General features: G+C 41.6%; 2 protein-coding genes across 2 annotated transcripts in view; one reads left to right on the forward strand and one right to left on the reverse strand.

Annotated features, from left to right (window-relative positions):
• Positions 1–9,299: 9,299 nt before the first annotated feature.
• Positions 9,300–42,082, forward strand: LOC115464713 (vomeronasal type-2 receptor 26-like). The gene is made up of 7 exons (XM_030195073.1): positions 9,300–9,454; positions 16,168–16,459; positions 23,151–23,942; positions 33,468–33,695; positions 39,615–39,741; positions 40,557–41,426; positions 42,045–42,082. The coding sequence occupies exons 1-7, from the start codon at positions 9,300–9,302 to the stop codon at positions 42,080–42,082; spliced, it is 2,502 nt and encodes an 833-aa protein (XP_030050933.1).
• Positions 42,083–67,608: 25,526 nt separating this feature from the next.
• The window catches only part of LOC115464714 (vomeronasal type-2 receptor 26-like), an 11,860-nt gene continuing 7,379 nt past the window's right edge, over positions 67,609–72,089 (reverse strand). The window contains exon 3 of the mRNA XM_030195074.1: positions 67,609–68,507. Within this exon, the coding sequence (XP_030050934.1) occupies positions 67,609–68,507 (899 nt within the window). The remainder of the gene's footprint in view (positions 68,508–72,089) is intronic.

The following is a 72,089-nucleotide window of genomic DNA, read 5'->3' on the forward strand; positions in this document are numbered from 1 at the left end:
CCATCCATCTCTTGCTCCTTCCCTCTGCTTCCCACCCCACCCAGTCCCATTCATCTCCTGCTCCTTCCCTCTGCTTCCCACCCCTCCCAGTCCCATCCATCTGTTGCTCCTTCCCTCTGCTTCCCACCCCTCCCAGTCCCATTCATCTCCTGCTCCTTCCCTCTGCTTCCCACCCCTCCCAGTCCCATCCATCTGTTGCTCCTTCCCTCTGCTTCCCACCCCTCCCAGTCCCATCCATCTGTTGCTCCTTCCCTCTGCTTCCCACCCCTCCCAGTCCCATTCATCTCCTGCTCCTTCCCTCTGCTTCCCACCCCTCCCAGTCCCATCCATCTGTTGCTCCTTCCCTCTGCTTCCCACCCCTCCCAGTCCCATCCATCTGTTGCTCCTTCCCTCTGCTCCCCACCCCCCCCAGTCCCATCCATCTTCCCTCTGCTCCCCCCCCCCCCCCGCGAGGTCCAAGATGGTGACTCCGTTTACCCCCTCTCTTCCTCCCTCCCTCCCTCCGGTGCAGGCAACAGTCTTCAGCTTTTTCAGCGTTCCTGGCAGCGGTAGCGATGTACACGCTGCCTTCGGTCTGCCCCGGAAGTCTTCTCTTCAAGTTCCTGTTCCCACCTATGCGGGAACAGGAACTTGAAGAGAAGGCTTCAGGGCAGACCGAAGGCAGCGTGTACAACGCTACCGCTGCCAGGAACGCTGGAAAAGACTGCTGCCTGCGGCGGAGGGAGGGAGGAAGAGAGAGGGGTAGACGGACACGCTCCTCTCCGTCCGCTACTCCGCTTGGCTTCCCTGCCCTCTCTGTCTGCGTCCCGCCTTCCTCTGACGTCAGAGGAAGGCGGGACGCAGACAGAGAGAGCAGGGAAGCCAAGCGGATGGAGAGGAGCGCGTGCGTGCATGTGTTTTTTTTTTTTTTAAACTAATGGCGCGGCGGCGCCTCATTGTCGTTTGGGGGGGCATTGCCCCCCCTCGCCCCCCCCCAGTCTACGCCTATGGTCACACATGAAGAACAGAGATAGCCCCTCTTCAAATTCTTCAAAAATTAACCTGAAATCCTAAGAAGTTAGACTCTGCATGTAGCACAATAGTCTTTCCATTCAGCACAGCTTAGGATCTAGCATAAACTAACATATTCTACAATCTGAGTTGGACAGACTAACAGGAGTTACTGAAGTGGGAATGAGAGATAGGAGATTGGTGATGGTTAGGAATTGAAAGCAGCCATCTAGCCCTCCTGTCCTGTGAGTTGCTGTGTTGGGGTGGGGGTGGAAAAGGGTGGGTCAGGTGCAGCACTAAACAGCAGTCTCTGACAAAACAAGGGTCCAGGCTGTGCTGTGCTGTCTCTGAGCCCTCTCTGGGATGGATTCCAGCTCCTGGTTTCACTCTCAATCTCTATGTGTTTGGAGCAGTGAGGTCCTCTGACAAACACAACAGGAGGATATTTCTCTGCTTGGGAGGGGGGAGGGGACTGGACAGAGAGCTGACAGCTCCTGCTTTGGAGCCAGACTGAGATGAGCAAGAGAGATTAGATAAACAAAAGCCTCAGCAGGCGCCCTTGAAGGCAAATGCCCTCCTGCAATGCATAGCCTGCTTACCGGGTTTGACCAGCCCTGGTCTCCGGTGAACAAATACAAGGTAATGTTGTGATAGGATAGAGTTCATGTACCACTGTCTCATTAGGGAGTTGTACAACGAAAGAGTTGAGTAATGTCCATTACGTACTTGAGTTTTGATGTGTAGCAGAGTTCAGGCACTTAAGTTGGGTCGGTAGGGTATGCCTTCTGGAACAGGTTAGTCTTTAGTGATTTCCGGAAGTTTAGGTAGTTGTATGTCGTTTTCAAGGCTTTTGGTAATGCATTCCATAATTGCGTGCTTATGTAGGAGAAACTAGGTGCGTAGATTGATTTGTATTTAAGACCTTTGCAGCTTGGGTAGTGAAGATTTAGAAATGTTCATGTTGATTCGGATATATTTCTGGTTGGTAAATCGATCAGGTTTGTCATGTATCCCGGGGCTTCACTGTAGATGATATTGAGGGGCATAATCGAACATCGCCGGCCAAATAGATCGCCGGCGATCTATGTTGGCGGCGGCGCTACAGCTGGCTGGAACCGTATTATCGAAAAAGATGGCTGGCCATCTTTTTTTTCGATAATACGGTTTAGCCTGGCCAAATGCCGTGGAGTTCGCCGGGTTTGAGATGGCCGGGTTTGTTTTTCAGCGATAATGGAAAGTTATGTCGGCCATCTCAAACCCCGGCCAAATTCAAGGCATTTGGCCTTGGGAGGAGCCAGCATTTTTAGTGCACTGGCCCCCCTGACATTCCAGGAAACCAACCAGCCACCCTAGGGGTCACTGCTGTGGACTTCAGAAAAGATCCCATGTGCATAGCTCCCTTACTTTGGGAGCTGAGCCCCCCAAACCCCCCCAAACCCACTACCCACAAATGCACTGCACCCACTAAAATTGCTCCAGGGACCTGCATACAGCCTCTAGGACTTATTGCTGCTGTATAACTTTGGCACACCAGTTCACACCTGAAAACTAATCTCTCTGAAAAAGTCCTTTCTTGAAATAACCACGTTTACTCACAGTTAACTGCAGATCAGAGGTTGTGCCCCACTGGCAAAGAGTCCCCTTGTACTAAGATTAGCAGTAGGTCAGAGCTGGCACAATGGTGTACAATGCCCTCTTTCAGCACCATTCAAGGTAAGAACTACGTTCTCTAACGTGGGTAACACAGGAAAGGGAACTAAAACTGGCTTACAAAAATGGCCACTACCGCATGGACTACAACAGGAAACAAAACAGGGCACACTCTGACCCAGTTAGCAGGGGGAAAAAGCACCATGGGAGTAGAGCCCAGTACCCTACACCCACCACAATGCATTGCTAATGTGACTCTGCAGGGCACCTAACAGAAAAGGTGTCACACTCACCCGAGAGTCATATCGCAACCAGGGAAAGGCTGTTGGAGGATACAACACATTCTGCTGTCATGGAGGTGGGTACGGCATTTGAGGCTGGCATACAGGCTGGCAAAAAAGGTTTTTAGTTTTATTTTTTTAGTTTGGAAGGGGATTGGTGACCACTGGGGGAGTATGGGGAGGTCATACCCCATTCCCTCCAGTGGTCATCTGGTCAGTTGGGGCACCTTTTTGAGGCTTGGTCGTGAAAATAGAAGGACCAAGTAAAGCTGGCGAAATACTGCTTAACGCCGCTTTTTTTTTTCCATTATCGGCGAAAGCCGGCCATCTGGTAGCCACGCCCATGCCCACCCATGTCCCGCCTTCTCTAATCTACTGACACGCCCCCTTGAACCTTCGCCTGCGAAGCGACGGGAAAGCGGTGATGCTGTCAAAAATGCCGCTTTCGATTATACCGATTTCGCCGCTTTTAAGAAATCACCGGCCATCTCCCGATTTGTGTCGGAAGATGGCCGGCGATCAATTTCGATTATAAGCTGGATTGTGAACCAGGGTGCAGATTTTGAAAGCAATGCGTTCTTTGATTGGGAGCCAGTGTAGCTTTTCGTGGAGGGGTTTTGCGCTTTCAAATTGCGTTTTCCAAATATAAACCTAGCTGCCGTGTTTTGTGCGGTCTGAAGTTTCTTTAAGGTTTGTTCTTTGCATCCCGCATAGATTCCATTGCAGTAGTCTGCGTGGCTTAGTAACATTGATTATATCAGGGTGCGAAATGTTTCCCTCGGGAAGAATTGTTTTAAGGGTTTGAGTTTCCACATTGAGTGAAACATTTTTTTTGTTGTGGATGTCACTTGGCTCTCCAGTGTTAGGTTACGGTCCATTGTTACGCCGAGGATTTTCAGACTATCTGAGATAGGAAGGGTGTAGTCTGGTGTGTAAATTTTTGTGGGGTTGTCCACGCTGTGTTGGGATGAGAGGATGAGACAATGTGTTTTTTCTTTATTGAGTTTTAGTTGAAATGCATTTGCCCATGAGTCCATGATGTTCAAGCTGAGATTGATCTTGTTAGTGATTTCTGTCAGTTTGGTTTTGTAAGGGATGTATATTATGACATCTGTGTATATGAAAGGGTTGAGGCCTTGGTTGGATAAGGTCTTGGCTAGTGGGGTCATCATTAGGTTGAAGAGGACCGATGATAGCGGTGATCCTTGTGGTACTCCACAGTTTGCTTTCCACGGTGATGATATCCTGGAGTTTGATTTTACTTGATATGTTCTTGTGGTTAGGAAGCCCTTGGTCAAGCTAAGTATGTTTCCTCCAATCCCGAGTTTATCTAGCAGTTTTACTAGTATATTGTGGTTTACCATGTCGAATGCACTAGACATGTTGAATTGGAGGAGATGGATTTTTTTCCCTGTTGCTATTTCCTGTTTGAATTTGGATAGGAGGATGAGTAGTACTGTTTCAGTGCTGTGGAGGGGGCAGAAACCTGACTGTGATTCGTGTAGTATTGAGAATTTGTTTATATAGTCTGTAAGTTGTTTGGTTACCATGCTTTCCATCAGTTTAACTACTAGCGGGATCGATGCTACTGGACAGTAGTTGGTGATTTCATTTGGTTTTTTCTTGGTATCTTTTGGTATCGGGGTGAGTAGGATATTGCCAGTTTCCTTGGGGAAGAGACCCTGTTGAAGCATGTAATTTAGGTGGGATGTGAGGTCTAATATGAATCGGTCAGGGACGGATTTCAATAGGTAGCTGGGGCAGGTATCTAGTTTGCAGTGAGTGTTGGAGAACCTGTTAATCACTTGGGCGACTGTTTCAATGGTAAAGAGGGCGAAGTTTAACCGATCAGCCGGGTATTCTCCAGTGGTTGGGTCCAACTCGTTAAGGAAGGTTTTGATGTCGGTGTTGTCCTGAGGTAGAGTGCTGCGTAGTTTTATGATTTTTTCATTGAAATACTTAGCAAGTTTATCTGCAGATGGGATGTCTGTATTTGTTGTAGTGACCAAGCTGGTGTTTAGGAGTTTGTTCACGAGTTGGTATAGTTTCTTTGTGTCATTGTAATCTGTCCCTATTTTAGTTTTGTAGTATAATCTTTTTGTCTGTCTTATAGCTTATTTGTATTTTCTATGTATTTGTTTCCATGTGTTGAGTGTATGTTCATCTTTGGTTTTCCTCCAAGCTCGTTCGAGTTTCCTGGTGTGCGTTTTTAGTTTTTTCAGTTCATCACTGAACCATGGTATCGAGTTGTGCTTGTGTGGGGTTCTTGTTCGTAAGGGTGCAATTTCATCTAGTATGCCTTTGCATCTTTTGTCCCATTCTATGAGGTAGCATGTGGAGTCTGTTTGTGCTGTCCATTCGTTATTGTATATCAGTTGCCAGAATGTTTTCGGGTCTACTTGACTTCTTGTGCTGTAGGATGTGTGTTCTTGTATTTGTTGTAAGCCCTTCTTCCGCCAATGTAGGGACAAATTTAGTTGGTAGTGGTTGGTCCAGGGTGTTTCTGTCCATTTGATTTCTGCTATTATTAAATTCTGATTGGTTGAAAGTTTGTGTGAGATGAGATCGAGTGTGTGTCCTTTGACGTGGGTAGCTTGCATTTGTGGCCATTTAAGATCCCATAAGCGGAGGAATTCCTTGCATTCTCGTGCGTTAATGGAGTTTGGGTCTTCCAAGTGAAGGTTGATGTCTCCTAATACTAGTATATTGGAGTTGGTTACACATGTGTTTGAGATGGAATCCATGAAGTTAGTCTGGGCTTCATTCCAGTTACAGGATACAATTCAAATGATCACATAGGGCTATATTGTGAATTCTGATTGAGGCAATTTCAAGTTGAGGTGTTATGGACTCGGCAATGGTTTGGTGGTGAAATGGGATCGGTAGCTTATTGCTATGCCTCTGCCTATTTTGTCTTTTCTGGTCCTGGGGGGGAAATAGGTCTAGGATTACAGGGTCTTTTTGGTCATGGATCCAGGTTTCATTAATGAAGAGTAGGTCAAGATCTTCAGACATGATCCAGTCTGTTATTATTGCTGTTTTATTTACAGTGGATCTGGCATTGATGTAGCCCACTTGGGCTACATCAACAATATAAGACATCATCATCATCAATATAAGACCAAAAACTATTTCAAATGATGTCCTTCTCCCCCATATTAATGTCTTTCACCCATACTTTGCAGCTCTCCTTAGGAGGTCTATGCAGATCCTTTTATACAAAACTTTGTGCAATAACAATGACTTCAGGCTCTGAATTGTTTACAAAGTGTGATCCACTTGATTTAATGCAATGATAAAATTGAATCAAATGATAGAACTGGGTCTCAGATATTACATATTTATCCCATATGGCTTGAAAGGATGATAATTTACCATTATCTGTAAGATGACCTAGAGTATGAATTGTAGCTCGTACACAATCAGGCCATTAACCTGGTTTCTCTCTTTTTTTTTTTTAAATTTTGTAAAGTTTATTGAACAAACCTTATGAAATTTACATTGCAAATGTCTCATCCTAAATTCTGGTAACAACAATCATTCCTTTCTCTGAACTTCAGAATACAAATATATATACAATAAAGAATGTCTCCTCCTATGTCTCCTCCATTTTTCCCCACCCTTAACCTGGTTTCTCATTAATTCAGAGAAAGGGAATAAGCCACAGCAAAGGAAATGCTGAGCTTTTCCACATGTCTTTACAATGAAGATTCAATGTATTTATGGCATATATTATATCTTAGAGGTGCATAGCATCGCTTAGCATTCTAGACAAGACTGGTCCATATACATACCACAGTAACAGAGGTACAAAAATACTTCCATTGAATCTTCAGCCAAGGTGGCAGAATTTTATTTATTTATTTTACAGCACTTATAGCCCACAATTTCCCACCGCTGGCAGGTTCAATGTGGCTTACAACAGTTAAATAACAAAAAAGGCAAGTACAATATAAATGGAAAGGGATAAGCAGGGCGGGGAGGTAAAGATAAGTAATGGGTTAGTCCGTAAGAGCACTAGAGGGGTCAGTGTCCTGGGGTTACCAAGCATTTACCATTCATTGTGCTCCAAACTGCAAAAGAGAGGGGCATTTTCGAAAGGGACGCCCATGTTTTGATATGGACATCCTCGCAAAACGTCCCAATCCAGGGGAGGGGAAACCCGTATTTTTGAAACAAGATGGACGTCCATCTCAGAAACTACCAAATCCCATCCTGGGAGCCCAGACCAGATATATTCCAAAAACTAGCAAAAACCAAAAGAAGATCAAGTGACAGCCAGCATGGTTAAAAAGTGAGATGAAGGAGACTGTTAGATAAAAGAGCATTCTTCAGAAAATGGAAACATGATCTAAATGAAGAAATAGGAAGCAGTATAAAGAGTGGTAAGTTAGATGCAAAACACTCTCCATGCTATAAAAGTTGGTGACCCCAGTCTTTTAGCAAGATAATCATATGACCTTGAAGATGGGGATGGCTTGGCAGGCAATTGGTTGGTCCTTGTGACGTAGTGATAATTTTGGTGTTCAGGATAGGTGTTTTGAGTGATCCTTGAGTGATTCCTGAGATCTCTCCTGAACCTGAGATCTCTCTGGGCTGATTTACTTTTATACTCTGTCATCAGTAATGCTTTTAAATTATGATTACATCTTGATCTGTGATTGGTCTGAACCTGATTTCTAGAGATATACTGACCACAGAAATGTTGTTGATGTCACTTGGAAATTTCTGCATATCTCTGAACTGACTCTGATGCATCACTGAGTAACTGCTACAAGTTATTTTTAGATGCATGACAAAATATTCTCTGAAATGCTCTTTCTTTTAAGATGCGTGAAGGGGCGTTTATGTCTAAGACCGACTTTGGACATTTTGCAAAAAACATTCAAAATTTGAAGAGGAAAGAAGGTCATTTTCAAAAAAGAAAAATGTCTAAATGTAAAAAAAAAATGTTTTTGAAAATATTGTTTTGAACAAAGTTTTGTGATTTGGACGTTTTGTTTTTTGGTCCATTTTCGAAAAAAAAAAAAAAAAAAAAGTCCAAGTGCAAAACACACAAAATCAAGCCATTGGGATGTAGGAGGAGCCAGCATTTTTAGTAGATTGGACACCCTGACATCCCAGGATAGCAATAGGTCACCCTAGGGGGCACTGAAGTGGACTTCATAAAATGTTCCCAGGTACACATCTCACCATTGCTCCCTTACCTTGTGTGCTGAGCCCCCCAAACCCCCTCAAAACCCAGTACTCCCAACTGTACACCAACACCATAACCCTTGCAAGTGAAGAGGGCACCTATATGTGGGTACATTGGGTTTCTGGTGAGTTTTGGAGGGCTCACAGTTTCCTTCACAAGTGTAACAGGTAGGGGGAGGCAGGAGCCTGGGTCCACCTGTCTGCAGTGCACTGCACCCAACACTAGACTACTCCAGGGACCTGCATGCTGATCTAATGAACCTGAGTATGACATCTGAGGGTGGCATAGAGGCTGGCAATAATGTTTTTCCAATATAGCCCCAATACCATTCTCCATAGTCTCACAATAGAGCAATACCATGAAATTATGGAAAAAGGTCACCTGCCATGGTCAGGAGTGGAGCAGCATTGCTCCTGCCCCAGTGGATTCTATTAGACCTCCTGGATGTTAGGCCTAAGACAGGAGTGTGTTTGACTTATGAGGGACATTGGGGTGTCTTTGATCACAGGTAGTGGGGCTGATTTTTTCCATCCTTTCATTGACAAACAAAATCCTGCCCATTTTTGATTGCCAATGACAAGAAATGACTGAAGATATATCGGTGACATTTCCTTTGTCCTTGTAAATGATTGCCTATCTCTATAATATCTTGGGAGCTTTTTCCACATGTGAAGGACCTTAATTATGTGACCTCATCCGCATAGAAAAAGTATATGTATGGAAGGAATGTGCCTACTTTTAGAAGATCTTTGTTAATGTATTTGCAGAGAATGAAGCGAATGTGTGTTGTGTGCACATATTTTATAAAATACATGGATAGACTCTTGGTGTGCACACATTTACATCTTTTTTGGAGCTATTCTAAATTTGTATGGGCTTTTCTCCATTTGTGTAGGTTTCTATAAGGCATTTATATAGAGATGTATACGGGACTAGTTCTGGGAAAGGAGATGCCTATTATGATTATAAATAGGCTTAATATAAGTTTCTTTTTCTACCTTGAGCTTAGGTGCCTTGTTATAAAATCTCGCCTCACATATGCAATGTCCTTGATTAGTGTTATTATAATGATCTTGACACATTTCAGTCAGATTAATGTTTGTCTGTCTCTTAATATGAGTTTAGCTTAAAATAAACAACAGCAATCTATACTTAATGTTAAATGCACATAACTAGAGCAGATGTCTCTTGAGAATAAACTCTATGAGAATGACACTATAAAGCTACTGTATCTTTTGTCAGTAATAAAAGATGCAGTTGTGATCGATTACCAAGAAACCAGCAACATCTTCTACCAGGCCAATGAATTAAGTACAGTCACAGCAGCTGTTTCATTGTATAAAATATTTCACAGTTTTGACGATGCAAGTTCATTTTAATCTGATTTTTTTAATGCGTTTTCCTGTCTTATGGAGGTTTGCTGAGTGTTCATGTTCTTTGGGGCAGGATTTGATGGCATCACCTGGATATCACAGGAATGGGGACATCATACTTGGAGGAATAGTAACTGTGAATAATTTATATCTAACTGAACTGTTTTCCTTCACATATCCCCCTACGTTACTTAAAACTATGGTGTAAGTAATATTGTTTAGCTTGTCCATATCTGGTTATGCTAGTGAATTTTATATTAGATGGCTACTATTTGGGGGAGTTAATAATCTTTCTTGGACCCTGCCTAGGTTGGATTACATAAATCGGGATTCTGTACACAATTAGAATTCGAAATTTAGGTTCCTAAAACATTGGTAGCTATGGAGTAGAATAAGAACACTTATTTTCGGCACCTGTTATTTGAAAATGAATTGAAGACCTGTCATTTGGTATATGAATTTTAGGGTCTAGGAAAATTTGGACTGAAACCTGGTAACTAAATTCCTATTCAGGATCATAAATGTAGTATCTTCCAACTCTGCCTAGGTAAAAAGATGAGAAAATACCACAAGTTAATTCTTACCAGTTAAGAACATAAGAATAGCCACACTGGGTCAGACCAATGATCCATCTAGCCCAGTGTCCTGCTTCCAGCAGTGGTCAATGCAGGTCACAAGTACCTGGCAGAAAACCAATTAGTAGTACCATTCCATGCTACCAATCCCAGGGCAAGGAGTAGTTTCCCCCACGTCCATCTCAATAACAGACTATAGACTTTTCCTCCAGGAACTTGTCCAAACCTTTTTAAAACCCAGATATGCTATCCTCCATTACCACATCCTCCGGCAATGAGTTCCAGAACTTAACTAATCTTTGAGTGAAAAAATATTTCCCCCTATTTGTTTTAAAAGTATTTCCTTGCAATTTCATTGAGTGTCCCCTGGTCTTTGTACTTTTTGATTGAGTGAAAAATAGATTCACCTCCACCCGCTCCACACCACTCAGGATTTTGTAGACCTCAATCATACCCCCCCCCCCCCCAGCCATCTGTTTTCCAAGCTGAAGCCCCTAATCTCTTTAGCCTTTCCTCATATGGGAGCAGTTCCATCCCCTTTATAACTTTGGTCACTCTTCTTTGAACCTTTTCCAATTCCGCTATATCTTTTTCATGATGTGTTGACCAGAATTGAACACAATACTCAAGGTGAAGTCGCACCATGGATTGATACAGAGGCATTATAATATTTTTGGTCTTATTTTACATCCCTCTCCTAATAATTTCTAGCATCCTGTTTGTTTTTTTTGGCTGCCACTGCACACTGGGCAGAAGATTTCAACATATTGTCTGAAATGACACCTAGGTCTTTTTCTTCAGTGCTGACTCCTAATTGGACCCTAGCATCAGAAAACTATGATTCAGATTATTCTTCCCAATTTGCATTTGTCTACATTAAGTTTAATCTGCCATTTCCAGTTTCCTAAGGTTTTGTATGAAATTTAATATACAAAGATAAATTAATATTTTTTAAATAATTTATTGGTACGTTTCTATATTCTGTTTTATAGAAACAGAAAGTGTCAGCAGGTGAGGATCTCTTGTTCCAACCATTCGACCCATTTATGCTGTGACCAGTCATACTCAGGCTGTAGTTTTCTCCATCATTCCTTCTTACTCTAAGGTCCCTTGCATGTTTGATTTGCACTAGAGTTTTAATCCTACCAGCTCAGTTATCCACCAGCCTTTTTAAGCTCTCTTTTGCTTCAACTTCCTTTAATGGTGTCTTTTGGGTTTTTTGAAAATATGCTTATTAGTTTAGCCATAAAAACATTCAAAAAAACAGTAAACCATTAATAATGCCAATTTATTTATTTATTTAATTTTTTATTTGTTGCATTTGTATCCCACATTTTCCCACCTATTTGCAGGCTCAATGTGGCTTACATAGTGCCGCAGCGGCAGTCGCCGGTTCCGGTCTGAACAAATACGTGTGTAGTGTGCTCAAGTACAAGGTGTGATTGTGGTAGGGTATGGTTCACATTCAGTAAATGCATTGGGAAGCATTAAGTGTGAAGAGGGAGATAGGGGTGAGTCCATTAAAGTATTGGTGTTGTTGTGTAGCAGGCTTTCTGGTTCTTATGTTGGGTCGGTGGGGTATGCCTTTTGGAACATACCCTGTCTTGGTTGGAACCCCGCTTACTATCCACAATCTTCCTCATCCCCCTGTCAGGATCCCTCCATCATCACAAGAGGAATCCAGGGGGGAAACCTGCTTGCCTCATGCCTGTTGGCTAATGTGGCACCCACACAACATCAGTAGCATTGTTGAGGTTAGTATTAGTCTCACCCACCTTTTGCTCCTCAGTGACTCAGGTTTTCCGCACCCCCCCCCCCCCCCCACCCCAACAGCATCAATAGAATTCATGAGGTTAGTTATTACTCTTCCATCTTTTGCTCCTCGGTAACTCAGGTTCCCCCCCCCCCCCCCCCCCCCCAACTACAACAATGTTACAACAATTCTTATCTTAAACATGAAAAGTGCATTGATATCTCAGAAAATTTCTGAGTTTTCAGTTTATTAGAAAACCAAATGTTTGAAAAACCATTTTGATTTCCAAATTATTAAATATGTTGACCATATATGATATTTGAAATGCTTCTACTTTGCCAATACTCTTTGACAGAATTTGGCCACCACATGTACATCACCAAATTTCTTTCATCACACCTTCTGTTCCATTTTGAATGACTTCTACCATTGTTTTCAGGCATTCTCTGTCCAAATGACTTTTGCTTCATAAAAATATTTTTCCTACTTTATCACTAACTTTTTACCAGGAGCTGTTTTCTATATTAAAAGTATTTCCATGTAACTTCCTCGAGTGTCCCCTAGTCTTTGTACTTTTGGAACGAGTAAAAAATCGATTTACATCTACACAAGATTTTGTAGACCTCAATCATATCTCCCCTCAGCCATCTCTTTTCCAAGCTGAAGAGCCCTAACCTCTTTAACCTTTCCTCATACAAGATGATTTCCATCCCGTTTATCATTTTAGTTGCTCTTCTTTGAACCTTTTCTAATTCTGCTATATCTTTTTTGAGATACGGCGACCAGAACTGAATGCAATACTCAAGGTGTGGATGCACCATGGAGCGATACAAAGGCATTATAGTATTTTCAGTCTTATTCACCATCTCTTTCCTAATAATTCCTAGCATCCTGTTTGATTTTTTGGCCGCCGCCACACACTGAGTAGAAGATTTCAGCATATTATCTACAATGATACCCAGATCTTTTTCTTGAGCACTGACCCCAAGGTGGACCCTAGCATCAGGTAACTGTGATTTTGATTTCCATATCATTTATAAATATGTTAAGTAGTACCAGTCCCAGTACCGATCCCTGTGGCACTCCACTGTTCACTCTCCTCCATTGAGAGAAATGACTATTTAACCCTACCCTCTGTTTTCTATCCAATAACCAATTCCTAATCCACACCAATTCCTAATCCTCCTATCCCATGACTCTAATTTTCTCAGGAATCTCTCATGAGGAACTTTATCAAAAGCTTTCTGAAATTCTAGATACATTACATCAACCGGCTCACCTTTAGCCACATGTTTATTCACGCCTTTGTAAAAGGGCCCCTAAATTGGAATTTATCACTGATAGTGCTTTATCCGGAAAAATTGCAGTGTATAAAGAAGTCATATCAGGGATTGCCATGATAAGAATACGCGTAGTTGATATCCCAGCACCTAAAACTATGTGCCTCCATTTACACCAATGAAAATGTGGCATAAATCCCTGCACGTAGATTTACGTGCATTGGGCCATATTCTATAACTGTGGGTTAAATTTTAGAACTCCCATCATCATGCTCCTTTTGAACTGCGTGCATTAGAATTTAGGTGCCATTTATTACAGAATCCACTTAGCGAGTTGTGCGTGTAAATTCTAATCATTGCTTTTTAAGTGCTATTATCGATGCCGATTAGCTTCTTAAGCCAATTAAGTTACATACGTTCTTATATAATATGCTTAGATTTCAGCACAGAACATTAGGCGCAATATATAGAATCCAGGGGATAATGGTTGTGAAAGGACGGCGTGTGCTGTGTTGCTGGAATGCTGGTAGGATTTTCAACCTCTTATTTGCTCAAATTATATTTTTTACATTTGGAAGGTTTTAAAACGTGAGACTGTTTAGTGATATTGATGCATGTTTCAGACTTATTAGTATTCCTTATACAGGTGTCTTTTTAGTAATGCGCTGAAAAATGACTTTTGGTAGTGTAGGCGCTGGTTTTGGGCAAGCGCCGACCCATTTTTAAAAAATGTTTGCAAAAAATGGATGTGCGTTCATTTTGGGTCTGAGACGTTACCACCAGCCATTGATCTAGCAGTAAAGACTCACTCATTAACTGGGCAGTAATGACCTACGTGCAACAAATGCCACTTGGCGCGCATTCAAAATAAAACTTATTTTTCAGATGTGCCTATCGGATGAATGCCAAAAATGAAATTACCGCAAGAGCCACGCGGTAGCAGCGCGGTAACTCCATTTTGGCACATGTTAGATACATTTAGACGCTTATGCGGATTAGTAAAAGGGCCCCACAAACAGTTATTGTCATTCAGGCTGCTTTCTAGACCCATAGAAGAGCTTCTGATATATTCTTCGAGTGCATATGTTTAGGTCTCTGATTTGGTATGTAGAGCTATTGAATATTGCTTGCTCTGCATCTTTGTCACTATTTTGCATGATGAGGGTTTCATTTTAGCTTTCCTTTCTTATACTTTTTAAATTAGATTTTTTTGATGCATGTTTTACACTGGCTTAACTCAGATATGTTGCACAGACCTTCTCCTTTTCTTATAATCATTTTTATTATGACTCAATATACCTTAAATGTATGTGCATGTAATATGTCCTTCTAAATGCTGTAGGTGCACACAACTTCACCATCTGCATTCCCTACACTTTGCATGTTTTAGGATTTGTAAATTGTTAATGCTATGTTTCTTTATATGGCTCTATGGTTATTTTTATTTTTGTACCCATGAACCAGCCCCTGGGTGAGTGAAATGTGGACCATATCGGGTCTGTTTGAATATATTCCCTCGGATTCTATATAGTGCACCTAGAGATCCATATTGAAATCCAGGCATATTCTATAATAACTTAATTTGATTAACACGCAATAATGAGCACTAATTGGCAATAATTAGAATTTACATGCACAATTCGTTAAACGGATTCTGTAGTGAACAGTGCCTAAATTCTAATGTGTGCAGTTCAAAAGGGATGTGGCTATGGGTGGGGAAATGAGTGTTCCATGGGCATTCCCACATTTACACATGTTATAGAATATGGTGCAGTGCGTGTAAATCTACGCATGGGGATTTACGCCACATTTTTGTTAATGTAAATAGAGCCGTGTAGTTTTAGGTGCTTGGATATCAACTAAGCTTATTCCATATATTGCGCCTAAATCTAAGCGCCACTGAGGCAGAAATATTTACCGCATAGATATTTTAGGCATCTCATATAGAATCTGGCCCATTGTATGGATTTTATTTCCACATCTGCTACTTTTTTTGACCCAAATTTAGGCACAGGAAAGGGCTCTAAGCATTATTTGATAAAGAGCGTTCAACTCAGTGTCCTTTATAGAATAGCAATGTGAAACAGATCTCCGCAAGGGTATGTATTGAGTGACGAGACAGCGAAGATGACTCAAAAAGTAGATGACGATCCAGATAAAAAAAAGTTGTTTATTGGAAGGTGAACAAGACTCGACACAGCTGTGTTTCGGCCTATTAGGCCTGCATCAGGAGTCTCTTGTGTTCAATAATCACATCCTCTTGTAATATTTGTCGTCGTTAGTATGTCTAAATGGAAGCTTCATGCGCTCTGGGCACCTGAATAAAACAAAGCTATAGTCAGCAGTAAGACTTTGAGGGTGAGCTCATAGTTTAAAAGCTTGTCCTAAGTGCTTCAGATAGAAATGTAACGCATATAGGTAATTGCCTACTACTGTACAATATATACTTGAATGAAATTGATCAATACTGTGAATGAGTTTACATTTATTAAGTTGTAGATTGCTGCGGCCATAATAAATTCCAATCTTTTCTCAGATAACTTGTCAAGTGTTGATATATGTCATGTATGGTGTGGTATGAAAGGAGAGTGCTTAGGTGCCACCTCCCCAGTTTGTTCATACATGAACTTATTGGATGATATTGTGAAGTTTGTACAGGATGCTTTATTTCAGTCAACTTATTAACTTGGAGTATGGTTTTAGCAAGTTTGGTGGTTGAAAGACAGTCCCAAAATGTTATATAGATGTTCATGCTATGCATCTATGTTCCTGTATTAGTAGTTCAAGAGCTGGCACGACAAAATAGAGATACTCTATCTGAGATTTGTGATGTGGTGAGAGAGGCATCATGCAACTCATTTCAGTCTGCCCATTTTTTGAGGGTGGCTATTGTACAGTGCAGAATCTTTCTGAGGCAAATTCAAGAACACTTACTGTGGAAAGAGATATCACTTTGGTTGGTGTACAGAAGAAATATGTTTCAATTAATTTTTCAGTTAGCATTCATATTTCTAGATCTTTTAATTGGGTGCTTATTTTATGTTATCTGACACTGAATCTCATTACAGTTCTAATCCAGTAGACTACTACAACTTCCTGGCTTTTGTTTCTGCAGTGGAGGAGATTAACAACAGCTCAGAGCTCTTACCCAACCTCACGCTGGGGTTTCACATTTATGACTCTTATAGTCACCCGCTCTTAGTACTTAGGGCTGCCATGAATATATTTTCAGAGAAGGACATGCCAATTATTAATTACAGCTGCAAAACATTTGGCACCCTTGCTGCTATCATTGAAGGTCTTCCAGTAGAGGAATCAAATCTAATATCCAATGTGCTCTCTCCATATCACTACCCACAGGTAAGGATAATTTTACTTTATTTCCTACTATATTATCAATTTCTACAAACCAGAATCTTTCATAAAAGTGAATCCAAATTCCTATCCACAAACACTTAAATGTTATAAACTGCCAAAACAAAAGATGGGAATTGAAAGATACATTTTCAGTAGCACATATATATAGTAGCGTGGAGGGGCATAATCGAACGTCGCCGGCCAAATAGATCGCCGGCGATCTATGTTGGCAGCAGCGCTACAGCTGGCCGGAACCGTATTATCGAAAAAGATGGCCGGCCATCTTTTTTTTTCAATAATACGGTTTAGCCCGGCCAAATGCCGTGGAGTTCGCCGGGTTTGAGATGGCCGGGTTTGTTTTTCCACGATAATGGAAAGTTATGTCGGCCATCTCAAACCCCGGCCAAATTCAAGGCATTTGGCCATGGGAGGAGCCAGCATTTTTAGTGCACTGGCCCCCCTGACATGCCAGGACACCAACCAGCCACCCTAGGGGTCACTGCAGTGGACTTCAGAAAAGCTCCCATTTGCTTAGCTCCCTTACTTTGGGAGCTGAGCCCCCAACCCCCCCCCCCCCAAACACACTACCCACAAATGCACTGCACCCACTAAAATTGCTCCAGGGACCTGCATACAGCCTCTAGGACTTATTGCTGCTGTATAACTTTGGCACACCAGTTCACACCTGAAAACTAATCTCTCTGAAAAAGTCCTTTCTTGAAATAACCATGTTTACTCACAGTTAACTGCAGATCAGAGGTTGTGCCCCACTGGCAAAGAGTCCCCTGGTACTAAGATTAGCAGTAGGTCAGAGCTGGCACAATGGTGTACAATGCCCTCTTTCAGCACCATTCAAGGTAAGAACTACGTTCTCTAACGTGGGTAACACAGGAAAGGGAACTAAAACTGGCTTATAAAAATGGCCACTACCACATAGACTACAACAGGAAACAAAACAGGGAACACTCTGACCCAGTTAGCAGGGGGGAAAAGCACCATGGGAGTAGAGCCCAGTACCCTACACCCACCACAATGCATTGCTAATGTGACTCTGTAGGGCACCTAACAGAAAAGGTGTCACACTCACCCGAAAGCCACATCGCAACCAGGGAAAGGCTGTCGGAGGATACAACACATTCTGCTGTCATGGAGGTGGGTACGGCATTTGAGGCTGGCATACAGGCTGGCAAAAAAGGTTTTTAGTTTTATTTTCCGAGTATGGAAGGGGGTTGGTGACCACTGGGGGAGTATGGGGAGGACATCCCCCATTCCCTCCAGTGGTCATCTGGTCAGTTGGGGCACCTTTTTGAGGCTTGGTCGTGAAAATAAAAGGACCAAGTAAACCCGGCGAAATACTGCTTAACGCCGGGTTTTTTTTTCCATTATCGGTGAAAGCCCCCCCATGTCCCGCCTTCGCTAATCTACTGACATGCCCCCTTGAACTTTCACCGGCGAAGCAACGGGAAAGCGGCGATGCTGTCAAAAATGCTGCTTTCGATTATACCGATTTCGCCGCTTTTAATAAATCGCCAGCCATCTCCCGATTTGTGTCGGAAGATGGCCGGCGATCACTTTCGATTATAAGCTGGATAGTAACATAGTATATGACGGCAGAAAAAGACCTGCACGGTCCATCCAGTCTGCCCAACAAGATAAACTCATATGTGCTACTTTTTGTGTATACCTTACCTTGATTTGTACCTGTCCTTTTCAGGGCACAGACCGTATAAGTCTGCCCAGCACTATCCCTGCCTCCCAACCGCCAGCCCTGCGTCCCACCACCAGTTCTGGCACAGACCATATAAGTCTGCCCGGCACCATCCCCACCTCCCAACCACCAGTCCCACCTCCCACCACTGGCTCTGGCACAGACCATATAAGTCTGCCCAGCACCATCCCCACCTCCCAACCACCAGTCCCGCCTCCCACCACCGGCTCTGGTACAGACCGTATAAGTCTGTCCAGCATCATCCCCGCCTCTGCCACCCATTCTCAGCTAAGCTCCTTAGGATCCATTCCTTCTGAACATCTAATTGTAAAGTCATATGTACCCTGTATATGTTAGATTTTCATTGATCAAATCAATTTTTAAACAGAAGTTACCTACAGTACATAAATTCAAATTGAATATTAGGTTTTTATGTGATAAGAAATAATTTTAAAACAGTCATGTTTAGTATTCATAAGAATTATGCATGTACTCTCACCTGCCTATGTAGTATGTTCTAAAATGTTTATCTGGCCAAATATAGCTTAGTGCTCATTTTAAAGGCACATGAAAAGGAGTGCTCAAAGTCAAGGCACATACATTGTATTTTCAATGCATTGTATAAGTTTGCATCATCTCAGTTATGGACAAAGTTTGTACGTGTTATTTAAGCAAGTAAAGGTATTACGAATTTCTCTCAAAAAGTTGCAAACAGTCCAAAATACTGTTCTTAGACATATCCAGTCACATCACATCACTCACTTATTCTTGGTTTCCTATTTGTTACATTAAAATTCTGGATCTTACCTTTACGATCCTGAAAAACTGCCTGCTTATTTGTACTTTCATTCCATAGACACCACCCCAAATGTTGCATTCTAAATAAAACAGGTTGGATCATGTCTGTAAGGGATGTATAATGTGGCATCGTCTGCATATATGAAAGGATTAAGGCCTTGATTGGATAAGGACTTGGCTAGTGAGGTCATCATGAGGTTGAAAAGGATCGGTGATAATGGTGATCCTTCCGGTACTCCGTAGTCTGGTTTCCAAGGTGATGATATGTTTGTACTTGATTTCACTTGATATGTTCTGGTGGTTAGGAATCCCTTGATCCATTTGAGAGTGTTTCCACTGATTCTGAAGTAATCTAGGAGTCTTAGTAGTATGTTATGGTTGACCATGTCGAACGCACTGGACATGTCAAATTGGAGGAGAAGAATGCTTTTACCTATTGCTATTTCCTGCTTGAATTTTGTTAGGAGAATGAGTAGTACTGTTTCAGTGCTGTGTAGGGGGCGAAATCCTGATTGTGAGTCGTGTAGTATTGTGAATTTGTTTATGTACTCATTAAGTTGTTTGGTTACCAATCCTTCCATTAGTTTGACTACCACTGGGATAGATGCTACTGGGCGGTAGTTGGTGATATCATTTGGTTTTTTTTCTTGGTATCTTTTGGTATTTGGGTGAGTAGGATGTTGCCTTTTTCGTTAGGGAAGATACTTTGTTGAAGCATGAAGTTTAAGTGGGATGTAAGGTCTGTTATGAAGCAGTGGGGGGCGGATTTTATTAGATAGCTGGGGCAGGTATCCAATTGATAGTGGCTGTTGGAGTACCTATTAATCGCCTGGGTAACTGTATCGGCGGTGAGAAGAGTGAATTTTGACCAGATTCGATCTGCTGGGTATTCACCAGGGGTTGGGTCTAATCCGTTGATGAAGTTTTCGATATCCGTGTTGTCCTGAGGTAAAGCTTTGCGTAGGTTTACAATTTTTTTGTTGAAGTATTTAGCAAGGTTGTCTGCAGACGGGAGGTCAGTATTGGTTGTGGTGACCGGCGTTGTGTCTAGTAGTTTGTGTCTAGTAGTTTGTAATCTGGCCCTATTTTAGTTTTGAAGTACAACCTTTTGGTCTGTCTTATTGCGTATTTGTATTTCCTTTGTATTTGTTTCCATGCGTTGAGTGTGTGTTCATCTTTTATTTTTTTCCATGCGTGTTCCAGTTTCCTGGATTGTGTTTTTAGTTTTTTCAGTTCTTCATTGTACCAAGGTATCGTGTTGTGTCTGCATGAAGTTCTTGTTTGTAAGGGTGCTATTTTGTCTAATATGTGTCTACATCTTTTGTCCCATTCTGAGAGGTAATATATGGAGTCCGTTTGTGCTGTCCTATCATTATCGTAAATCTGTTGCCAGAATGTATCCGAGTCTATTTGTCCTCTCGTGGTGTGAGTTGTATGTTCTCAAATGTGGAGTGAACCCCTTTTCCGCCATTTTAGGGATAAGTCTAGTTTGTAGTGGTCAGTCCATGGTGTTTCTGTCCAGTTAGTTTCTGTTATTATTAGGTTTTGGTCAGTGGACAGTTTGTGTGAGATGAGGTCGAGTGTGTGCCCTTTCATATGGGTTGTTTGCATGTGTGGCCATGTAAGATCACATAACTGAAGGAAGTCCTTGCATTCTTGTGCGTTGGCAGAGTTTGGGTCTTCTAGGTGGAGGTTAATGTCTCCTAGCACTAGTGTATTGAAGTTGGATATACAGGTATTTGAAATGAAGTCCATGAAGTTTGACTGGCTATCGTTCCAGTTCAATGGTGGTCTGTAAAACAGGGCACAGTTTAGGTGGTCAAGCAAGTTTTTGTGGTGGATTGTGATTGAGGCTATTTCAAGATGAGGTGTTATGGATTCGGCAGTGGTTTCGGTGGTGAGATATGATCGGTATATAAGCGCTATGCCTCCTCCTCTCTTTTCCTTTCTGGACCAATGAGTGATTTTGTATCCTGGCAGGCATAGGTTTAGGATGATAGGGTCCTCTTGATCATGGTTTCAGTGATGAAGAGTAGATCACGTTTTGCTGACGTAATCCAATCTGTTACTATTGTTATTTTGTTTACTACAGATCTGGCATTAGCGTAGCCTATTTGAATTTTTTGGTATGGGTCTTCTGTGTTCGGTGTTATGTGGACTTTTGTCAGTTGTCGTTTCTTAGTTTGTTTGGATTTTTTTTTATCTTTCTTTGCCTTCTGTTGAGGGTGTCTGCTTGTTTGTGTTCTTTCGTTTTGGTTGTTGTTGGTGTGGTGTGGTGAGGTGTGGTGTATCTGTTCAGTTTGTGGTGATTGTGCAGTATGGGTATATTGCTACTTTCTGCAAGTGGGGTGGTGAGTGTTATGTGGACTAGCGATAAGGAATAGATTACTAGGAGTAGCTGGCAGTTGTTCATTGTGCTGTTATATAATATGACAATTATAGCACAGTTCTGACTTCAGTCACCGGTTATAAAATGTCCTATCCACCCAATATTGTAATTTTCTAGTTTATATGGTGATGCAATGAGATTGTATTGCATTAAAACATCGATATGATACACATGTCGTTTTTTTTTTAAACTTATCTTTTGAGCAATATAAATTTTCTAATTTATATGGTGATGCAATGAAATCGTAGTTCATTAAAACATCAGTATGAAATACATGTCATTTTTGTAACTTATCTTTTGAGCATCAGTTTGCGGCATGAGTGAAACGTCCCAACGGGGACCCATTTCACAAAAAATGGCTTCCTCAAGAAATTTTATGATGCCATCATTGTTGGTAAGCAGGCTGGGATATCAGTAGGCATCCGGATCCTTCGCCGTGTCCCTCACCTACATGCGCTCGCTCCTCGTCCACTGTTAGCTGCTTGGGGTGCATCCAAGGCACATGGACTTCGGTTGCTTTTGGGGATGGTGTGGGCTGCTCCCACTGCAGCCGCCGCGAGCATCGTGGGGTTGTGGGGACTGGCCGCACCTCCCGGGTCCTCACGTCGCACCCGGGCCACCGTCGGCTCCATCTCTTCTGTCTATTCTCTTGTCTCCACAGCTACAATTGCAGTGCCCTCAGTCTCTGTCTCCTTCGCAGCCATGGGCGGCTGGCTGGCTGGTCAGCGCTACTCACGTTGTACAACACAGGCTATGCGCCGGTGATGTGCTGCTGCCGACGATACTGTGGCGTGGGTGAGATGCCGATCTCCGGTCAGCGCTTCTCACGCTGTGTAGCGTTGCTGCTGGGCCGGTCATGCTGGGCCGATCTCCGGTCTGGGGTTGTGCCACGACTCCAAGGCTGGGATACAGCCACGGTCAGCACTCCTTGTTGACCTCGTGGACTCGTTGACCCGTCTGGGGAGGGTGCCCGTGGGACACACGGGCGTTCCTGGTTTGGCGGCACCCTCTCCAGCATTTTCCCTCCTAGTCCCAGGCAATCTCATCTCGTTATCAGCAGCATTCCAGCCGTATTCCAGCCGGGGTCTCCAGAGCCAGTAGCACCCGTGTCCCTCTAGTCAGCAGTCATCTATAATGATGCCCCTCAAGGAAAGCATCCTAAGCCCTCCATATACTACCTCTCAGAATGGGACAAAAGATGTAGACACATATTAGATGAAATAGCACCCTTATGAACAAGAACTTCACGCACACACAACTCGATACCGTGGTTCAATGTAGAATTAAAAAAATTAAAAACACAAGCCAGGAAACTGGAACGCGCATGGAGAAAAACAAAAGACGAACACACTCTCAACGCATGGAAACAAATACAAAGGAATACGAATACGCAATAAGACAGACCAAAAGGTCATACTACAAAACCAAACTAGGGCCGGATTACAAAAACACGAAGATACTATACCATCTCATGAACAAACTACTAAACAAAGGTAATTCTGAATTAATTAAATAGAGAAATAGTATATGGAGAGCTTGGGACACTTTCCTTGAAGGGAATCATTTTTAATGTGCACTGGCCCCTTTAAGATGGTGCCCAGAAGCATTAGTCTACACATTAGTGGCCCAATGCTCCAGAAATAGGGCATATGAGAATGATCATGATAGCAAATTGTGTTATAGACTCCCATAGTAAACTAAATTATGGTATCATGAAGTATTTTACTGCTTCTTATTAGCTAACTGCCACAATCTCTTGAAAACAAAGATAATTCTCAATTAATTAAATTTCTTGACAGATCAGCTATACTTCTCAAAATTCTTTTATGAGTGATGTTAAGTTTCCATATTTATACCGGATTATGCCCAGCATTCTTAACCTCAGTACTGGGATTGTGAAGTTACTGAAGTATTTCAACTGGACCTGGGTTGGTATTATCGCACCTGATGATGACAGCAGTCTGAGGTTTGTCCAAATCCTGAAAGAAGGAATTGAGCAGAATGGAGCCTGCATTGAATTCATAGAAATATTCAGTCACATCCATGCCTTGCTACAAGAGAGAATTGAGAAAATTAATGAGACTATTCATAAATCATCAACTAATGTGATCATTGGTCATTTTAATACAGATGATACATGGAGTTTGTTTGGGGAAATAAATATTCTGGATATATCTGGCAAGGTCTGGATCACTATAACTGATTTTGATTTCCACTTAACCTATCCAATAGAAAGTCGTGTAAAGAATAACACATTGCTATTCACAAGAGTAAAGAAAAATGTTCCAAGTTTTTTAAAATTTATACGTGAGGTAAATCCTATTATGTTTCCTGATAGTACAATTAAAGATTGGTGGACTGGACTATGTAACAACCAGTGTCCCCAAAGCATCAAAAGATCCTGCGGTACAGATGAAGATCCTTCCATTTCCTTTGACTGTGACAGTACCAGCTTTGCCAACAGTGATAGCATCTACAATGCTCTCTATGCCCTGGCACATGCACTGAAAGACATGCTTTTCTCTGGTTCTGGAAAGACCACTATGTGGAACGGAGACCGACAGAGATTATCAGATTATTTGCCATGGAAGGTAACATTATTTCATAAAGGAATGTTATATTCACAAAACATTATTGGTTATAGATGGCACAGTGTTACTCCCAGGCTGCATTGGAGGAACCTATTTTTTTCACAGAACCCCCGTTCCCAGGTTCTGTTCTAGAAAGTGAAATGGGATGGGTTTTGATATCCCGCCTCTCTGTGGTTACAATGAAAGTAGTTTAAATATTATATACATGTTGCTTAACCAGGGTTAAGCAAAATGTTCAGAGTCATAAGAAGATACAATGGGAATTGAACCTGCTTCCCCTGGTTCTTATTCCATTTCATTAACCATTAGGCTACTCCTCCACTAGTACAACAAGGTATTGCACTGCCTAACAAGAAGGCACCCACATTTATACTAGCCATGGAGCTGGGACAAGCAAAATCTACAGTGTTATATAAGAACATAAAAATAGCCATACTGGTTCAGGCCAATGGTCCATCTGGCCCAGTATGTAAAATAAATCTTCAAAGTGTTTATTGTCTATTTTTTTAATCTGAGCAGAGAGATCAGATATATGGCCCCCTAGAACCTCTTTTACAGCATCCTAAAAGGTAAAAAGATGGGTATCTTTATTGCAGTTAAAGTGAACATGGTTGTACAATGCTATAGATAGCTTTTGGAGGAAAGCAGGGTGTTGAAGTAGCTGTCTCTTGAATGACCATTGTCTTTGTGGACCAATATTGGTGATATGTTTTAATTGTAGGCTAATAGGAACATGATCTGTTAAATATCTAGAACAAATTTCCCTTCCTAAGACTAACGATTTTAGTTCAGTTTAAATATTACAGTAATGAATTCTAGTAAAGGTGTTATGTATTGCTGAAGAGAAAGTATAACTTCTTTCTGAACCATGTGTGCCTTGCCAGGTGTCTAAAAGAACCCTAATGTCTAAAACAGTATGACATACTGCAGTTTTTTTTAAGTTACTTTCGGAATTATCCAAAACTAGTAGGAAAAAGTTAAAGTCTATACCTAGGCATGTAGAATCTTTAAAAGATATTTTTTAAGTATTGGAAAATTTTTTAATACAATAAAAGAGTCATAATTAGGGCTACAAACATTAGCTAATATTAGAGATTTACCTTCCAATTTTCCAACTACAATAACACCCTTCTGAGTCTTGTATATGGGATTTGGAAATAAAGGGGCAATTCTTGGAGAGCAAAATAGCAACTTCTCAGTTTGATCTTTTATAGGAAGAGTAGAAAATCTGATCCACCCATCCACCTTGTAATTTACCATGTTCTAAGGGCCCTGTTTACTAAGCTGTGCTGTAGGCATACAAACATTTTAGCGTGCACTAATATTAGAGACACCCATAGGAATATAATAGGTGTCTCTATCATCAGTGTATGCTAATTTTTAGCGCACATTAAAAAGTTATCATGCCTACAGCATGGCTTAGAGGGGCATTTTCGAAAGAAACGTCTAAGCTGGGAATTGGACGTCTTTGTAAAACATCCAAATCCGGAGGCGGGGAAAAGTGTATTTTCGAAAAAAGATGGACGTCCATCTTTCATTTCGAAAATACCAAGGACGTCCTTAGATTTGGACATCTTTGACTTTCAGCGATTTTCGAAACCAAAGACGTCCAAATCAAAAATGTCCAAATGCAAGCCATTTGGACGTAGGAGGAGTCAGCATTTCTAGTGCACTGGTCCCCCTGACATGCCAGGACAGCAATTGGGCACCCTAGGGGGCACTGCAGTGGACTTCATAAAATTCTCCAAGGTACATAGCTCCCTTACCTTGTGTGCTGAGCCCCCCAACCCCCACTACCCCCAACTGTACACCACTACCATAGCCTTTACAGGTGAAGGGGTCACCTAGATGTGGGTACAGAGGGTTTCTGGTGGGTTTTGGAGAGCTCGCTGTTTCCTCCACAAATGTAACAGGTAGGGAGGTATGGGCCTGGGTCCACCTGTCTGAAGTGCACTGCACCCACTAAAACTGCTCCAGGGACCTGCATGCGCTGTCATAGACCTGAGTATGACATCTGAGGCTGGCAAGTAGTATTTTTAAAGATGTTTTTTGAGGGTGGGAGGGGGTTAGTGACCAATCTGGGAGTAAAGGGAGGTCATCCCTGATTCCCTCCAGTGGTCATCTGGTCATTCCGAGTACCTTTTTGTGCCTTATTCGTAATAAAAACAGGTCCGGGTGAAAACGTCCAAGATGTAGTCATGGACTTCTCTGCTTTTTTCGAGTATGGGTCAAAGACATCCAAGTCTTAGGAACGCCCAAGTCCCGCCTTCACCACACCTCCGATACACCCCCTTGCAACAGACTTCAGTTAGAGACTGAAGCATCATTGGATGCTTGAGAATTTCCTCTGTGATAAAACATCTTGGGGTCCTTATTGAAACAACATTCTCTTTTTCAGCTCAGATTTGAGCCGTGGTAAGGACACCTTTTTTCAAGTTGCATTTGCTTAGTAAGCTGCATCCTCTTATCTCTCTATGTAATCTTCAACAAGTTCTGCAGAGTTTAATCTTGTCAGGGTTGGTTTATTAAATTATGACAATAAATAGAGTTATTATAAAATTGAGATACGTAGGGAGTGAGTTAGAGAAAATTAATTGCAAATTGCAAATTTAACTAATATAGGGCTTATTTTTCTAAGATGCACTAGTGATTCCCATGCAGCAAATGAGAGGAAGCCCATATGAATTGAATGGGCTTCCTCTCATTTGCCATGCTGAGAATGCTTGCGAGGCTTAGTAAAAGAGGCCCATAGAGGGGCATAAACAAACGGCGCCGGCCAGCTATACGGCCGGCGGCGCAAACAGTGGTCCCGAACCATATTATCGAAAAAGATGGCCGGCCATCTTTCATTTCAATAATACGCCAAATGTCAGAGATGGCCGGGTTTGAGATGGCTGGCATCGGTTTTCGCAGATAATGGAAACCGATGCCGGCCATCTCAAACACAGCCAAATCCAAGGCATTTGGTCATGGGAGGAGACAGCATTTGTAGTGCACTGGTCCCCCTGACATGCCAAGACACCAACCAGGCACTCTAGGGGGCACTGCAGTGGACTTCAAAAATAGCTCCCAGGTGCATAGCTCCCTTACCTTGTGTGCTGAGCCCCCCAAATCCCCCCAAAACCCACCACCCACAACTGTACAACACTACCATAGCCCTAAGGGGTAAAGGGGGGCACATACATGTGGGTACAGTGGGTTTGGGGGGGGGGTTGGAGGGCTCACATTTACCACCACAAGAGTAACAGGTAGGGGGGATGGGCCTGGGTCCACTTGCCTGAAGTCCACTGCACCCACTAAAAACTGCTCCAGGGACCTGCATACTGCTGTCATGGAGCTGGGTATGACATTTGAGGCTGGCAAAAAAATTATTTTTAATTTTTGGGGGGGATGGGAGGGGGTTGGTGACCACTGGGGGAGTAAGGGGAAGTGATCCCTGATTCCCTCCGGTGGTCATCTGCTCAGTTAGGGCACTTTTTTGAGGCTTGGTCCTAAAAATAAATGGACCAAGTGAAGCCGACGAAGTTCTCGTCAGAGCCAGCCTTCTTTTTTCCATTATCAGCCAAAGTCGGCCATCTCGTAAGCACACCCCCGTTCCGTCTTCCATTTTCTGCTGAAACGCCCCCTTGAAGTTTGGCCGGCCCTGCAACGGAAAGCAGTTGAAGCCGGCAAAAATCGGCTTTCGATTATACCGATTTTGCCGGCTTCAGGAGATGGCCGGCCATCTCCCGATTTGTGTCGGAAGATCACCGGCCTTCTCGTTCGAAAATAAGCTGGATAGTTAACTAGTTAATTAAAGTTAATAGTTAAGTAATGTGGTAGAAACAATTTCAGTGTATTAATCAAAAGTTAATGAATAAAATAAGTGTCACTGTAAGTTAACCAAAATTAATTGAGAAAGATCTCAAAAAGTAGGAATAACAGTTAAATGTGTAAATCTAATGCACTTAATTATAAGATACAAAGAATATTTTTATTTATTTATTTGTTACATTTGTATACCACATTTTCCCACTTATTTGCAGGCTCAATGTGGCTTACATAATACCGTAGAGGCGATCGCCAATATCGGTATGAACAAATACAGAGTGAGGTTGTGGAACAGTAGAGTTCATGCGTGACAGATTTAGGAATCATAAGGAGGAAGAGTTAATTTAATTTGGTTTTGTTGTGTTGCAGAGTTGAGGCCTTTAAGTTGGTTCGTTCGGGTATGCCTTTTTGAACAGGTGAGTTTTTAGTAGTTTCTGGAAGTTTAGGTGGTCGTATGTTGATTTCACGGCATTTGGTAGTGCGCTCCATAGTTGTGTACTTATATGGGAGAAGCTGGATGCGTAGGTTGATTTGTATTTGAGTCCTTTGCAGCTTGGGTAGTGGAGATTTAGGTATGTTCGTGTTGATCTTGATGTGTTTCTGATTGGGAGGTCTATGAGGTCTGTCATGTATCCCAGGGCTTCAGCGTAGATGATTTTGTGAACGAGGGTGCAGATTTTGAACATAATACATTCTTTGATTGGGAGCCAGTGTAGTTTTTCTCGTAAGGGTTTTGCGCTTTCAAATCTTGTTTTTCCATATATGAGTCTGGCTGCTGTGTTATGGGCAGTTTGGAGTTTCTTTATGATTTGTTCTTTGCATCCCACATAAATTCCATTGCAGTAGTCTAGGTGGCTTAATACCATTGATTGTACCAAGTTGCAAAATATTTCCCTCAGGAAGAATGGTTTCACTCGTTTTAGTTTCCACATAGAGTGGAACATTTTCTTTGTTGTAGCTTTCGCTTGGCTCTCTAGTGTGAGATTTCAGTCAATTGTAACTCCAAGAATTTTCAGGCTATCTGAGATAGGGAGGATGTAGTCTGGAGTGGTTATGTTTGTGGGTTTGTTCATGTTATATTGGGATGATAGGATTAGACTGTGTTTTTTCTGTGTTTAGTTTTAGTTAAAATGCGTTCACCCATGAGTTCATGATGTTTAAGCTGAGTATGATTTCTTTGGTGATTTCTGTTAGGTCATGTCTGTGAGGGATGTATAATGTAACATCATCTGCATATATGAAAGGATTAAGGCCTTGATTGGATAAGGACTTGGCTAGTGGAATCATCATTAGGTTGAAAAGGAGCGGTGATAGTGGTGATCCTTGAGGTACTCCACAGTCTGTTTTCCATGGTGATGATATATTCGAGTTTGATTTCACTTGATATGTTCTGGTTGTTAGGAAACCCTTGAGCCAGATAAGTACACTTCCACCAATCCCTAAATATTCTAGGATGCTTAGTAATATATTGTGGTTTACCATGTCGAACGCACTAGACATGTCAAATTGTAGGAGAAGTATGCTTATGCCTGTTACTATTTGTTGTTTGAATTTGGCTAGGAGAGTGATTAGTACTGTTTCGGTACCGTGGTTGGAGCGGAATCCTGATTGTGATTCGTTTAGTATTGTGAATTTGTTTATGTAGTCAGTGAGTTGTTTGGTTACCATGCTTTCCATCAGTTTAACTACCAGTGGAATTGATGCTACTAGTCGGTAGTTGGTGATATCATTTTTTCTTGGTATCTTTTGGTATTGGGGTGAATAGGATGTTGCCATTTTCCTTTGGGAAGAGACCATTTTGAAGCCTGTAGTTTAAGTGGGATGTGAGGTCTATTATGAAGTGATGGGGTGCGGATTTTAATAGGTAACTGGGGCAAACGTCCAATTTAAAATGACTCTTGGAGAACCTGTTAATCGCTTGGTTGACTGTTTCAGCGGTGAGGGGAGCGAAGGTTGTCCAGAGTCCGTCCGCTGGGTACTCACCAGGGATTCGGTCCATACACTCGAAGAACTTATCGATGTCGGTGATGTTCTGAGGTAGCGTGTTGCGTAGATTTACAATTTTTTCGTTGAAGTATTTGGCAAGTTCGTCTGCAGATGGGGTGTTTCTGTTAGTTGTGGTGACCAAGGTGGTGTCTAGTAATTTGTTCACGAGTTTTTAGTATTGAATTTTGCCGACGTGATGTTCTTGTTTGTAAGGGTGCTATTTCGTCTAGTATGTTTTTGCATCTTTTATCCCAATCTGAGAGGTAGTATGTAGAGTCCGTTTGTGCTGTCCATTCATTATTGTACATCTGGTGCCAGAATGTTTCCAGGTCTATTTGGCCTCTTGTGTTGTATGTTGTGTGTTCTTGTATGTGGTGTGAACCCTTTTTCCGCCATAGTAGAGATAGGTTTAGTTTGTAGTGGTCTGACCATGGTGTGTTTGTCCATTTGATGTCTGATATTATTAGGTTCTGGTCTTTGGACAGTTTGAGTGAGATAAGGTCGAGTGTGTGCTCTTTCATATGGGTTGCTTGGATGTGTGGCAGTTTAAGGTCCCATAACTGGAGGAATTCCTTGCACTCATGTGCGTTGGTAGAGTTTGGGTCTTATAGGTGAAGGTTAATGTCTCCCAGTATTAGTATATTGGGATTGGTTACACAGGTGTTGATATGAAGTCCATAAAGTGCGATTGGCATTCGTTCCATTTAAGAAGAGCAGAGATTGAATTAATCAAGAATAATGATCTTTATAAGTTAATCAAAATTAATTAAATTAGCAAATCTCAAAAATAATATACTTATTATATAACACAAATAGGTAAAGCAATGAAATAATCAATAATAGTTGATTAGACTAATGAATTAATTAAGGGCAAGTAGCTAATAAGTTTGAGAAATTAAATTAAATATCAAATCTATTGTAGTTATATAGTACAATTGAGCACAATATAATAAAAAGAGCAGATATAATAAAAAGAGCAGAGAGTGAATTATTCAAAAATAATTAAGAGCATTTGGAGGCACGAGAGTAAGAATATGTTAAAAATGAATGCAAGAAGCTGTAATCAACTTACAATAGGAAATAATGATGTGTTTATTAAGTCGATGTCCTCGATGCGAGGTTTGGTTCAAAAGAGAAAATACATATCATCTCGGGTCAGAGTCACAAAGAAAAACTGATAATTCTCCAACATTTGAACATTGTTAATAATAGTGAGATGAAATACATGTTGCAGTGCTGTGGAATTAAAATATGAAAGTGATTTCATGAAGGTCAGCCGGACAGTATCAGAGTGTCAAACATGAAATAATCTGGTAGATATGAGAAGTACAAACCAGTTCAATTCCAGAAGATGACCAGTAGGAATTCCATTTTCCAAAATCCTAGGTATCTGCGCTCTCTGTACCCCACAAATATCTACAGGATAATAGCAAGTATGGGGCCCTTTTACTAAGGTGTGCCGAAAAATGGCCTGCGCTGGTGTAGACGCATGTATTGGATGCATGCAGGCCCATTTTTCAGTGTGCCTGCAAAAAAAGGCCCTTTTTTTTGGCCGAAAATGGATGTGTAGCAAAATAAAAATTGGTGCGCATCCATTTTGGGTCTGAGACCTTACCGCCACCCATTGACTTAGCAGTAAGGTCTCATGCATTAACTGGGCGGTAATCGTCAGCGCATGTAAACTGCAAATTACCACCCAGTTAGCCCCACGTGGTAGAAAATAGAAATTATTTTCTGCCACGCATTTTGGACGCGTGTCAAAATTAGAATTACTGCCTAGGTCATGTGGTAGCCAGGTGGTAGTTCTAATTTGACATGCATTGAATGTGCCTAGGCACCTACGCGCCTTAGTAAAAGGACCCCATAGTGATGATGGAAGAGTTCCATGAGACTGGATACGTTCATACTACACAGTTAAGTTGAAACTCAATATGCCAGTAAATTGAGAAATTGCAAACAATTTTAGAATTCTTGACGGAGATAGATATGCGACCCCCGGCTGACTCCTAACTTGTCACTTGCTCGTAACCTTTATCTTGTCTTCCTCTCTTCAATAGTCCCCTTCCCTATATGTCCTTCTGTCTGTCCTACCCTTATCCTTATTGTTCCTGTCTGTCTGTCCTGATTTAGATTGTAAGCTCTTTTGATCAGGGACTGTCTTTTCTTCGTATTCAATTGTAAAGCGCTGCGTTCGACTGGTAGCGCTATAGAAATGATTTATAGTAGTAATAGCAGATAATTACATGGCTTTTTATACATGAAAGCAGTCATTTTGATATACTAAAGAAGAAGAATCTACATCAGTATTGCATGAAGCAAAATCATGTGTCAATGTTCTATGTTGGAAAAGCGCAGCGTTCCTTTTGAAAAACTAGTTCTTAAATTTCATTATTTCAGAGTCCTTTCTGTAGTAATAAAAAGAATGTACTATCTGTTGATATTATTGCAGAGTGTACAATACTTTCAGCTCTCCGAGCATGGGAGATATTTAAAATTAAAAGTGGAGGAGTGGCCTAGTGGTTAGGGTGGTGAACTTTGGTCCTTGGGAACTGAGGAACTGAGTTTGATCCCCACTTCAGGCACAGGCAGCTCCTTGTGATTCTGGGCAAGTCACTTAACCCTCCATTGCCCCATGTAAGCCGCATTGAGCCTGCCATGAGTGGGAAAGCGCGGGGTACAAATGTAACAAAAAATAAAATAATTGTGTCTGCCATGCTTTTGAGAACAAGCATGATAGTACAGTGTAGGAATGCAACAAGGAAGTTCAGCAAGGTGAGAAAGGCTTTTCCAGGTGAAAGAGTCCCTTGGCAGACCAACTAGAAAATCTGCAGTACTCATAAATTGTCAACAGCAATCCAAAAAAAAAACAAAAATACAAAAGGGGGTGAGAATCTTTGATCTCCAAGCACAATGTTACAATCAAATCATGGCCAGCAGCAGAAAGGCACCCATGACCCAAGTGTGCTTCAATAAAGGATATTGGCTTTTAGAGTCAGTTTATCAAGGAGAGTATGTCTAATCAAATAGGTCTACAGCTAGCAAAATTTGGCAAAGCAAGGCAGAGAAGGAAAGGTAAGAGAAGTTAAGTTTATCATAGTAGTAAATTATTAATGTTATCAGGTTGCTTAAGCACCGGAGAGTATCATAGCAAGAAAGAGTTTGCCACAAATACAACAAACTCAAGCACTGAGTCTGGCAAAGGACAAATTAAAAGGGCTCAAGAGACATGAGAAACTAGGAACAAAAATAGCTGAATTGCTGAGTTCAGGATGAGAAATCAAGTTAAGCAATGATCTTTGTTGGCTCTCAGGCCCCACCTCAAGGCTGGTGCTTTTTAACATATTTATAAATGATCTGGAAACGGGAACAATGAATGAGGTGTTAAATTTGACACACAATTAGTCAACATTATCAAATTGCACACGGATTGTGAGAAATTGCAGGAGGACCTTGCAAGACTAGGAGACAGGAAATCTAAATTTCAAGTATAATTCTATATGGACAAGTACAAAATGATGCACAGAGAGAAGACTAACCCAAATTATAGATATATGATGCTAGGTTCCACTTTAGGAGTCACTACCTATAAAGATAGATGTCATTGTGTTTTAATATGTGCTATCATGAGTGTATATCAGACTGACAGTTTATCAATTTTCTTAAACAAATACATAAATAAAAGGAAAATTGTCAGAAACAATCTTGAAAATGTTCTCTTTATTCTTTTAGCTTCATCATTATCTGAAGAATGTGCACTTTAAGAACATGCTGGATGAAGAGGTTGCTTTTGATGAGAATGGAGACCTATCCATTGACTACAGTATTATTAATCTGATATTTCTCCCCAATGGGACAGTGAAACATGAAATTGTTGGAAGTTATAAACCATCTGCTCCTCCAGGGAAGGATTTCACAATAAATGAAAAAGTGATGGTGTGGGAGGCTGCATTTACCCAGGTTAGAATCAGAGCCGTAGCAAGGGGAGCTGACACCTGGGGCGGGTCGCAGCTGCGCACCCCCCCCCCCCCCCGGGTGCAGCACGGCGCACCCTCCTCCCACTGGAGCGCACCCCCCCGGAGCGCATACCTCCCCCCCCCCCCGGAGTGCATACCTGCGGCGAGGGATGGGCGGGAGGGCCGATCCGCCCCGACTGCACGTTGCTGGGGTGTGTCGGCTCTGCGCTGGTTCACTGCTCTCTCTGTCCCGGAACAGGAAGTAACCTGTTCCAGGGCAGAGAGGGCAGTGCACCAGCGCGGAGCAAACACCCCCCAGTGGCGTGCACCCGGGGCGGACCGCCCCCCGCCCCCCGCCCCCCTTCCTACGCCACTGGTTAGAATGATGAAACATTAGGTAAGATACCTAATAATGCAGGAGGTTTTAACATAATAACAGCAGATGGCAGCAGATAAAGACCAGTATGGCCCATCCAGTCTGCACAACAAGATAAACTCATTACATATGGTATGAAGTGATACATTAAATATATATACTTGATCTTGATTTATCTTTGCCTTTTTTAGGGCATAGACCGTAGAAGTCTGCCCGACACTGGCCTTGTTCTAAAATTTCTGAAGTTGATGTCAAAGCCCCTGGAAAGCTCCTCTCTAGCCCATCCAAGTCTATTCAGCCTCATCAGGGCACAGACCGTAGAAGTCAGCCCAGCACTGGTATTCCTACCTACCCTAAGCTTCTTTGGATCCAATCCTTCTAAATGGGATTCCTTTGTGTTTGTCTCACACATTTTTGAATTCTGTTACAGTTTTCATCTCTACCATCTCCTGCAGGAGGGCATTCCAGGTATCTACCACCCTCTCAGTGAAAAAATACTTCCTGACATTATTCCTGAGTCAGTCCCCTTTCAACTGCAATTTACGTCCTCTAGTTTTTCAACCTTCCCATCTCTGGAAAGGGTTTGTTTGCAGATTAATACATTTCAAATATTTGAAAGTTTATATAATATCACCCCTGTTTCTCCTGTCCTCCAGGGTATACATGTTTAGGTCAGCAAGTCTTTCCACGTACGTCTTGCTATGTAAACCCCCCTACCATTTTTGTCGCTTTTCTCGAAACCACTTCAAGTCTTTTTACATCCTTTGCAAGATAAGGCCTCCCAAACTGAACACAATATTCCAAGTGGGGTCTCACCAATGACTTGTACAGGGGCATTACCACCTCCTTTCTTCTGCTGGTTATATCTTTCTTTACGCAGCCTAACATCCTTCTGGCTATGGCCACTGCCATGTTGCACTGTTTCGTCACCTTGAGATCTTGGGACACCATCACCCCATGGTCCCTCTCCTGAGCCGAGCTGTTTTGTAATACAATAAAAATGTTGATAAATTCTAATACTCTATGAATGGACAATTGGAATCAATAATTATCCAATTATCCATATTTGATGGGTCAGTGTGTCATTCATTATGTGTTATGATTCCATGGATTGTTTTCCCAGAGGGTGGGATATTAATACTTAGATAACAATATGGATAGAGAATAAACACAAGAGTGGCCATAAAGAGTGGATTAGGCAGAAGATGGACCCTGACTTAAATTAGTCCCACAAAGGCATAAAACACTTCTCTTCTTTACAGAAAGTCTATATTAGAGCATTCCATTAATTTGTATGTTGCAACTCATAGAAGCAGTAAATACCTATAATTTTTTATTGATATAGTGATAATTTCAAAGAGATTAATGCAGAAATATTAGTGTACCTCTTGGGAATTGCCCTATTAACCCCCCTGTTTTCAAAGTGAATGGGCTGTGTCGGCAGGACCGCACCACCAGCCGCTAGCGCAGTTTGTAAACAGGGGATAAGAAAATTAAAATCCTTCACAAGAATCACCACATGTGAAGCTTTAAGTCCATTAAAAAGGGGATTTCTGTTGGATTCTCCATGAAATACTATACATGCTGTCCCAGGTGCATTCACTGGTTGAGGTGAGCATTTTTTAAACGTGCTTGCTGCTGCCAGCCAAATTAGTCCTGGATATTTAATGCTGAGCAATATCCGGGAACCGGCATCAAATATTGGAGCTAGTGGTAATACCCAGAAGTTTTGTGATTGCAGCTAGTATTCAGTTCTTTATCCACCTCACTAAACAGGCAAAGTTAGGACTGCTAATTGTCCAGTTTCCTTATATGTAATACTACAATACTGCCACTAGGGATTGTTAGTGCCATTTTGAAGTTGGTGCTGACAAGGGTAGAAGTGACTAGTGATTGCTTCTGCCTGGATTTTACTAGACCCCAGGGAAACTTCAAGATAACTACCCCCTAAAAGGTATAGTTATTTACATCTGCTACTGTTAGCATGTGTTGTTTTACCACTAACTCATACTCTTTTAAAACAGGTCCGATTTTATGCAGTGAGACCTAGTTACTAATAACTGGGGTTAACAGGAAAATAAGATGTCATAACACTATGTATTTATTTATTTAGGAAGATTTATATTCTACACCATCTTCATAATTCTAGAAGGAGAACAATCTTACATTCATAATACCAATATCAGATATAAAATGGTAAACAAAACAAAATAATAGCATTATACAACATTAAGAGGTTCTTTTATTAAGGTGCACTAACAGATTTAGCATGCGATAACAATTAGTGCATGCTAAATGATAAGACGCCAACAGGAATATAATGGGTGTCTTATCACTTAGCGCACACTAATCGATTACGCACACTAAAGGGGGTCTTTTACTAAGGTGCACTAGCATTTTTAGCATGTGCTAAAAATAGGCGCGTGCTAAATGCTAGAGATGCCAATGTATTCCTGTGGGTGTCTCTAGCATTTAGCGTGCACCTATATTTAGTGCACGCTAAAAACTCTTGCGTGCCTTAGTAAAAGACAGTTAGTCTTATTAAAAGGACCACTAAAACAATATAATTTTCTAAAACATATTAAAATACATCAGTGATACAAATGACCTATTCTGTCAATATATAGGATTAAATATCTCAAGGGCATTTATGTACAGGAAGAGAGCCTTTTTCAAATGAAGGAGAGCTCTGGAATGAGGGGGCATATGACAATGTTAAGAGGGAATAGGCTTAGGAGTAACCTAAGGAAGTATTATTTCACAGAATGGCATCCCGGTGGAGGTGGTGGAGTCGAGGACTGTTCCAGAATTTAAAAAGGTATGGGATAAGCATGTGGGATCGTTTAGGAAAAGAAGAATTAGGGGTTACAGAGGATGGGCAGACCTGGATGGGTCATATGGCCTTTATCTGCCGTCATGTTTCTATGTTTCTAACACCCTCTAAACCCAAAACTACCGTGGGACACCCAAGCACGTGCCGAGGAAGTGCCCTTTTAACACATGGTTAGCCCTCTTTAGGCTTACCGTACCTTAGTAAAAGAACCCCTTAATGCCCAAATGTTTGAAAGCAAAGTGCTCCAGAGTGCTTGACCCAGTATATAAAATATAGAAGACCCGTATTCTTGAAGATATATTGCCTTGTAATAGGGTATGTCTAACAGGTTGGCTGTGGAGGACCACAGTGAATGAAATGGTTGAGGCCGATGCAAAGAAGCAGAAAACACTGGAGAAATCTTATCAATCAATACCTTAACTACTAGCATTAAGATTTTGTAGCAAATCATGAATTCAATAGGCAACCAATGTAACATTTACCAGGGACAGAATCATATGATCATATCTAGAAAGTCCTGTGATCACATGTGTGACAGCATTTTGAGCAACCTGCAAAGATTTCAAATAGCGGTTAGGAATACCTATCAATGAACTGTTATTGTACTCAAAATAAGGCATAATGGTACTTTGCCCTACCATTCAGAAATTGTAGTTCACATTAGTAACTATGTTCCGAAGTTTCTCCTTCATCCATCAAGGTAAAAGTGAACGGGTGTTGAATTCATAGAATGGCCTCTCTGTAGATGTGCTGGAAATGAAAACTGTACCTGAATTCAAGAAAGATTGGGACAAATACATAAAATCTCTAAGAGAGAGGAAGAGATAGTAGATGGCAGGGATGGGCAGAATGGATTGACCATCCAGCTTATTTTCGAAAGAGAAAAACGCCTATAGTGCGACCTAAATCAGGAGATAGACGTTTGTCTCGCAAAGGCGCCCAAATCGGTATAATCGAAAACCGATTTTGGGTGTTTCCAACTGCACTCCATCGTGGAAACGAATAAAGTTGACGGGGCGTGTCGGAGGCGTGGTGGAGGCGGAACTGGGGCGTGGTTATCAGCCGAGGAGAGATGGGCGTCTTTAGCTGATAATCGAAAAAAAGGCGTTTTTTCTGCGATTTTGGGTCACTTTTTTGGACCCTTTTTTTTCACGAACAAGTCCCAAAAAAGTGCTCCAAGTGCCCAGATGACCAATGGAGGGAATCGGGGATGACCTCCCCGGACTCCCCCAGTGGTCACTAACCCCCTCCCACCAAAAAAACCCCCCACTTTACAAACTTTTTTTCCAGCCTGTATGCCAGCCTCAAATGCCGTACCCACCTCCATGACAACAGAATGTGTTTGATCCTATCACAGCCTTTCCCTGGTTCAGATGTGGCTCTCGGGTGCAGTACAGGGTCACATCAGCATTGCATTGTGGTGTGTGTAGGGTATTGGGCTCCATGATTTCATTAGCTTCTGTTACAGTCTCACGATGTTGGTAGTTGGTAGGCTCTTCTCCCATGGTGCTTTTCCCCCTGCCTACTGGGTCAGAGTGTGCCCTGTTGTGTTTCCTGTTGTAGTCCATGTGGTAGTGGCCATTTTTGTAAGCCAGTTTTAGTTCCCTTTCCTGTGTTAGCCACGTTACAGAACTTAGTTCTTCCCTTGAATGTGGCTGAAAGAGGGCATTGTACAGCATTCTGCCAGCTCTGACCTACTGCTCATCTCAGTACCAGGGAGACTCGTTGCCAGTGGGGCACAACCTCTGATCTGCAGTTAACTGTGAGTAAAGGCGGTTATTCCAATAAAGGACGTTTTCGGAGAGATTAGTCTTCAGGTGTCAACTGGTGTGCCAATGTTATACAGAAGCAACAAGTCCTAGAGGCCTGCGTGTATGCAGGTCCCTGGAGCACTTTTAGTGGGTACCGCAGTGCACTTCAGCCAGGTGGCCCCAGGCCCATCCCCCCCCCACCTGTAACACTTGTGCTGGTAAATGGGAGACCTCCAAAACCCACTGTACCAACATGTAGGTGCCCCCTTCACCCCTAAGAGCTATGGTAGTGTTGTACGTTTGTGGGTAGTGGGTATTGGGAGAGGGGGGTTGGGAGCTCAGCACCCGTGGTAAGGGAGCTATGCATGTGGGAGCTTTTTCTGAAGTCCACCGCACTGACCTAGGGTGCCCAGTTGGTGTCCTGGCATATCAGGGGGCCAGTGTACTACGAATCGTGGCCCCTCCCACGACCAAATGGCTCGGATTAGGACGTTTTTGTGCTGGGCGTTTTTAGTTTCCATTATCGCTAAAAAAAACAAACGCCCAGCTCAAAAACGTCCATTTTTTCGAAAATTTGGTTTGGCCCGCCCCTTCACGGACCCATTCTCGGAGATAACCGCCCATGGAGATAGGCGTTTCCATTCGATTATGCCCCTCCACATGGTCTTTATGTGTCTTTATTTTTTTCTGTTTCTATGTCCTTATCCAAAACACCCCTATAAAACTGCCTACTTTTTAATTAGTTAAATATGACTTCCTATAATCTGGATGTTCTAGGGGTAAATTAGTCAGTGAAATATGGTTACTTTAGATCGATCCTTCTGAAAACAAACCTCTAAGGAGGTAATTTGTGATATCTTAAAGTCTGAATTGGTCCATAAGTGGACAGAAAAGTATTATTACATTTAAAAACTACAGCCCACTGTCATTTGAAGATAGAAATATTTTTTAATTAATCCTCAGACACCTCCATACTCCAGATGCACTCAGAGCTGTTCTCCTGGCTACAGGAAATTACCCAGAGAAGGAAAGCCTATCTGCTGCTATGACTGTATTCCCTGTCCAACTGGAGAGATCTCCAATCAAACTGGTGAGTGATATGTAACACATGAAGAGCCCATAATGGCAGGTTATCCAGTGTGATGCCTGTTGTGTGAAATTCCTAAGAACATGATAAAAAGCCTTACTAAAAAAAAGGTCAATGGACCATCAAGTCCTGCATTCTGTCTTCAACAATGGTCAGTTTGGGTTACTTTGAAGAACTCTGTAGATCTTAACAGGAAAGTCCATCCCTTATTGTTCAAACCTAGAAGTATATAGTGAAGGTACTTTCTATAGAAAAGTGAAAGTGGCAAGGAATACCAGGATCTATGATAGTTTCAAATATTATAAACATTCTTAAGAAACCAGCATGCATCTCTGAAGAATTGCCTAATGGTTAGTTTAGTGTATTGAAAAACAATAGACTCTGGTTAAAATCACACTTCGTCTCTTTTTCTTAATTTTCAGCCCTCCAGGGACAGAAAAATACTTATTGTACGTGAATTAATTAAGACATCTGCAAACCTGAAGGCAATTGAAGAGGTGTACATTCTGGTAGAGCAGGCTTTTTCTGTTCCAGGGGGGTTCACAATTTTTATAAAAGAACAAGAAATCTGAGACTCAGCCCACTGTTCTAACCATTAGGTTACCACTCTGTGAGGCTACTTTAAAACATGGATGTTTCTATGCTGCTATTCAGATGTCCATGTTCCTTGTTTTCCTCCTTCATAATTTGGAGGTTTTCATTTGCAAAATAAACATCTATGCTGGACATTTCTGCCACATGACCAATATTTAGCCACTCTCCTAATCTGATGCCATTTTTGGGATGATAAGAGAATATTCTTTGTTCTTTCGTCTTAGATATGGACAACTGTGTGAAATGCCCAGAGGACCAATGGCATAATGAAAAAAGAGATGCTTGTGTCCCAAAAGTGATAAGCTTCCTTTCCCATGAAGAACCTTTGGGAATTGTTTTGATGCTGATCAGCAGTTTCTTTTTTGTCATCACTGCTGTCATTTTGGGAATTTTCATTAATTACCAAGACACTCCCATTGTGAGATCCAACAACCGGAACCTAAGCTTTATTCTCCTAATCTCCCTCTTGCTCTGCTTCCTCTGTTCTTTGATATTCATAGGCCATCCTGAGGAGGTGACCTGCATTCTCCGACAGACTGCATTTGGAATAACTTTCTCCATCTCTCTCTCCTCTGTCCTGGCAAAAACAATCACTGTGGTCATGGCTTTCCAGACCACCCAACCTGGAAGCAAGCTTCGGAAATGGATGGGTTCCAGGGTCTCATACTCAATAATCCTTTCCTGTTCCCTTCTTCAGGTCCTCCTTTGCCTTGTCTGGTTGGGTACTGCTCCTCCATTCCCACATCCTAACATGCAAGCAGAAGATGGAACAATTCAGATTGAATGTAATGAAGGGTCAGCAATTGCATTTTACTGTGTTCTGGGTTACCTGGGATTTCTGGCAGGTATCAGCTTCATTGTAGCTTTCCTAGCAAGAAATCTACCTAACAGTTTCAATGAGGCCAAGCACATCACCTTCAGTATGCTGGTGTTCTGCAGTGTCTGGGTATCTTTCATTCCGACTTATCTGAGCACCAGGGGTAAATACATGGTAGCATTGGAGATATTTGCTATTCTGGCCTCCAGTGCTGGAATACTGGGGTGTATCTTTATCCCCAAGTGCTACATTATTCTGTTGATGCCTGACAGGAACAATAGGGAATATATAATAAGAAAATAAATTGACTTAGACTTTCTTGAATGATTAAGGAAAGCAAGAATAGCAATAACATTTTACAGTATCTTAAAAATGTGTAAATTCTACAGTCATGTTCAAACTCATACACAGTACATTCAATATTCAAAGCCAGCTGTACATTCATTGGTCTCAAGGGGGCTGAACAAGGATAGGCCAGGAAATTATCTTCATAGTGGTAATATTAACTCACCATGGGGCCCTTTTACTAGGCCGCATAGATGCCTACGCACACCCAATTTGCGCCAATTCGGAACTACCACCTGGCTACCGCGTGGCCTGGGTAGTAATTTCCTTTTTTACGCACACCATAAAATATATTTTATTTTCTGGCACGTGGCGTTATCCGGGTGGTAATTGGCATTGTATGCACGCTGATGATTACTGCCCGGTTAACATGTGAGACCTTACCGCTAAGTGAATGGGTGGCAGTAAGGTCTCAGGCCCAAAATGGATGCACGCTAATTTTTATTTTGCCACACATCCATTTTCGGCCCAAAAAACCCACCTTTTTTGCAGGTGCACTGAAAAATGGACCTCTGCGTGTCCAATTCATGCATCTACACCAGCGCAGGACACTTTTCTGCGCACCTTAGTAAAAGGACCCCCATGTGAACAGCTTGTAGTTTTAGTTTAAATGCATGGTGCCACCACTGTAACAAAAACACATGTAAGTTGTGATTTTTCAACCTACCTGTGTAAATGCTGAATTTTATTCTATTCAAATTGTTCGGCAAGAGATCTGGATACTACAATAAATTCTTAAAATTATTGTGGACTCTTGACTTCTTTGTTTATCTCCTGGTCATCACCGCTTCTTTTTGTTCCTTTGCGGAGACTGGGCCTCTTTTATATCTGGATAGTCAGTTTACATAGTTTGATTCTTTATACTTTAGGCGAGTGCTATTCCTTTTTCCATAAGAAAAATATGCTAATCTGCGATTTTGAACCAATATGATTTAAATTTGGGAAGAAAATTTGATATGCATCATTGATGTATGTTATATCAACCCCTGAAGTAGCCTGATGGTGAAACATGTCGAGTCATTTGATGTATGAACAAGGAATGTCTGATGCATAAATAAAAGTTTTTTTTATTAAATTCAGAAAGACAGAGCTCTATTTGTTTCTGCTTTTCATATGTATTGATAAAATTTGTTTCATATTCTTTTGAGGCACCAGCCTTTATTATTTTTCTTGAAATTCTAATTTTGCAGTGACACTACACTTTTACATGTGGAGGGGCATAATCGAACGGGGACAACAATCTCCAAGGGTGTCCATCTCTAAGGACATTCCTGCGAAGGGGCGGGGAAACCCGTATTATCGAAACAAGATGGACGTCCATCTTTCGTTTCGATAATATGGTCGGGGACGCCCAAAACTCAACATTTAGGTTGACCTTAGAGATGGTCGTTTCCGGTTTTCTGCGATAATGGAAACCGAGGACGCACATCTCAAAAATGACCAAATCCAAGGCATTTGGTCATGGGAGGAGCCAGCATTCGTAGTGCACTGGTCCCCCTCACATGCCAGGACACCATCCAGGCACCCTAGGGGGCACTGCAGTGGACTTCACAAATTGCTCCCAGGTGCATAGCTCCCTTACCTTGGGTGCTGAGCCCCTCAAAACCCACTCCCCACAACTGTACACCACTACCATAGCCCTTAGGGATGAAGGGGGCACCTAGATGTGGGTACAGTGGGTTTTGGAGGACTCACATTTACCAGCACAAGTGTAACAGGTAAGGGCGGATGGGCCTGGGTCCGCCTGCCTGAAGTGCTCTGCACCCACTAAAAACTGCTCCAGGGACCTGCATACTGCTGTGATGGAGCTGGGTATGACATTTGAGGCTGACACAGAGGCTGGAACAAAATGTTCTTGTTTTTTTGTGTGTGTGTGGGAGGGGGTTGGTGACCACTGGGGGAGTAAGGGGAGGTCATCCCCGATTCCCTCTGGTGGTCATCTGGTCAGTTCGGGCACCTTTTCAAGGTCTGGTCGTGGAAAAAAAAAGGGACCAAGTAAAGTCGACAAAATGCTCGTGAGGGACGCCCTTCTTTTTTCCATTATCGGCCTAGGACGCCCATATCTTTTAACCACGCCCCCATCCCGCCTTTGGTACACTGCCGACACACCCCCGTGAACTTTGGTCATCCCCGTGACAGAAAGCAGTTCAGGACGCCAAAAATCGGCTTTCGATTATGCCGATTTGGACGACCCTGAGAGAAGGACGCCTATCTCCCAACTTGTGTCAGAAGATAGGCGTCCTTCTCATTCGAAAATAAGCCTGATAGATGAACATGATTTAATGAGACAGAGTCAACATGGGTTCAGCCAAGGAAAGTCTTGCCTCACCAATCTGCTTCATTTCTGTGAAGGCATGAATTAACATGTGGATAAAGGTGAGCCGGTTCATGTAGAGTATCTAGATTTTCAGAAAGAGTTTGACAGAGTTCCGCTTGAGAGACTCCTGAGAAAATTAAAAAGTCATGGGATAGGTTGTAATGTTCTTCTGTGGATTAGGAATTGGACATTGGACTGAAAATATGGGTGGGGTTAAATGGCCATTTTTCTCAATGGAGGAGTGTGATTAGTGGAGTGCCACTCTTATGGGACCGTTGCTACTTAACATACTTATAAATGATCTGGAATTTAGAACTTAGGAAAGACTGGGCATCCAAATGGTAGATGTAATTTAATGTGGAGAAATGCAAAGTGATGCAGATTGGGAAAAAATACTCTGAATCATAGTTACCTGATGCTGGCGTCCACCTTTGGGGTCAGCGCTCAAGAAAAAGATCTAGGTGTCATTGTAGAAAACATGCTTCAATCTTCTGCCCAGTGTGCGGCAGTGGCCAAAAAAACAAACAGGATACTAGAAATTAATAGGAAAGGGATGCAAAATGCCTCTGTATTGCTCCATGGTACAACCCCACCTTGAGTATTGCATTTAATTCTGGTCACTGTACCTCTAAAAAGATATAACAGACAAAAAAGGTTCAAAGAAAAATTACTAAAATGATAAAGGGGATGGATCTGATTGAGTTCTACAAAATCCTGGAGTACAATGGGTAAAATTGAATTGATTTTTCACTCTTTCAAAAAGTACAAATAGTGGACACTCAGGACCAGATGCACAAAACTTTAACGACCCTTTAACAACCCTTTAACGAGGAAATTTTGAAACGTAGCATGCATTAAAGGCCATTTTCCGACAACACTAGCAGCTAACGAAAACGGAATGCAAACGAGAAACTACCATTGAAATGAGGACAATTCGAAATGCACTAAGCATACCGACGATTGCAACGAACCATTTACCGGCAGAAATTTAACGTGAGCTCAGACCTGTCGTTAAGGCCTGAGCTGTCATCTCCCCACTGCCTCCCCGCTGCCCCCTGCACCATAAAAAACATAAAAAAGAAAAGTGAGCTCCCCCGCTTCCCTCTGCCACCGAACTTCCCTCTGCCAAAAACAAAAAATGAAACTAAAATTAAAAAAGGATCGGGAGGGGGCAAAGGTGCTCATCAGCAGCGTCCTGTATGGATGGCCTTGCCCCCCCCCCCCCCGAGGTCGCCGCTGCTCCCCGCTTCTCCGTGTGTGAAATAAAAGCTGTTATAAATCTTAACTTTTGCAGTGCCGGGCCCCCCTCCCTTCCTGTCTCTCTCTTCTCCTTCTGTATCCAATGCTCCACCTCCTGACATCCTCCGCCTCTGTGCCCCGCCCCCCTGAGTTTGTCATCGCCACTCCCCCCCTCCACCGGACCCCCCCTCCGCCATAATGGCCGGTGCAGCGCCTCTCACCTATGTTTGAAGGCGCTGCATGGGTTGGATCAGCTGTTCGTCGATCGCTTCTGTCTCCTCCGATGTCTCTCTCTTTCTTCCTGTGCCCGCCCTCCATGTGTTTGTGTTGTTTTCTTTTTTTTGTTGTTTTGACGTTTCTGGCATGCGCAGAGCAGCCAGCATAATGCTTGGCTGCTCTGCGCATGCTTTAGGAGCCGATTACCGACGGGGATTGATGCATCGTTCTTTACAATACCGCACCGAACTTGTGCGACTTGTTTTTTTGGAGCATTGTTCGTTTTTTAAAATTCGGTAATGGCTTTAACGATTTTGCTTTTTTTACGTTTGGTTGATGCATCTGGGCCTCAATGAAATTACATAAAATACTTTTAAAACAAATGTCAGGAAATATTTTTTCACTCAACTAATAGTTAAGCTCTGGTAACAGTGGTTAGTGTAAATGGGTATAAAAAAGATTTGGACAAGTTTCTCGAGGAAAAATCTGCTATTGAGACAGATATGGGGGAAGCTACTGCTTGTGACACTGTGTAAGTGGCTGTATAGATATTACGTTTTTTATAAGAAAAGAATCCCTCAGAAACCTATCGGACCTTACGTCCTAGGTTTGCAACGGATACAATGAGAGCCGTTGACAAGTTTCTATCATGGGGATTTTAGAACTCTTCTTTTTTTTACGTTTTTCTAAGTGCTTAATGCTGTGTTTTTTAAATTGTGCAATTCTGACTAGAATCAATTTGAATCCAGGAAAGAGCCAATCAGATATAGTGCAACACTTAGCTTTAGTCCTACGGTGCCACGGTTTCACCGTTCTGTGGCTTCCTCAGGGACTGGCGTTGCAACTGCTTTTCATTCAGCTTTCCATGATCTAGAAAAATAAGATTCTGTCGTGAACAGTTCATTTTCAAACAATATATTTTAAAATCATTAATGCCTTTTAACACCGGTCTGCATACTTTCTAGTTTATGTTCCTCAAACAAACTGGCGCTGACGTGTCACACGCTGAACGAACCCTAGATATAGACCGCTCCTTTCAGCTGTTCAATGATTCATTGGTCAGCTGATCATTGAAAGGTCATAGCGGGAAGCTCGATGTAAACATTAGCGAAGGGTTTAGTAAAACACATGCCAATCGATTTTATTATTTAAACCCGTTGGTTCGAGCGATTTTAATTTAAAGGTCCACTTCGCTTCTTTCCTCTGAAGCATTAACTTCCTGTGCCCTCCTCGCTGGTTCTTCTGTATCCTATCCAATACACAACATCTTAGATCTTCAAATTTATGCTTGAATGTGATACAATGTTCTACCAAAGGTTCCTTAATGTTATGTCTTGCGATGTTTGATCTGTGCTCAAGTATTTTAGTTTTTAAGGCTCTAGTTGTCATGCCTACGTATAGTTTATATAATATTTTAAGGTGTCCCAAACAAAAAAAATCTCATATGAACTCTTAGAATTGCCAAACAGTACTCTTAAATAAATTTAAATAGGAGTAGCAGTGCATCAAAATTAAGTCATGCAATGAGAAGACACATTTTTTTAATTTTTTTCGGGGGTCATCAGATCTAACTGCAACTTACACCATCGGAGCACAATGTTCCTTGCTCCATTGAATAATGGTTGTAATGCAAATCCTCATAGGACCACCCTTACTTTAAATAGTGCAAAATATCAGCTTATTTCAAAAATATATATGTGATAGGCATGACTACTTATCTTTTATTTGTTCTCTTATTGTTTTCTTTTATTGTTTTAATAACAACACTAGGTGGCAGCACTTTTAACCAAAGGAGAACCTCTGCCCTTTGAACCAAAGGAGAACCTTTGGTTAAAAGTGCTGCCAACTGTACTTAGTCACACCCATGCTTTGCCAAAAGAGAAAATTCACAAAATTAATGATACTATTCATCTGGTTCTTCTGTATCCTATCCAATACACAACATCTTAGATCTTCAAATTTATGCTTGAATGTGATACAATGTTCTACCAAAGGTTCCTTAATGTTATGTCTTGCGATGTTTGATCTGTGCTCAAGTATTTTAGTTTTTAAGGCTCTAGTTGTCATGCCTACGTATAGTTTATATAATATTTTAAGGTGTCCCAAACAAAAAAAATCTCATATGAACTCTTAGAATTGCCAAACAGTACTCTTAAATAAATTTAAATAGGAGTAGCAGTGCATCAAAATTAAGTCATGCAATGAGAAGACACATTTTTTTAATTTTTTTCGGGGGTCATCAGATCTAACTGCAACTTACACCATCGGAGCACAATGTTCCTTGCTCCATTGAATAATGGTTGTAATGCAAATCCTCATAGGACCACCCTTACTTTAAATAGTGCAAAATATCAGCTTATTTCAAAAATATATATGTGATAGGCATGACTACTTATCTTTTATTTGTTCTCTTATTGTTTTCTTTTATTGTTTTAATAACAACACTAGGTGGCAGCACTTTTAACCAAAGGAGAACCTCTGCCCTTTGAACCAAAGGAGAACCTTTGGTTAAAAGTGCTGCCAACTGTACTTAGTCACACCCATGCTTTGCCAAAAGAGAAAATTCACAAAATTAATGATACTATTCATCAATCATCAACTAATGTGATCATTGGTCATTTTATTATAATGAATAAATGGGTGTTGGGGGGGGGGGGTGGGAATAAATATTCTGGAGATACCTGGCAAAGTCTGGATCACCATAACTGACACTGATTTTCACTTAACCTATCCAGTGGAACATAGTTTAAAGAATAACACCTTTCTATTCACAGGAGTAAAGAACAATACTGCAAGCTTTTTAAAATTTATACGTGAGGTAAATCCTATTATGTTTCCAAAAAATATTGTAATTAAACAATGGTGGAATGGACTGTGTAACAACCAGTGCCCCCAAAGCATCAAAAGATCCTGTAGTAAGGATGATGATCATTCCTACGCATTCCGCTGTGGCAATACCCACTTTGCCAACAGTTCTAACATCTACAATGCTGTCTATGCCCTGGCACATGCACTGAAAGACATGCTTTTCTCTGGTTCTGGAAAGACCACTATGTGGAATGGAGACCGACAGAGATTATCAGATTATTTGCCATGGAAGGTAAAATCATTTCATAAAGGAATGTTATAGCCAGAAAGCAGTATTGGTTACAGATAGCACAGTGTGAAAGGAATCCCTTATGGGGAAAATTCCATTACTAGTGTCTCCATTTAGCAGTGGCGTTCCTAGGAGGGCTGACACCCGGGGCGGATCGCCGATGCACCCCGCCCCCCGGTTGCAGCGCCCCCCCCCCCCGGAACAGCGCAACGCCCCCCCCGGTGAAAGACACCCCCCCGATCCTCCGGCGAATGACCCCCCCGGGGTGCACGCCGCTGGGAGAGGGGTGCCGCGCGCCTGCCGGCTCTTCATTTTCATGCTCCCTCTGCCCCAGAACAGGAAGAAACCTGTTCCGGGGCAAAGGGAGCATGAAAACGAAGAGCCGACAGGCACGCGGCACCCCCCCAGCAGCATGCACCTGGGGCGGACCGCCCCCACCGCCCCCCCTTGGTATGCCACTGCCATTTAGTTACTTGAGGGTCGACCACAAAGGAGTAGTGTAAACCATTGACATTTCCAAAAACATGAGGAAGTCAAAGATATGTCATACATAGAATTTATTCATGCAGTACACCTGGAAGACTCAACACGGTGCCTTGTTTCAGCACTAACTGCGCCTGCCTCGGAAGTCTAAAAGCAATATACATCAAAAGTATGAACATATAGAATTGAAACATAAAAATATAAATATATAACTCAGAAAGAATATGTAGTATACATGGAAATAAAATATTTAACATATTAAAACAAAAGAAGCATATAAAGAACACAAGGGACCTTTTACCAAAGGGTTGCCGTGTGGCAACCTGAACAACTGCCGGTCCAACGTGTCCACCGGTGGTAGTTCCACCCCTAGTGCGCGGCATTTCTGGTGCTGCCAGAATGTTTGTAAAATTATTAGCACAGGTGGTTACAGCCAGGTTAGCATAGGAGACCTTACCGCCACCCCAATGGGTAGCATAAGTGCTCCCCCCAAAATGGTCATGCGGCAAATGCAAACTTACCACAAAGCCATTTCTTTTCTCTACCTTTTTACCTGCTGCCTTAAAAAGGAACTTTGCGTGCGGCAAAAACATGCACTGCCGCTAGCGCAGGGCACCCTTTTACCAAAGCTTAGTGAAAGGGCCCCATAGTAGTAAGTATATTTTTAAAAAATTGAAACCACTTAAGTGGCGTATAAAACCAGAGCGTACTGATGTACAAATCTAGGGCCCTCTTGACTAAGGCATGCTAGCATTGATGTGCTCTAACCATGTAGGCACTCATATTATTCCTATGTACATGGTTAGCACACGCTAATATTTAGCATGCACTAAAAACACTAGCGTGCCTCTAGAGCAGCTTAGTAAACAGGGCCCCTAATCTGTTATTAAAAAAGAAATAACCCGGCTTAACTCTTGAACTTAATTCCTCACCATCAGCACTACCTATACTCCAATCCTCTCCCCCACATCTCTTCATATTGTTCTACTTTTTATAACTTGAACAACTCTTGATAATTTGTACAATACTTTGTGTTATCTCTGTGATACTCTGTACCACACCTTGTAACCGGCACTGAACCTGCTATTCAGCGGGAAAGAGCGGGGTATAAATGCTACAAATAAAATAAATACAATTTTATGTAATGTACATTTGATAGTGAGCATATTTTAGGTGCATATTTATTATAGTTTATTCATGGTTTATTAACTTATAAGTGTGTGGTTTTATGAGTTTTTTAAGGTATGATGTGTCTATATCTATTTTATATTCTTAAGGTATTTTATTCTCATATTAAGGGGCTCTTTTACTACCCAGCGGGTTGGCGTGCAGGAAATCCTATTGGCATGCTCACTCAGGAGTCTGGCTTTAGTTCCGGCTTCTGGCACGTGCTGTTTCTGGTTCTAAAAATAGCTTTTGTTTTCTAGTGCCAGGGGTGCTTCCAGTGTAATCAGGCAGTGCCATGTACTGCCTAGTTACTGCTGAGTTAGCGCCGGAGCCCTCACTACCTCTTAAGGGCTCTCCCAATGTGTCTACTTAGCACACTGCCATTTACTGGCCTTTCGGAAAAAAAAGACTTTTACCAGCAGTAGTAAAAGGTAGGCTCGGCGCATGGCAAACCTGTGCATTGATGCCACCACTTGGTAAAAGGACCCCTAAGGGCCCTGTTTACTAAGGTGCGTTAGTGTTTTTAGCATGCCTACACTTAGCGCGTGTGCTAACCATTTAGGTACCTATAGGGATATTGTAGTCATGCACATTGTTAACGCGCATTAAAAACGTTAACACACCTATAACGCTGCTTAGTAAACAGGGTCCTCAGTGTTTTTTATTCAACTCTTATTTATCGTTCATACAATTTACATTATTTCACTTTCCCTGTGAATATTTTGTGGTTTTTACTGAATCCCCTTGCAGTCCAGATGTTGAAACACTAAGGACTATATATATATGGTGCCTGAAAAATCTGTGTGGAAAAAATTACATCTAGGTGTATTCTATACAGTACGACTAAACCAATTTACTTCAATTCTTTGAAGGTGTAAACAAACATGCGGACAAAAGGGAGCTGGCTGAAATTGTATATCTGGATTTTCAAAAGGCGTTTGACAATGTACCTCATGAAAGGCTACAGAGGAAATTGGAGGGTCATGGGATAGGAGGAAAAGTCCTATTGTGGATTAAAAACTGGTTGAAGGATAGGAAACAGAGAGTGGGATTAATTGGGCAGTATTCACAATGGAGAAGTGTAGTTATTGGGGTTCCTCAGGGGTCTGTGCTAGGACCGCTGCTTTTTAATATATTTATAAATGATTTAGAGATGGGAGTAACTAGCGAGGTAATTAAATTTGCTGATGACACAAAGTTATTCAAAGTTGTTAACTCGCGACAGGATTGTGAAAAATTACAGAAGGACCTTACGAGACTGGGAGTTGACATTTAATGTGAGCAAGTGCAAGGTGATGCATGTGGGAAAAAAGAACCCGAATTATAGCTACGTCATGCAAAGTTCCACATTAGGAGTTACGGACCAAGAAAGGGATCTGGGTGTCGTCGTCGATAATATACTGAAACCTTCTGCTGAGTGTGCTGCTGCGGCTCGGAAAGCGAATAGAATGTTGGGTATTATTAGGAAAGGTATGGAAAACAGATGTGAGGATGTTATAATGCCGTTATATCGCTCCATGGTGCGACCGCACCTTGAGTATTGTGTTCAATTCTGGTCGCCGCATCTTAAGAAAGATATAGTGGAATTGGAAAAGGTGCAGCGAAGGGCGACTAAAATGATAGTGGGGATGGGACGACTTCCCTATGAAGAAAGGCTAAGGAGGCTAGGGCTTTTCAGCTTGGAGAAGAGACGGCTGAGGGGAGACATGATAGAGGTATATAAAATAATGAGTGGAGTGGAACAGGTGGATGTGAAGCGTCTTTTCACGCTTTCCAAAAATACTTGGACTAGGGGGCATGCGATGAAACTACAGTATAGTAAATTTAAAACAAATCGGAGAAATTTTTTCTTCACCCAACGCGAAATTAAACTCTGGAATTTGTTGCTGGAGAACGTGGTGAAGGCAGTTAGCTTGGCAGAGTTTAAAAAGGGGTTAGTCGGTTTCCTAAAGGACAAGTCTATAAACTACTACTAAATGGACTTGGGGAAAATCCACAATTCCAGGAATAACATGTATAGAATGTTTGTACGTTTGGGAAGCTTGCCAGGTGCCCTTGGCCTGGATTGGCCGCTGTCATGGATAGGATGCTGGGCTCGATGGACCCTTGCTCTTTTCCCAGTGTGGCATTACTTATGTACTTATGTACTAGGTGTATTTTATAGACAGCCTAAATTTCCGCTTGGATTATAGAATATGCTGAGTGCCCATCTGCTCGACTAAATTTAGTTGCATGCAGTTGTGCCAAGTAAAACGTTGTAAATTCCTGCCCTGCCCTCCCCACCCATCCATGTCCAGCGATTCTCTCTTCCCTGCCCTCCCATCCATGTCCAGCATGTCTACTCTCTCCTCTGCCCTCCTCTCCATGTCCAGCGATTCTCCTCTCTCCCCTGCCCTCCCTTCCTATCCAAGTCCAGAAATTCTCTCTTCCCTGCCTTCCCCTCCCATCCATGTCCAGCAATTCTCCTCTCCCCTGCCCTCCCCTCCCATCCCATCCAATCCATGTCCAGAATGATTCTCCTCTCTCCTCTGTCCTCCCCTCCCATCCATGTCCAGCGATTCTCCTCTCCTCTCTCCCCTCCCCTCCATTCCATGCCCAGTGATTCTCCTCCCCTCCCCTCTCCTCCATATTCAGCGATTCTCTTTTGCCCCTATCCTCCCCTTCCCTTCTATATCCACTGACTTGCCCCAGCCTCAACCTGTCCCCGAGACCATTCAAACCCCAGCCCCACCTGCATGCCCTTACCTGCCCGCTCCCTGCGTTGCAAAACTTTTCTTTACCCGAAGTCGCGGCAAACCGGCAGTGAAAGCAGCAGGCATGCTCGCCTCCTCATTGCTCGCTTTGCTTCGCTTCCCTCTCAGCGCATCCCGCCCTTGCGGAAAGGAAATTACATCAGAGGAGGGCGGGACGCGCTGAGAGGGAAGCGAAGCGAGCGACGAGGAGGTGAGCATGCACATGCGTGGCTGCAGGGGCAGAGGAGGGTTGGTGGGGAGGGGGTCCTGAGACCAGATGGGTGGCTGCAGGGGGGGCAGGGGAGACAGGAAGGATGCTGCAGGAGGGGGGATTACCTTGCTAGCGCCCGTTTCATTGCCTACCGAAACAGGCCTTTTATACTAGTATTTTTATAATACCCTTGGTGTGAAGTTAGTTTTGTTTTATTTGGGCAGTGTGAGCTTAGATTTAGGGATAAGTGGAAACATTTGCTTCTGACACTAGTTCGCCTCATAAGAAACCGTGGCAGAGTCTCAGTTTTTGTAATTTATACTAAATGCCATGTTCCCCAAAAGGTTGTTATCTGTGTACATCCCACAAATAGACACAAAATAGAAGAAAACAGTTCCTTCACTTGGGTTGTTGAGGCAAAATTTAATCTAAAATATTCCTGTAAATGTATTGTAGTTTTAGAAAGTATAAAATATGTCTTCTATGATGTCTTACAATTACAACTTTTTCTTGAGGGTTAGGATGTCATGAACCCAGTCGTTGTGACTCCTTGGGTATAGATGGCTACTTTTTTTTTGGGGGGGGGGGTGGGGGGGCTGGGCTAGTCCTTCTTAAGTGTGGACTTAAAATGTTCCCAATTATAATTCATCTGCTTTTGATTTACCTTGTATCTTGCTCCTCTCTCCTCATAGGCCAACATTCTATATATGATGTCAAAAATTGATGGTGATAAAATTTTGTGCTAAGTGTTAGTCTATAAGTGGAGATCAGAGTTGGGCACCATTTATAGAACAGCGTTTTGTTCTGGGATCCGTGCCCAATTTTGGGTGTGAGGAGGTATACCAAGTAAAACCCGGTGGATACTCTTATGCCTAAATTAGCATGGATTATTAGTGGTCCTTATACTAAGGTGTGCTGGAAAATAGTCTGTGGTAATGTTGGCACGTGTTTTGGGAGGTCGCAGAATCATTTTTCAGCGCACCTGCAAAAAATGCCTTTTAAATATTTTTACCAAAAATGGATGTGCGGCAAAATGAAAATTGCCACACATCCATTTTAGGTCTGAGAGCTTACCGCCAGCCACTGAGCTAACAGTAAAGTCTCACGCGGTAACCGGGCAGTAATGACCTACATGCGTCAAATGCCACTTGGCATATGTCCAATACGCGCTTTCAAAAATAAAATTTATTTTTCAGCTGCGTGTAATGGATGCGTGCCAAAAATGAAATTACCGCAAGAGCCACACACTAACTCCATTTTGGCACACGTTGGGCGTGCATAGACGCTTATGCGGCTTAGTAAAAGGGCCTCTCAGCACCCAATTATCAGCTGTACTTAGTTGGTTATTCAATTAAATTGTGCTGAGAAACTGGATATGAGCCCAAATTTCTGTGCGCAGTTTTGAGTGCCATATATAGAATTTGTCCGTTAATGTGGACTTATCAACTTGGGCTTAGAGAGTTGTTTCCTTCTTTTATTTTTTTTTCTATTGTGAATTTTTTGTATACATTAGTCTAAGTATTACTCCTTGGGAAATTCTCCATAACTGTGCAGTGCAGAATTTGCACAGAATTCACCACCCCAGCAGGATGCGCATAATTTTGCACACGCTGTACAAAATTCAGGGCAGGTACAGGCAGCAGTGGCTCTGCTCACTCTCTCTTCCCATCCAGCGCTTAGCTTGCATGGCAAGGAGAGGAAGATGGCATGGATGGGTCTATCCAGTCTGCTCATCCATGCCATCTACTCTCCCTACCATTCTATTACAGATCTTGTGTAGACACCATGTGCAGACATGGACACCTCTAGCCTTATATATACATGTTTATTCATTTTAAAAATGTATACACTACCTACAACTTAAGCGGTTTCCAAATCAACTTACAGAAATTAAAGGCATAAAATTACACACAACACGAAAACCCTTACAATTTAAAAATATAAATAAATAAATAAATCAGTGCTACTCCTTCTGCTCCAACCCAAACATCTTCATCATTACAAAAAATTGCCCCAATAAAAAGCTTAGGGGTCCTTTTACTAAGGCGTAGAGAGTTGCATGGGGACAGAAATCCAACCCGTCCCCGCCCGTCCCCACTGGAATCCAACCCATCCCCACCCATCCCCATGGGGAATCTAACCCATCCCTGCCCGTCCCCGCAAGAATTTAACCTGTCCTCACCCAGTCCCGCAAGAATTTAGTGGTACATTAAAAAAATTGCTGTCGGCTCTCTCAGTCTCTTTCTGGGTTTGAGCTGCAGTACTGCAGGCAAGGAACACTCTGGTTCATACATGTAAGACTTCTCTGATTCACTGGCACTGTGTGCTAAGAGATCGCCACATGCACACGGCAGTAGGTCAGGTGACATCTGATGCTCATGCCTATGTCAGAGCTGAGATCTGCGCATCAGCCCAGGAGCAGAGAGGATTAATAGTAACATAGTAAATGAGAGCAGATAAAAACCGGATCAGTCTATCCAGTCTGCCCTTTAGTCACAATCATTACCAATTCATGATTAAATCAACAATGAATATGATATTATATACTTGATTATGGTCTTTCTGTGGCATTTCTGGGACATAGACCATAGAAGTCTGCCTGGCCCTATCCTTATGTTCCAACTGCTGGAGTTGCCCTTGAAGCCCGCTCCAGCCTATTCATCTTCTCATTTGTGGGACACCGACTGTAAAGGTCTGTTCAGCACTGTCCTCATGTTCCAGCCACTAAAGTTGCTGTCTAAGCCCTTTCCAGCCCGTCCTAAACCAGATTGTCATATATGAGACACAGACCGTACAGGTCTCCCACTATCAGCCCTAGTTCATCACAGCCAGTCTCCATCTAAGTGTCACTCGACGCATTCATACACAAGCAGCCATTTAAGTTTAGGTTTTTTATTTACCACCTTTATGAAAAGATTCACTCAAGGCGATGTACAGCAGGTATAGTTTGACATAAAAGTTACAATTTTGTTAACAGCATAATAATAATAATAATAATAATAATAATAATAAAATGACCAAATATAAGAATAAATACAGTCAATGAAGTAAACTTGGAAATGTTGAATTGAAAACTAGTAATAGACTAACATGAAACAGTATCAGAAATATACACATACACTGTAGAACAATCATATAACTGAAATGATAAATATCAGTATAATACAAATGATACCATAGTAGACAGTATGGAAGACTATTCAAATAACATAAATATAATACAATGTTGGCATAATGCCAATGAAACACCTAATAAGCACACATTAGAACAATAGTACACTTCTCTTTTTCTCTTCTAGGGCTGAAGGACTGGCCTATGCCTAAGATATGTGTGCAAGTTAATTGAATAATGGACTTTAAACCATATTGGGTGCTAACAACCAATTTTTAATGATAATTAGCACCCATTAGAATCTGCGCGCATCTGGCTGTGCGCTATTCTATAAGGCAGGGTGGCTAACTCTAATAGCATATAACTCAAAAGGCATTGTGGCCATAGGAGGGGCATTCCAATAAGTTACATGAGTTATTTCAGAATACTGTCTCAGCACACCTAAGTTGGGCACCTGTGTTTACACCAGGTTTCAGCAGGTGTAATTCTGGCACCAAACGTTTTGCACAGGAATCGGTGCTAAGCGTGATTCTATAAAGCGTGCATGCCCTTTATAGAAATATTTTTTTACAGTGACAAATGTTGAATGCCTTTCATAGAAATCCCTCACACTGTGACCTTTGGCAACTCACTTTACCCTTTTATTGCCTCATGTGCATCTTAAATTGTAAGCCCTCTCAGGCAGGCACATGCCAACTATGACAAGAATATTTAATTTGCTTTGAGCTTGGGTCTGGTGGATATGAGTAATTATGTTTAAATCTTTTTATTGGCAAGATTATCAATGAATATACATATCCAAGATTGCCATCAGATAATAACGAAAAAGCTTATACATCAAATAGCTACCCAGCATCCTTTTATCATCAATGGTTTCCTCTTTTAACACCGCCCCCCATAATAACCAAACATCCAACTATAACTTCCATTTTCTAATGAGAGATTCTCTGTGTTCATCCCATGCCTTTTTGAATTTCATCACCATTTGTATCTCTACCACCTCCTTAATGGAGACTTTCCGCATCTGTGCTGTTAAAGCAAGGAGGAGGAGGAGACAGCACTCAAAGAACTTGGTACTCAGTAGGTGAGAGGCTGGCACAAGTGCAGCATACACTTCCACAAGAACCCCACAGGAACTGCTTCTGTCCCGCGCGGGAATCCCGCGTGTAACGCGGGATTCCTTCGAACCCCATTCCCGTGCAGGTCTCTACTAAGGCGCGCTGAAAAATGGCTTGTGGTAGTGTAGGCTTGGGTTTTGGGTGCACACCGATCCATTTTTCAGCGAGCCTGTAAAAAAGGCCTTTTATTTTTTTTTGCTGAAAATAGACATGCGGCAAAATCAAAATTGCTGCGCATCCATTTACCGCCAGTCATTGACATAGTGGTAAAGAATCCGGGCGGTAATGTGAAGTGATTTCAGCAATTCATTAACTCATCATTGAATGAATTTCACATGATGGATCTTTCATTTGTTTATGTGATGGATTAAGCACAAGATGACATACAAAGTTCTTCCTTGACAAGTACACTCTTTTTGGGGAAAGGACTTAATGATGAACTTGAGTTCTAATAAGGAAATATTGTTGAAGAACTTCTTGTACAACTGTTTGATGTTATATTTTCAAACGGAGGAATATATAAAAAGATTTACAAAGGGAAATTGTCCACTTGACCTATGTTCAGCATGGCTTTTAAAAGATTTGCCTAATTCTTTGGTAGATAGTTAAGTCTTATGGTAAATCGATCATTACAAATTAGGACTTTTTTCACAACAGAGGAGGAAAATTATTTTGGACCCAGTGCTAAAGAATTATATCTTAGGCATGAGTGAAGTAACTACTACCTGGTTGCCAATTTGCCAACAGTAACAAAAATGGTAGAAGTCTTAGTGGATGAATAACTTCAGGATTACCTAGCATGTCATCTAATATTAGTCTCTGTGCAAACAGGGTTTAGGTCATAATTTAGTACTGAAACAGCTTTGATGGCTCTACTGATTCAATTATTTTTATTGCAATTGGACTTATTCAGTGGCTTTTGATTTCATACACCATGATTGTCTGTTGAATATGTTGAGTGATATTGACGTATCAGGCAACATATTAAATTGGGTTACTAGTTTTTTGAAGCACCAAGCTATCCCGGTAAATTGGCAGTCTAAACTGAAAAACAAGGAAATTGGACATTTTTTGCCAGAAGGATAATATAAATTGGATACTTCAATGTTGGAGAAACCCCACAGACTGTGAAAATCCTATGAGGCTGCACTTCTGCTATGACAATTTGGATGTTCTGAGCTAAGTAAAGTTTACTTTTTGTCAGAATTAGAAACCATTCGTTAGTAAGGATAGAAGTTTAAGCAATTCAAGCAATGTTATAAGAGTTTTTGCTCTATTTTGAGTTTTCTTTACTTGCAGGAAGGCTTCTCTGTTTAAATGAGGATTTTAGTCTAGTGAGGGATTGCTAATTAGTGTCTATTTGGGTGATTTATATTCATAGTGAGATCTAGTGTTTTGGGTATTTGGATCTGTATTGTGTTAAATTGTGTTACCCTCCCTTCTGTTTTTTAAACACAGACTTTTCTCCCAGTTCTTTAGAATTTTTGAAATATTCTGGGAGTTTTTCTCTGTGTTTTTTTTTCGGAAGGTGGTGGAAGCCTGTGATGTTATTTTGTACAGTGGAGCATAAAAGTCAGGCTCCCTGTTATACTGAGGCTATTTTTTAAAATTTAATATATTTTATCCTGCAGATCTGAATCCTCAGTGTGATACTATATTGGAGTGATGTATTTGATAGTTTCTTTGTTATAACTACACACTCGTGCAGATTGTTTATTTGTGACAGTCTAAACTAATTAAAAGTAACAGTAAGTGATGACAAAAAAGGCCTGAATGGTCCACCTGTCTGCCCAAGAGACACATGCATTATGAGTTCATGATTAAATCAACAATGAACATGATGGTATATACTTGCCCATGTGTTTCTGGGATATAGACCGTAGAAGTTCATCCAGTTCCACCTTATCATTTGTGGGACAAAGACTGTAAACGTCTGCCCGGCACTGTCCTCATGTTTCAAATTACTGGATTTTCTGTCAGTCCTCTCCAGCCCAACCAAAACTGTATTGCCATATGTGGGACCCAGACCATACAAGCCTGCCCAGCACCAGACTTAGTTTTTACAGCCAGATTTGTCATCTAATCACCACTTGACATACAAACACATATGCAATCATTTAAGTTTTGTTTTTTATATCTTTCACTTTCTAATTAGAGATTCTTTGTGTTCATCCCATGGTCAAATTATTTGACCATATAAAGAGATTTGTATTAAAAGTGAAAGCCGGAGTTTAGTATTAGTGTCTGGGACAAATATATGTTTTTACATTTTTGTATGTTAGATATCCATTATGTGAAGCATTTTTGCGAATATTTTATTCTGTAATTCACCATAACCTGATGGTTGAGAGGAATATAAAGTATTAAACTAAACTAGTGGAGTCTGGGCAGGCTGCAAGTGAGAGCAGAGCTTTATATGCTTAACTTATAAACTGAACATAGGAACATAAGGAGTAGACATACTGGGTCAGACCAAGGGTCCATCTAGCCCAGTATTCTGTTTCCAAACAGTGACCAAGCCAGGTCACAAGTACCTGGTAGAAACCCAATTAGTAGCAACATTCCTTGCTACCAATCCCAGGGCAAGCAGTTGATTCCCCATGTCAATCTCAATAGCAAACTATGGACTTTTCCTCCAGGAATATGTCCAAACTTTTTTTAAACCCAGATACACTAACAACTGTTACCATATCCTCTAGCAAAGAGTTCCAGAGCTTAACTATTCATTGAGTGAAAAAATATTTCCTCCTATTTGTTTTAAAAGTACTTCTGTGTAACTTCCTTGAGTGTCCCCTAGTCTTTATACTTTTGGAACAAGTTTAAAAAAATCAGTTTACTTCTACTTGTTCAACAACACCAGGATTTTGTAGATCTCAATCCTATCTCCCCTCGTCCATCTCTCTTTCAAGTTGAAGAGCCCTAACCTCTTTAGCCTTTCTTCATGTGAGAGGAGTTCTATCCCCTTTATCATTTTGGTTGCTCTTCTTTGAACCTTTTCTAATTCTGATATATCTTTTTGTTTTGTTTTACATTTGTACCCCGCGCTATCAATGACCAGAACTGAACGCAATACTCAAGGTGCGGTCACACCATGGAGCGATAAAGAGGCATTATCGTATTTTTGGTCTAATTCACTATCCCTTTCCTAATATTTCCTATAGAAATCAAACAAAATAAAACATGGAAAAGAAAATAAGATGATACCTTTTTTATTGGACATAACTTAATACATTTCTTGATTAGCTTTCAAAGGTTGCTCTTCTTCGTCAGATCGGAAATAAGCAAATGTGATAGCTAATAGTATATATAAGTGAAACATCCAAGCATTTCAATGACAGTCTAGCAGGGTGGGGTGGGTAGGAGGTATGCATGGGTACATCAAAGCATTTCATTGATAGTCTAACAGGATGGGTGTGGGTAGGTGAGAGGAGGGTGATAAAACAGAGAAATACAACTTTATGGTTTATAATGGGCTAGAAAACCCAAATCCTTGTTAAGTCCTGTCTGTTGGGTGTCAAAATATTCAATCATTCTGACTTCAAAGGTCTTACGTTCCTGTATTGTTTTAAAGCTACCTTTCAGGATTCTTTTTTTAAAAATCTTTTATTAATGTTCATATAATTACATAAAGATGATATTACATCAAAATGCTTTGGAAATTCACAATATTCTATATAATACAGTAAATCTAATAATAAGAAAATTTTAAAATAATTTGTCCACAATAGGTGGATCCAAGAATAGGAAATAAATCCAAGTATCAAATACATATCAGAAATAAACATTATGACCAGAAGGAATTTAGGATCATACAGCCTAGACAGTACATTTAACTGGAAGATACCATTTCAGGCGTATCCCTCACATTCTCTCTAGCAGTAATAAATTCTTGTAATCTTTTGGGACAAGAAAAGAGGTAATTAACTCCATGCAAAAAAAATCATGCACCTACAAGGAAATTTAACAAAAAAAGTTCCACCAAGTGAAAGAATTTTTGGTTTAAAAACCATCAATTCTTTCCTCCTAACTAGAGTTTCTTTCGCTAGATCTGGAAAGATCTGAATTTTAGCTCCCATAAAGATAGCATTCATTTTCCGGAAATAAATATGCAATACCAAATTTTTATCCGACTCCAGTGCAAAAGTAACAAGTAATGTTGCTCGATCTGAAATTTCAGACCTTTCAAGAAAATCAGTTAAATTCAAATTTTGCGATTGTTCTGGTATTCCATTTGTTGATCGCGTGAATTTTTTAAGATATTGTGTTTTAGTCACTGGAGGGTGACTTTCTGCAGGAATGTCCAGAATCTCTAAGAAATACTTTTCAAAAGTTCAATGACTGAAATAAACGAAGATGATGGAAAATTCAAAAATCTTAGATTGTTCTTTCTAAGCTGATTTTCAATATACTCCATTTTGCGTGCCTGGGCTTTATTTTCCCTAATTACAGACCCCACAGTAGTTTGCATAGATTTTAATTCAGAATCAAAAGTTTCCATTTTAGCAGTATGATTTTCAACCTTAGTGGATATCTGTACATTAGTAGATTTTAGTTGACTTATTTCAGTCTGGGCATAATTCAATATCTGCTGTAGAGATGTGTTTACCCCTTGGATGGCCTCCCAGAGAGTGTCCATAGTGACTTTTTCCAGTTTTAACGAACCTCTTCCTAATCCAGGAGAAAACTCTCCTTGGATTATACCTAGGGGTAAATAACCCCCTTCTGTTGTTATAGTACCTGGGGTAGAAGCGAGGGCTGGTCCTCCCACAGCCGTCGGAAAGTCGCCAACTCTGGACGCTCCCTCATACGGCCCTCTCTCAGCTCTGCTACTCCTTCCAGGTTGCGGAGGGGTCAAACCGGAAAGGGGGCTCAATGTAGCTCCCTCTGTACTGTGTTCCAAAGATAGCATTATGGAACTTCTAGAAATTTGAGCTGGCGTTTCCGGTGGGCGGATTCCAAAGCTCTCCAGCATGGGTTGCGACATGGTGGGTACATTAACTGCGCTCGAGGAGGTAGGAGCAGCAGTTTTACCTTTTCTCTTCCCCATTATACCTGGGGAGCGCGCCGTATCGCCAATCCTCAACGGTAAGCTTCTGGTGCTCTCGCACACACGTCTGGTCAGGCGGCCATCTTGGATCCAACGTCACCTTTCAGGATTCTTACTGTGAAATCACTGGTGCAGTGTTCTGGGCTTGTAAAGTGCTGGCCCACAGGGTGGGAACCTGACTGGCACCAGCTTTCTTCATGTTATGTCTATGTAAATTAAATCTTGTCTTAAGCATCTGGCCTGTTTCTCCAATATAGCATCCTTCATTACATTTTTTACACTGAATGATATATACCACATTGGAAGATGAGCATGTGAAAGATTCCTTTATGTTGAATATTTTTCCTTTGTGAATGACTGTGGGGTCCTGTGAAATGTTTTGGCATAGCTTGCAGCTGCATATATTACAGGGAAATGTGCCCTTCTCTTCCTTTTCAGTCTGTGTTGGGAGTTTACTTCTGATTAGCTTGTGTTTTAAGTTGGGTGGCTGTCGGAAGGCCAGCACTGGTGGGGATGAGAATATCTCTTTCAGTAATTCATCCTCCTGGAGTAGAGGCTGTAGATCTTATGATTTTCCTCAGTTTCTCCAGCTCTGGGTTGTATGTCACTACAATGGGGATTTTGTCTGTGGCTTTTTTTTTTCTTTGTACTGTAGCAGATTTTCCCTGGGTGTTTTGAGGGAGGAGGCAATATTCTTGGAGATTATTTTGGGGTGTAGCCTTTCTGTTTGAAGGATGCAGTCAGGATTTCAAGGTGTCTGTCTCTATCCCCTGGGTCAGAGCAGATACGGTAGTATCTTGTGGCTTGGCTGTAAATAATGGATCTTTTTGTATGTGAAGGATGGAAGCTGGAGTTGTGGAGGTAGCTGCATCTGTCTGTAATCAATTTTGAATCTGATTGTAGGATGGTATGTATTGAAGGAATAGTAAAATTGTTTCAGGTGATTTACTATTCTTTAATATGTCAGTTTGTCTCATTACATCTTCCAGGTTCACCAAGACTTCTTTCAGTTCCCCTGCATCATCACCCTTGAAAGCCATTTCTGGTACAGGCAGATCTCTTACATCTTCTTCCATAAAGAAGACAGAAACAAAGAATTCATTCACTTTCTCCACTATGGCCTTGTCCTCCCTGAGTGTCCATTTTGCTCATTGATGATCTACTAGTCCCATGGATTCCCTCGCAGGCATTCTGCTTCTGATGTACCTGAAAAAGTTGTTATTTTGAGTTTTAGCCTCTGTGGCAAGCTTCTCTCCAAAATTCTCTTTTACCCATCTATATTAATTCTTTGCAATTGACTTGCCAGTGCTTATCTTGCTTCTTATTTTATTAGTTTGGTCCTTTTTCCATTCCTTTAAGGATAATATTTTGGCTGTAATAGCCTCTTTTACTTCACTTTTTAACCGTGCTGGCTGTCATTTTCTCTTCTTTCCACCTTTACAAATACATGGAATGCATCTGGTCTGTGCTTTCAAGATGGTATTTTTGATTTAGTGTTATAACCTTAGCAGCCAATCATTTTAGTTTCTTTTTAATCATTTTCCTCATTTTATTATAGTCGCTCTTTTGAAAATTAAATACAGCTACAGTCTATTTCCTTTGCGGGTTCATCCCAGATAGTAGCTCAAACTTGATCATGATATGATCACTGTTTCCCAGGGGACCCAACACTACCACCTTTCGAACTGTACCATGCATGCCACCAAGGACCAGATCCAAAATGGCTCCCTCTCTTGTTGGTTCCGGGACCAGTTGCTCCAAGAAGCAGTTGTTTATTACATCTAGAAATTTTATCTTCCTGGCACTCCTGATGTAACATTTATCCAATCAATATTGGGGTAATTGAAATCACAATTCACAAACAAATCTCCACTTTTTTTATTCTGTATCTACAGAAGGGTCATATAAGATAATGTCAGCAGCTTATGCAAACGGTGGAGAAAAAAGACTTCAGACACCATGAGATTCCCATCCACATGTAAGGTAAACCTTCATATCTGTGGGTGGCTCTCCCCAATCATTAGTCATAAAAATATTCCATCAAATTCTCAAGATAAGTATCACTCATTTAAGGAGAAATTCTGCTCAAGCTATCACAGCTAGTACATGCTTTCCAAGTGAACAGATTATTCTGTATCTCAAAAGGTTTTTCTGATCATTTGCATTACAGATGTAACAATATGGTGGAGTTTTTTTTAATGACTAATGATTAGGAAGAGCCACCCACAGATATGAAGGTTTACCTTACATGTGGATGGGAATCTCATGGTGTCAAGTCTTTTTTTTCTCCACCGTTTGGATAAGCTGCTGACATTACCTTATATGACCCTTCTGGAGATACAGAATAAAAAAGTGGAGATTTCTTTATGAACTGTGATTGTTGACTTCACTGATTCTTTGAATGTGGGGTAATTGAAATCACCCATTATTATAGTGTTGCACAATTTACCAGCTTTCCCATTGTCTGTAAACATTTCTTCATCTGTCTGTTCATTCTGTCCTGGTGGACGGTAGTACAGCCCTACAAGAATACTCCTTCTCTACACACATGGAATTTCCATCCAAAATGATTCCTCAGTGCTATCTGTTTCATGTGGAATGTTTATTTTATTTGACTCAATTCCCTCTTTAAATATCTGAGTTATATGTGTACCATGTGCATTTAGCTATGAACAAGGCTGATATAAGTGTTCATGCTTAGGCACATATGCTCGCATCTATTTTTAAAAAATAATATAGGCAACTACCTTTAGGCACCTACTTATAGAATTAACCCCTAATATACACACAAGTGCTTGTATTGTTGTCATTTACATATGAATCTAAAACAGAGAAATATAGATACATAAAGGCAGATAAAGATCATATGACCTAACAAATCTGCCCATCCATACCATCTACTATCCATTCTTCTCACTTAGAGATAATATGTACCTGCTCCAGGCTTTCTTGAATTCAGTTTTAGTTTTATCTCTACCATCTCCACCAAGAGTCCATTCCATGAATTCACAACCTTTTCCATGAAGAAGTATTTCCTCAGGTTACTTCTCAGTCTATCCCCTTTTACTGTCATCTTATGCCACCACATTCCAGAGCTTCCTATCAATTGAAAGAGAATAACCTCCTGTGCACTTATGCCATGGATGTATCTAAACATCTCTATCACATCTCTGCTAGAACGTCCTTAAGTTCCTTGGGTACCCACACATGAATTTCATCCAGTCCCATTATCTTGTCTCATTTTAGTTTAGCTAGCTCCTCATGAACACAGACCTCTGAAAATCATTAAGGGCCACACCTCTATTCCTATTTGTGTTTGTCTTCTGCGGTCCTGCTCCTGGCCCTTCAGATGTGAACACAGAATAGAAATATTTGTAAAGCAATTCCACCTTATCTTTATCAGCTTCTGCATATTTCTTGTCTTCACCTTTGAATCTCACAATGACATGTTTGTACTTAATTCTATACTAGCATATCTAAAAATATCTTGTCCCCCATTTTACTATATTAGATTTTTTTTCTTCCATTTCTATCTTCGCTTTCCGGACTAATTTACCAGCTTCCCTTAGCTTTTTCAGATATTGTCATCTGTTTTCCTCTTTCTGCAGTCTCTTGTAGTTTATGAATACAAATCTATTTTTCCTTACCTTTTCAACTAGTACTAACTTTGGTACCTTCTCAAGAGATTTACTCTCTAAATGGGAATGGAGAATAAGAATTTCCTTTCTTTGATGGAAGACATTTTTCCCATGATATTCAGCCAGAGGCAGACAGCATTTTTTTTTTAAGCATTAACTGTTGCCAGCTACATTAGCCCCTGATATTCAGTGTTGGGTCAGTTATGGGACCAGGCACTGAATATTGGGGCTAAATGTGGTATGGTTGGCTGCCAGGGCTTACGCAGGCCCCTGGCCGATATTCAGCTGGGGCCTGCATAAGACTGTTATGCGGACCCCAGCTGAATATCAGTCATGACCAGCAGAACTTTTTAATGTGCTTTTATTGCCTCAGTCTCCCTCTTAGAATCATCCTTCCTTCCCAACTTCCCTATATCCAGTCTCAGCCATGATTAATCCAAGTCCCTGGAAGGTCAACAGCCCCAAACTCTCCACCCCCTCCACTGGGATTTTAGGTAGGCCCTCCTTGGGCCTACCTCTTCTCCCTGGTGGTCCAGTAGGTCATAATGCACAGGAGCACAACACCCTTGCTCCTTCCCGTTGTGTATGGGCTGAGAAAATGTCTGCTAGGACCTCTTGCGGTAGGAGAAGGGCCTGGTTTATACATGACTTGGGCTCAAGGGAGGGAGGGTGGAAAGGAAGGAGGGGGTTGAGAGGGATATCATGGCAATAAAAGTACATTTAAAAAAGTGTCAGCCAATATTCAGTGCTGGCACCTGCATATCTCAGCAGTCTAATTTAAGACAGCTTTTGAGTTGTCCTTAGTTAGGCCGCTGAGTGATGTGGGTGATGGTGTTGAATGTTAAAGGCATCTGCATACCACTGAGCTCCTTCATAATGTCACCTCCACCCCACCTCCCCGTACTGCCCCTGACCTGTCCATTTTTTTCAGCTGTGGTCAAGGGCAATATTCAGCGGCATTGTCCAGTTTAGTGCCACAAAATACTGACAGTTAAGCAGCTCCATAGCAGGGGCTTAGCCAGACCTCGCTGGGAGCGGGGGGCCACAGCCCTAGGTGGGGGGCACTGTTTAGTCCCCCCTCCCACCACCGCCCCCCCAGCCGCCGCCGCCGCCACATTGAATCGCCCCCGACGATCCCCTTGAACCCCCCTCCCGCCACCAACCCTCCCCTGCCGTCGCCGCCCGCCCCGCCGCTTCAAATACCTTGTTGTTTGCTGGCCCCGCCAAAGAGAATCTAGTTCTTCAGCACCGGAGTAGCGCCTTCATTCAATGCAGTTCCTGGCGTGATCAGCTGTTTCTGACGCCATTCGTCACGTACAGTGTCAGAAACAGCTGATCACGCCAGGAACTGCATTGAATGAAGGTGCTACTCCGGCGCCAAAGAACTAGATTCTCTTTGGCGGGGTCAGCAAACAACAAGGTATCTGAAGCAGCGGGGCGGGCGGCAACAGCGGGGGAGGGTTGGTGGCGGGAAGAGGGTTCAAGGGGATCGTCTTGAGGGGGCCATGGCCAAATCTACTGGGGCCCAGGCCCCCTCAGGCCCCACATAGCTACGCCACTGCTCCATAGGATTTAAATTGCTTTGAATATTGGGCCCCTTGAGTATTAGGTCCTAGGAGTGAATGCAAGACTAAGAGATAGATAAAATTATTATATGAAAAAGATCCAAATGAAAGATAATTCAAATGAAATTAGCAAAGTTTTTTAACTTGTACAGCATTTTTTTTTAAATCCATTTCAGTTGGTTTTTCTTAGATAGTTCCTGCTATTCATATCAGGCCTCAATAGGATAATGCAACATTTGGGCATAAAAATACATCCCAGCAATCCAGCACTGGAAGCTTGTATAGCAAATATCTCCACTGCTACCATGTATTTTCCTCTTGTGCTCAGATATGTTGGAATAAAAGTTATCCAAACACTGCAGAACACCAGCATGCTGAATGTAATATACTTGGCCTCATTGAAACTGTCGGGTAGATTTCTTGATAAGAACGCAATGATGAAGCTGATCCCAGTCAGAAATCCCAGGAAACCTAGAACACAGTAAAATGTAATCATAGACCCTTCACTACATTCAAGTAGTATTGACCCAGTTTCTGACTGCATATTATGATATGGGAATGGGGGAGCAGTAAACAACCAAATGAGACAGAGAATAAACTGAAAAAGAGAGCAGGAAAGTATTATAGTATATGAGATCCTGGAACCCATCCATTTCCGGAGCTTGCTTCCAGGCTTGGTTGCATGAAAAGCCATAACCACAGTGATGGTTTTTGCCAATATGGAAGATAGTGAGATAGAGAAAGTCATCCCAAAGGTTGTCTGGCGGAGAATGCATGTCATGGGCTCAGGATGGCCAATGAACATCAAGGAGCATAGAAAGCAGATCATAAGGGAGATGAGGAGGATATAGCTGATGCCCCGGTTATTGGCTCTCACAATAGGTGTGTTTCGGTAATGAATGAAGATTCCAAAAATGATTATGTTGATAAGAAAGAAGAAAATGCTGCTTGTAGTCAAAGCTATCCCTAGATCCTCTTCGTAGGACAGAAAAATTATCTGTTTTGGGATACAGGTATCTCTCTTATGATTGGGCCAATGGTCCTCTTGACATTTCACACAGCTGTCCATACCTGAGAAAGATGAATACAGTTTCAATATCTCATAAACAGCATTGATTTGGGATAGTGCATGGACAGTAAATTAATTCTCTACACCTCAGTCTACAGCAGATAATGTTGCTCTATAATATCCTAATATTTAGAATGGTGAAGTAATTTTGATGCACATCAACCAGATACATCACAATCAGTATGCCACAGACACTTTGCCAAGAATAATTTCAGCTAATCTCACTAAATAAAAAACACATGGTTGCTATTGTTTCCTGTATATCTCACCACTTTTCTTCCTTTTATTTTTGATCTATTTTCTAGAAAGTGAGCAACATTAACACTATAAGATTGATATTCAAATCCAATTTAACCAACCACAAATAGCTAATTCCCTTATGCAGTTAAGTGCCAATACTAAGGGGTCCCATGGTAAGAAGTAGCCTGCCTTAGTGTGGGTGCATGTTTTGGGCATGTGCTAGGCCATTTTTCTACTGGGATGGGAAAAAGGCTATTTTTTAATGTGCTGTGAAATGGATGTGCACTACAATTAAATCTAGCGTGTGCCTTTTTATGGCCTGAGCCCTTACCATCACCCATTGATCTAGCAATAAGGGCTCATGTGATACCTAAGTGATAGCCATGCAATGCACAGCAACTTCAGACTACCACCGTGACAACCCTCACAATAGAAAATTATTTTCTATGGCAGGATTTAGCGTGTGCCAAACTCAGAATTACCACTGGGTGCATGTGCTAGCCCACTGATAGTGCTAATTTGGCACTTGCTACACACGAATTAACCCTCCCACGTCTTTGTAAAAGGGCCCCTAAGTCAATTGGCCAAATCAGACCATATAAAACACTATCCTATCGTTATGCGATGTCACTTGGATTGTTAAGTATTGAATATAAGATAGCCAGCCACTTAACCTTGATATTCAATGCCAGTGCCTGGACATGGCCCAGTATTGAATATCCAGGAATAACAGAGGTGGAAGCTATAGAAAACGCTCAACATCACTGGTTGAATATTGACCTTTGCACAGTTTGTGTCCAAATAGAAGAATCATGATTGAACCAAATGGGAAACTCAATCAGCATCTTTAGAAATCATATTGTTTCTTTTAGAAAATAAAAACATGGAATAATTAGGAATAGCATTTGTTAGAATATCTGTTGTTGGCATTGTTATAATATCTGTGCCACCTTAGATAATATCAACCAGACACATGAATTTGAAGGAATGAGTTCTGAGACAATAGGGTCAGGATGGTTCCATGTCAAAGCAGCTGAGAAACTGAAAGTATAACCTCACTGAATTGCTTCCATATAATAAATCATACCTCCCCAGTCTCATTTTATAGTATGCAAGGGTAGTTATTTTCATAGTTCTGGTCTGATTTAAACTTTTTTTTGCTTTGACCTTCTGGCAGCTGCAGATGAGGTCTACGGTCTCTACCCTGCTTGACTAAGGTTGCTGGACTTTATCCCATCATATTTTGATAGTAAGGAGTAGTGGTCAGTGGAATGGATTACAGTGAATGGATGTAATGGGTTTGAGCTTTTTCAGAGGGTCTGATCTCATTTCAGATTCCTACTTAATGTACATCTATTCATTATTAAAATTCTATGAGCTTTTTCAAGGTTGGAGTGGAGATATAGCGTGGAGAGTTATTCTTGCATGGTTAAAAAAAAAGTCTGTACTTTTTTTACTTGGTCTGATTGTAGTTCTTTTATTTACCAAAAAGCGTAAGGGACAATGAAGTGCTAGGGTAAAAGGCATTTTGGTACATCTGTTAAAGTTTTTGTGTCGTGCACAACAAAGAGAATATAAAACTCTCTTTCTCTTTCTTTTGTTTTTTGGTCACCCTCTTTTTTTCCCTTCTAGCTGGAAGCTGAGTAGGTGGAGTCCATTTTATTCAGTGTTTTCTCCATATGCTCTGGTGAAATAAAGGGTCCCCTAAACCCTTTTTAAACTTAGAGTAAGAAGCACCCTATGCAAAGATACTAGAAGAGCTTTCTTCTACCACAACAATGGGAATTATCACAGAAGTAGCAACATTTTTGTAAGAAGCACCAGCCTTCTGCATCAATCCCCACCTGATAATCAACATCTTCTGATGTCTAACCCCCCTGTTCTCAAAGGCATCCATTTCACCCCTCTGATGTAAAGCCCTGTAATACAAGCCGCTTGCAGGAAACCCACTTCATGCCATCTGCCAGTTCACAATCCCCCTGATGCCTGCTAAATGGCAATCACCCCACCACATCGTGGGCAACTATCCACCATATCTAACCCATCCCAAAGCACAGTCCCCTCAAGAAGCCCCCATGATAGAGCCTCCCTCACCCTACCACCCAACCATATATGGAAAGCTGATACCTAGGGGTTATTGGTGCTATTTAAAAATTTGGAGCCAGATAGGGTGCCCTATCTCTGCCCAATTTGTTCAAGCAATTTAGTTGAATAATGAGACAATTAGCAGCAATAATTGAGATTTTACTGCCCATATAAAAACAGTTTTATTATTGATTGGATATTTAGTTTTGATTATTTTATGTTGACTACATATTTACTAGTTGTAAATTGATTGCTTTGTGTATTACAGATTGCCCATAGTGTTGGATGATTTTAGAAATAAATGTATACTCTTCTGTGTATAGGTAATAGAATATAATTTTAACATTTTTTGTCCTGCCATTCATCTATTAGAACCCTTTGTGATAGGTAAATAGGCTTGTTAAGAATTTAGAATCAAGATGGCGCCGGTAACGGTTGTCAGATCCCGAAGCTCCTAAGACTCGACAGCGTTCGCGAGAGAGAAATTCTTACCCCGACTTTAAGATGGGGAAAAGAAAGGGAAAAACGCCGGCACCTACCGCCTCTGTACCGGCACTACCCCCAACTTCTCATCAAACGACGCTCGAAAGCTTTGGAATCGGGACCCTGGGCGTGCAGGCTTCTACTTCGACGGGCTTGCTCCAATTCAGTGCAGAGCGCAGCGTAGAGGGCGCGCCGTTGAGCCCTCATTCTCTCACCGCTCCCCCACAACCCGGAAGTGCAGTAGAATCGATGGGTCCACAACAGTTGGAATTGCTGTTTGTGGAAGGAGGACCCTCGAGTACCTCTACTCCGGGGAAGGAGATAACAACTCAGGGACAAACGCCGGTCGGGCTCCCTGCTTCCCACGGAGTCACTTCGGAGAGTCGTGGAGGAATGAAAAGACCAACCCAGGTGACAATGCCTATGCTTTGGGACGCAATCTAGGAGGTAAAGAACACTTTACTTCATATGAATACTTCCATAAATGGCGAAATTGTGGAACTGAAGCAAACTAGTCAGAGCTTATCTATAAAAGTTCAAGAACAGAATGAAAAAATGTTGAAGATGGAGACTGAGTTTAAACAATTACAGGATTTAACAGTGACTTTGGTAAAAGAAAAAGAAACTCAGGAAAGAAAGATGGAGTATTTGGAAAACAATGGGAGGAAAAATAACCTGAGGATATTGAACTTTCCTAAATCTCCCTTAGTATCATCAATGGATATGCTTAGAAAATATTTTGTAGATATATTGGGAATCCCTGTAGAGGGAGTTCC

Source organism: Microcaecilia unicolor, chromosome 3, assembly GCF_901765095.1.
Source record: "Microcaecilia unicolor chromosome 3, aMicUni1.1, whole genome shotgun sequence".
NCBI lineage: Eukaryota > Metazoa > Chordata > Amphibia > Gymnophiona > Siphonopidae > Microcaecilia > Microcaecilia unicolor.

Coding starts and splice junctions, on each gene's coding strand:
- LOC115464713 (XM_030195073.1), top strand. CDS start 9,300: ATGTCTCTTGAGAATAAACTCTATGAGAATGACACTATAAAGCTACTG. Junction 23,943..33,467: donor CAGATTATTTGCCATGGAAG/GTAACATTATTT, acceptor TTATTCTTTTAG/CTTCATCATTATCTGAAGAA. Junction 39,742..40,556: donor AGAGATCTCCAATCAAACTG/GTGAGTGATATG, acceptor CTTTCGTCTTAG/ATATGGACAACTGTGTGAAA.